The sequence below is a fragment of the Antennarius striatus genome, chromosome 6 (genome assembly GCF_040054535.1).
Source record: "Antennarius striatus isolate MH-2024 chromosome 6, ASM4005453v1, whole genome shotgun sequence".
Taxonomy (NCBI): Eukaryota; Metazoa; Chordata; class Actinopteri; order Lophiiformes; family Antennariidae; genus Antennarius; species Antennarius striatus.
The window spans coordinates 9,684,492-9,755,839 of NC_090781.1; the positions used below are offsets into that span (position 1 = coordinate 9,684,492).

At 41.6% G+C, this 71,348-nt stretch overlaps 5 protein-coding genes and 1 pseudogene across 5 annotated transcripts in view; 5 read left to right on the plus strand and 1 right to left on the minus strand.

Moving 5' to 3' along the window:
- The first annotated feature begins 3,922 nt into the window (after positions 1–3,922).
- On the plus strand, positions 3,923–7,684 carry LOC137596892 (extracellular calcium-sensing receptor-like). The gene is made up of 9 exons (XM_068317683.1): positions 3,923–4,032; positions 4,285–4,579; positions 4,724–4,810; positions 5,032–5,301; positions 5,455–5,661; positions 5,790–6,059; positions 6,212–6,439; positions 6,559–6,682; positions 6,786–7,684. Exons 1-9 carry the CDS (start codon positions 3,923–3,925, stop codon positions 7,682–7,684), a joined length of 2,490 nt encoding a protein of 829 aa, XP_068173784.1.
- An 8,329-nt stretch (positions 7,685–16,013) lies between these two features.
- Positions 16,014–20,301, plus strand: LOC137596822 (extracellular calcium-sensing receptor-like). Its single transcript, XM_068317583.1, has 8 exons — positions 16,014–16,252; positions 16,622–16,916; positions 17,064–17,150; positions 17,396–17,665; positions 18,269–18,538; positions 18,703–18,930; positions 19,187–19,310; positions 19,403–20,301. The coding sequence occupies exons 1-8, from the start codon at positions 16,014–16,016 to the stop codon at positions 20,299–20,301; spliced, it is 2,412 nt and encodes an 803-aa protein (XP_068173684.1).
- Positions 20,302–29,405: 9,104 nt separating this feature from the next.
- LOC137596823 (extracellular calcium-sensing receptor-like) lies at positions 29,406–36,237 on the plus strand. The gene is made up of 9 exons (XM_068317584.1): positions 29,406–29,629; positions 29,932–30,226; positions 30,365–30,451; positions 30,639–30,908; positions 34,076–34,282; positions 34,389–34,652; positions 34,788–35,015; positions 35,120–35,234; positions 35,339–36,237. The coding sequence occupies exons 1-9, from the start codon at positions 29,406–29,408 to the stop codon at positions 36,235–36,237; spliced, it is 2,589 nt and encodes an 862-aa protein (XP_068173685.1).
- An 8,479-nt stretch (positions 36,238–44,716) lies between these two features.
- On the minus strand, positions 44,717–48,567 carry olfcr1 (olfactory receptor C family, r1). Its single transcript, XM_068317585.1, has 7 exons — positions 48,459–48,567; positions 48,127–48,218; positions 46,537–46,746; positions 46,307–46,430; positions 45,629–45,822; positions 45,247–45,528; positions 44,717–45,139 (listed from the first exon to the last, which is right to left on the minus strand). Exons 1-7 carry the CDS (start codon positions 48,565–48,567, stop codon positions 44,717–44,719), a joined length of 1,434 nt encoding a protein of 477 aa, XP_068173686.1.
- An 11,777-nt stretch (positions 48,568–60,344) lies between these two features.
- LOC137596825 (extracellular calcium-sensing receptor-like) lies at positions 60,345–68,216 on the plus strand (annotated as a pseudogene).
- Positions 68,217–69,770: 1,554 nt separating this feature from the next.
- The window catches only part of LOC137596826 (extracellular calcium-sensing receptor-like), a 7,921-nt gene continuing 6,343 nt past the window's right edge, over positions 69,771–71,348 (plus strand). The window contains exons 1-2 of the mRNA XM_068317586.1: positions 69,771–69,880; positions 70,342–70,350. Of these exons, the coding sequence (XP_068173687.1) occupies positions 69,771–69,880; positions 70,342–70,350 (119 nt within the window). The remainder of the gene's footprint in view (positions 69,881–70,341; positions 70,351–71,348) is intronic.

The following is a 71,348-nucleotide window of genomic DNA, read 5'->3' on the forward strand; positions in this document are numbered from 1 at the left end:
GTGTGTGTGTGTGTGTGTGTGTGTGTGTGTGTGTGTGTGTGTGTGTGTGTGTGTGTGTGTGTATATCCCCACCTATATATTTGAATATGCTCACTTGAAAACTTCACGGTGTCACGTTTTAACTCCACCCACTACCACCCAACCAATCAAGACGCATCTGCGAGTAGGAATCACATGAACAATATGGTGTAAAGCATCAGCCAGCGAGAATTTTTGTTGTGGTTACATCTTTCGTCTACATGACAGCGAAGATATCCGGGATGAAAACGCCGGCCAAAGTCACGTATTTTGAAAACGCTGGGTCTGTGTTTTCATATAGACGCTGTAACCAAAACCTTTTCCATCCAGGGGGCGTCCCCCTGCGACGAAGCCAGTGTGATGTTAGCGTATGTGATCCATGTCTACATGTACATGTAGAATGGACGGAGTTAAAACCGGCTATTTTCTGATGTATAACAGCTCCACGTCAAAGACGCGTTGACTAACATGCTTGACAGTTATTTGTTCATCTTTTTCTTTTTTCATGAGTCATAAGGTTTATATATGTATTTATTCATTCATATATATATATATATATATATATATATATATATATATAGGGAGAGAGACAAGTTGAAACGCTGAAGTGACAGTCAGTCATTTTCATATAACCACCGCTACAGCCGCCGCAGCGGGTCACAGGGAGCTGGAGCCTATCCCAGTGGCATAGGGCATGAGGCGGGGGACACTCCGGGCACGACGCCAGTGCACCGCGAAGCCACTCACAAAGACATACAACCACTCACACACACACACTCACTCACTCACTCCTACAGGCAACTTGGGACCGGCCAATCAACCTGAAGTGCAGGCTTTTGGAGGCGGGAGGAAGCCGCACCGAGCGGGACTCGAACCCGGGTCGTTGTGAGGTGACAGCGCTAACCACTGCGCCACCGTGCCACCCTGAAGTGACAGTACTGTGATTAATTTTGACGTAGGTAAAACCCCACTGTCATATCAAGTTTCACTTTTTCCTCATGTGAATACATTAGTCATCTAGAAAATAAAACTCCTACAGCCTTTGTGTGAAGCAATCGGACACACACAAAGACACAAGAAAACAAGTTAACGTTTTATACTACAGGGGAGACACCAGCGGACCCTCAGTGTGCTGAGTTCTCCAAAGTTTCTGATGTCTCATGCAGTTTTTCATTGTATAGTTGTAGTAGGCAGTTACATGTTTTGCATATTGACCAACTTACAAGAAAATCATCACAGGTGTAATGAGAACCTCAAGTTATATGTGATGTGGTTAAATAAGATATACTGTATATGAGTGATTAACTATGAAACAATGAAACAATAAAGAAGCAGTGACAAGAAAAACTGTATTCCCCCTGTTTAATGCTGAATGTCTAATGCTCCCATCAAACATTATGTTGCCTGCTCCGGATTTCTGTTAACATAATGCTTGGAGGAGATCATCTTGGTCACCATTAATGTGATACATGGAAGAACACAAACAAAAAATGCAAAGAACAATAGCAATATGAAGACAATTGACATGAAAACCTTCAACATAATACATCCCCATAAACCACATGTTAACCATTGAAAAGTGTCAAAACCTTTATTCACAAAATACTTCATCTTTGCATTTATGTTTTTCATGGTTTTGAGAAAGTAGATAAGGAGACATGGTGGTGGAATGAAGAGGTACAGGAGTGTATACAGAGAAAAAGGTTAGCTAAGAAGAAGTGGGACACTGAGAGGACTGAGGAGAGTAGAAAGGAGTACAGGGAGATGCAGCGTAAGGTGAAAGTAGAGGTAGCAAAGGCCAAACAAGAAGCTTATGATGATTTGTCTGTTAGGTTGGAGAGTAAGGAGGGAGAGACTGATCTATACAGGTTGTCAAGACAGAGAGACATGTAGCAGGTTAGGTTGATTAAGGATAGGGATGGAAGTCTATTGACAGGTGCCAGTAGTATGACGGAAAGATGGAAAGAGTACTGTGAAGAGTTGATGAACAAGGAAAATGACAGAGAACAAAGACTACAAGAGGTGGCTCTTGTGGACCAGGACGTAACAAAGATTAGCCAGGATGAAGTGAGGACGGCACTGAAGAGGATGAAGAGTGGAAAGGCACTCGGTCCTGGTGATATACCTGTGGAGGTATGGAAGTGTCTAGGAGAAATGGCAGTAGAGTTTCTGACTGAGTTATTCAACAGGATCTTACATAGTGAGAAGATGGCTGAGGCATGGAGGAGAAGTGTGCTGGTGCCCATTTTTAAGAACAAGGGAGATCTGCGGAGTTGTGGCAACTACAGAGGAATAAAGCTGATGAGCCATAGAATGAAGTTATGGGAAAGAATAGTTGAAGCTAGACTAAGGGTAGAAGTGAGCATTTGTGAGCAGCAGTATGGTTTTTGCCAAAAAAGAGTACAATAGATGCAGTCTTTGCTTTTAGGATGTTGATAGAGAAATACAGAGAAGGCCAAACGGAGCTGCATTGTGTTTTTGTAGATCTCGAGAAAGCTTATGACAGGGTGTCCAGGGACGGATTGTAATATTGTATGAGGAAGTGTGGAGTGGCAGAGACATATGTTACAGCGGTGCAGGACCTGTATGAGTACTGTAAGACTGTGGTGAGGTGTGTTGTAGGTGTGACAGAGGAGTTCAAGGTGGAGGTGGGACTGTAACAGGGATCAGCTCTGAGTCCCTTCTTGTTCGCGATGGTGATGGATGGGCTGACAGACGAGGTCAGACAGGAATCCCCGTGGACTATGATGTTTGCAGATGACATTGTGATCTGCAGTGAGAACAGGGAACAGGTGAAAGAGAAGCAAGAGAGGTGGAGGTTTGTCCTGAAAAGGAGATGAATGAAGGTTAGCCGCAGTAAGACAAGAGTACATGTGAGTGAATGAGAGGGACCCAAGTGGAAGAGAGGTTACAGGGAGAAGAGACAAATAAGGTGGAGGATTTTAAGTACTTCGGGTCAACAGTCCAGAGCAATGGAAAGTGTGGAAAGGAGGTGAAGAAGCGTGTACAGGCAGGATGGAACGGGTGGAGGAAAGTGTCAGGTGTGATTTGTGATAGAAGAGTTTCAGCTAAAATGAAAGGAAAGGTGTACAAAACTGTGGTGAGACCAGCGATGTTGTTTGGTCTGGAGACAGTGTCACTGAGGAAAGGACAGGAGACAGAGCTGGAGGTAGCAGAGATGAAGATGCTGAGGTTCTCTTTAGGAGTGACCAGGATGGATAGGGTCAGGAATGAGTACATCAGAGGGACAGCACATGTTAGAGGTTTTGGAGATAAAGTCAGAGAGGCCAGACTGAGATGGTTTGGACATGTCCAGAGGATAGTGAATATATTGGTAGAGGGATGCTATGTTTTGAACTTCCAGGCGGGAGGCCTAGAGGAAGACCAAAGAGGAGGTTTCTGGATGTAGTGAAAGAGGACATGAAAGTAGTTGGTGTGAGACAAGAGGATACAGAAGATAGGGTTAGATAGAGGCAATTAATTTGCTGCGGCGACCCCTGAAGGGTAAAGTCGAAATTTAAAAGAATATACACACACACACGCACGCACGCACGCACGCACGCACGCACACACACACACACACACACACACACACACACTACTGCTGCTGGGTAGATTTATTTCTCCACCCATCAGGAGAACTAAAAAATGTCCTGATGGGTGGTGTTACACATGAACAACAACAGGGTGGAACCATTTGTGATAACAGGCATGCAATAAAAACAACAAACTTCAGAGTTAAAACAGTAACAGCGGGAAAAGTTGGAACAAAATTATGGGGGTTAACACTAAAATTAATTTCACCTCATATTTCTACCTTATTTTGGTGTTTTTCTTATCCACCCATTTTGATGCTGCATTTACCTCTTCCTGTAAATTATGGAAAAGGTTTTTTCTTAATCAAATGCACAAACCTGGTGATGTGGTACTTGGTGGGCTATTTAAAGTCCACCATACCTCTGACTTCCCAAAGCGGAGTTTTACCTCAAAGCCACAACGGCACAGGTGCAAAGGGTAAGTTATATTACACATTACATGTAAGTTACATTGTGTTATGCATGTGTTTGTGTGTATGCATGTATGTATATACAGTATATGTATATGTATGTGTATGTATGTGTGTGTGTGTGTGTGTGTGTATATATATATATATATATATATATATATATATATATATATATATATATATATATATATATATATATATACACTGTATATTCATTTATTCATAACTTTAAGTGCTAAAGTATGCTGATTTTATGTTAGCTTTGACATTTTAGGATTTAGGTATGCCATGACTATGGCCTTTGCTATTGATGAGATCAACAAGGACTCCAGTATGCTTCCAAATGTGACTCTGGGATACCGTATTTTTGACAACTGCCTTACACTGATTGTTGGATTAAGTGCTGCATTATCACTCACCAATGGTCAAGATAATCAGTTTCTGCTGCAGAGCAACTGTTTGGGAACCCCTCCAGTCCTGGGAATAGTGGGTGATTCCTCATCTACTCCTTCTGTTGCCATTGCTGATGTGCTAGGATTATACAAAATGCCCATAGTAAGTCATATGTTCTTTATATTGTTGTATTTGAATATATCATTTTGTATCATTTAAATTAAAAATAGACTTCACAAATGTGAAGATGTTTTGGCTGATTAATGAGATGAGAAAATTGACTTCATACGTCATGGTTCATTGTAGGTGAGTTATTTTGCAACATGTTCCTGTCTGACTGATCGTCAGCGGTTTCCATCCTTTTTTAGAACAATTCCCAGTGATGCCTTTCAGGTAAAGACCAATTATGAAACTGAGTGCTTGAGTGTTGGACAGTCTAAAGTACTATGCCTGTCAAGATTGTTCCTGATGATATGAAAACCTCATAACAAAAGCATGTATTACATTCAATTCCTGTGCATGTAAGAGCTCCCTAATTTGAATTAATCTGTCTGTTTTTGGGTTTTATTAACTTAAGTATGAAATAATCCATTTTCACCTTCCTGCTTACTTAGGTGCGTGCTATGATTAACATTCTAAAGCACTTTGGCTGGACTTGGGTAGGCCTGCTGGTCAGTGATGATGACTATGGAATCCATGTTGCTCATTCCTTTGAGTCTGACCTGACTCATTCTGGTGGAGGTTGTCTGGCTTATGTAGAAGTTTTACCCTGGGAAAGTGACAGACCTGAAATAAAAAGGATTGTGAACGTGGTAACGACATCAACAGCTCGTGTGGTTATGGTGTTTGCACATGAGTTCAACATTATTCATCTCATGGAAGAGGTTTCATCACCTACACTTCTTATAGTTTTTAACTGTTGAACTGAAATGACTGAAATAAGTCAAAATAATGATTTCAAACAAGAGCACATTACATTTTTAAAAAGTCTGAAACATATGTACATATATTCATATTTCTTATGATGCTATACACAGGTAGCAAGGCAGAATATTACAGGTCTACAGTGGATTGCAAGTGAAGCTTGGAGCACAGCTGCTGGGCTCCAGACGCCCCACTTCATGCCATACCTCAGTGGCACACTGGGAATTGCAATTCGTCAAGGAAAAATGCCAGGGCTTAGGGAATTTCTATTACAGATAAGACCTTACCAAAATGACAGTGTCAACTATGGAAACAGCATAGTAAGTCATGTCATAAATAATCTTAAGTTAAGTATTCAAAGCACATTGAAAATGTTAAACAATGATAAAAATAATAGCTACCATATTTTATTTATATCATTATTAAATTTATAAAAATTGCATTGCAGGTGAAGCAATTTTGGGAATACATGTTTCAATGTAAATTTGATCTCAAAAATGGGGCAGAAAATGGGATTCCATATTGTACTGGAGAGGAAGACATTGAAAATATGGAGACTGTGTTTTTGGATCTTTCTAACCTGAGACCTGAATATAATATTTACAAAGCGGTGTATGCTCTGGCACATGGGCTCAATGACATGATGCAATGTGAGCCAGGGAGAGGGCCTTTCAGTGGGAACAGCTGTACTACTGTGCAAACGATGGAGCCATGGCAGGTCAGATAATTTATAATCAATATACTTATGTTTTGAAAATTGTTTAATTGAAGTTTTTATATATTATTTCATAATACTTTGACAGTGTTATATTGTATATAGTATCAAATGTTTAACTTTCATGAAAATTTTTATCTCATTTTCATTTGCAGATTTTGCATTATTTGGAAAAAGTCAACTTTAATACATCATTTGGTGATCAAGTGTCATTTGATGAAAATGGTGATGCTTTACCAATCTATGATATTGTGAACTGGCTTTGGCTGCCTGATGGAAGAATTAAAGTTCAGAATGTGGGTGTGGTGAAGAGTTTGGTCTCCAAGGGTGAAACACTTACAATTGATGAAGACAAAATCTTCTGGAACTTTGAATCAAACAAGGTTTTGCTTGTCTTCAGATAGATATAAGACTTGTGACTTTATCAATTAATTGTAATAGAAAAGAGCAAAAATTAACAATCCTATCTACAGAAACCCCAGTCTCATTTTTTTGTCCTCAGTCGCCCCAGTCAGTGTGCAGCAACAGCTGCCTTCCAGGTACCCACATGACATTAAAGAAAGGGGAACCTACGTGTTGTTTTGACTGCATGCCATGTTCGGATGGAACGATCAGCAACAAAACTGGTTGGTGTTTTATTTTTTACATTTTTATGATTTTTTTTTTCAATAAGCATACCATAACCACCAATAACAAGAATGAAACTCATCGTTGTGTCTTTTTTGTCAGATTCATTGATGTGCAGCAGTTGTCCACAAAATTTTTGGTCCAGTTCCCGACGTGACCACTGTGTACCTAAGAAATTGGAGTTTCTCTCCTACCATGAGCCTTTAGGTATCTGTCTGACAGCTGCTTCATTACTGGGCACATTTATGTGTGCTGTTATCTTGGGCATCTTCATCTGTCATCGCTATACACCCATAGTGCGCGCAAATAATTCAGAGCTGAGTTTCCTGCTGTTGGTGTCATTGAAATTATGTTTTCTGTGTTCTCTGCTGTTCATCGGGCGTCCCAAGTTATGGACCTGTCAGTTGAGACATGCAGCATTTGGAATAAGCTTTGTCTTATCTGTGTCATGCATTCTGGTGAAAACAATGGTCGTCCTTGCTGTCTTCAGGGCGTCCAAGCCGGGAGGTGGAGCAATACTGAAGTGGTTTGGTACAGTGCAGCAGAGAGGAACTGTTATTGTTCTTACTTCTATCCAGGCAGCAATCTGCACTGTCTGGCTTGTATTTGCGTCACCTGTTCCCTATAAAAACACTCAATACCATAATGACAAAATAGTTTATGAATGTGTTGTTGGGTCTACACTTGGTTTTTCACTTTTACTTGGATACATTGGGTCACTGGCAATTATCAGCTTTTTATTAGCATTTCTTGCAAGAAATCTTCCAGACAGCTTCAATGAGGCAAAACTTATCACTTTCAGTATGGTGATTTTTTGTGCTGTGTGGGTTGCCTTTGTCCCTGCTTATGTCAACTCTCCAGGCAAATATGCAGATGCAGTGGAGGTATTTGCCATCCTGGCTTCCAGTTTTGGCCTCTTGATAGCACTGTTTGGACCCAAATGTTATATCATCCTATTAAGACCAGAGAAGAACACAAAGAAAGGAATCATGGGTAGATGAACCATCACTTTATAAGAGCAACAGTTACAGGAAAAACATACCCTGATGTCTGCATAAGTGCACTGTTATATAGTAGTGTTTTACTTGACATGTTCAAATTTAGGAATATCTTTCACTGTGGAGACATTAGAAATTAGTTTTTTTTGGAAGACACGTATTTGGTTTCATTGTCTTTTATTCCCATTTCTTGCTTCATCACATTGATTTCTTGTATTTCATATATAGTTTATAAAATTAAAGATTCTTTTATTAGTCCCCTGTAGGGGTAATTATGGTTCCACTCTGCTTCTTATCATTACACACACATAACAGACACGCGCATATATATATATATATATATATATATATATATATATATATATATATACAGAAAAACACAGAATGTAGCCACAAGAGGACACAAGCCAGTGTCTTATTGTGTTGGTCCCAAGCCCGGATAAATACAGAGGGTTGCGTCAGGAAGGGCATCCGGCATAAAACTTTTGACAAATCAAAGATGCGAATCATACCTATGACTTCCATACCAGATCGGTCGAGGCCCTGGTTAACAATGACCGCCATCGGTGCTGTTGACCTACAGGGCGCCGGTGGAAATTGGACTACTGTTGGTCGAAGAAGGAGAGGAGGAAAGTGTGTTCGCATGAAGAGCGAGAAGAGGAACACCAGAAGTATAGGACTGAGAGTAGGGACGTTGAATGTTGGAACTATGACAGGAAAAGGTAGAGAGTTGGTTGACATGATGCAGAGGAGGAAGGTAGAAATACTGTATGTCCAGGAGACCAGGTGGAAAGGTAGCAAGGCTAGAAGATTAGGAGCAGGGTTCAAGTTGTTCTATCATGGTGTAGATGGGAAGAGAAATGGAGTAGGAGTTATCTTGAAGGAGGATTTTGTTAGGAATGTCCTGGAGGTTAAAAAAAAGTGTCGGATAGAGTGATGTCTGAAGCTAGAAATAGAAGGTGTGATGTTCAATCTTGTTAGTGGGTATGCTCCACAGGTAGGATGTGAGCTGGAGGAGAAGGAGAAATTCTGGCTGGACTTTGATGAAGTGAAGCAGAGCATACCTAGAAGTGAGAGAATTGTCATTGGTGCAGACTTCAATGGACATGTTGGTCCAGGAAACAGAGGTGATGAGGAGGTGATGGGCAGGTTTGGTATCCAGGAGAGGAACACAGAAGGACAAATGGTAGTTGACTTTGCAAAGAGGATGGAAATGACTATTGAAAGTACTTTCTTCGAGAAGAGGCAGGAACATAGGGTGACCTATAAGAGTGGGGGTAGGAGCACACAGGTAGACTACATCTTGTGTAGACGGTGTAACCTGAAGGAGATCAGTGACTGCAAAATAGTGGTAGGTGAGAGTGTGACCAAACAGCATAGGATGGTCGTCTGTAGGTTGACTCTGGTGGTGAGGAAGATGAAGAGGGCAAAGGCAGAGCAGAAGACAAAATGGTGGAAACTAAAAAAGGTACCGTGTTGCATGACTTTTAGGAAGGAGTTAAAACAGGCTCTGGGAGGCCAGGAGGTGCTTCCAGATGACTTGTAAACTACAGCTAATGAGATCAGGGAGACAGGTAGGAGAGTACTTGGTGTGTCATCTGGAAGGAAAGTAGATGAGGAGACATGGTGGTGGAATGAGGAGGTACAGGAGTGTATACAGAGAAAGAGGTTAGCTAAGAGAAAGTGAGACACTGAGGGGACTGAGGAGAGTAGACATGAGTACAGGGAGATGCAGCATAAGGTGAAGGTAGAGGTAGCAAAGGCCAAACAAGAAGCTTATGATGACTTGTATGCTAGGTTGGACAGTAAGGAGGGAGAGACTGATCTATACCGGTTGGCAAGACAGAGAGACAGCGATGGGAAGGACGTGTAGCAGGTTAGGGTGATTAAGGATAGGGACGGAGGCATATTGACAGGTGCCAGTAGTGTGATGGGAAGATGGAAAGAGTACTTTGAAGAGTTGATGAACAAGGAAAATGAGAGAGAACAAAGACTAGAAGATGTGACTGCTGTGGACCAGGACGTAACAAAGATTGGTCAGGATGAAGTGAGGAGGGCATTGAAGAGGATGAAGAGTGGAGAGGCACTCGGTCCTGATGATATACCTGTGGAGGTATGGACGTGTCTTGGAGAAGTGGCAGTAGAGTTTCTGACTGAGTTATTCAACAGGATCTTACATAGTGAGAAGATGGCTGAGGCATGGAGGAGAAGTGTGTTGGTGCCCATTTTTGAGAACAAGGGAGATCTGCAGAGTTGTGGCAACTACAGAGGAATAAAGCTGATGAGCCATAGAATGAAGTTATGGCAAAGAATAGTTGAAGCTAGACTAAGGGTAGAAGTGAGCATTTGTGAGCAGCAGTATGGTTTTTGCCAAAAAAGAGTACTATAGATGCAGTATTTGCTTTTAGGATGTTGATAGAGAAATACAGAGAAGGCCAAACGGAGCTGCATTGTGTTTTTGTAGATCTGGAGAAAGCTTATGACAGGGTGTCCAGAGACGAATTGTAATATTGTATGAGGAAGTGTGGAGTGGCAGAGACATATGTTACAGCGGTGCAGGACCTGTATGAGTACTGCAAGACAGTGGTGAGGTGTGTTATACTATAGATGCAGTCTTTGCTTTTAGGATGTTGATACAGAAATACAGAGAAGGCCAAACGGAGCTGCATTGTGTTTTTGTAGATCTGGAGAAAGCTTATGACAGGGTACCCAGAGACGAATTGTGGTATTGTATGAGGAAGTGTGGAGTGGCAGAGACGTATGTTACAGAACATGTATGAGTACTGCAAGACAGTGGTGAGGTGTGTTGTAGGTGTGGGAGGTTCAAGGTGGAGGTGGGACTAAATCAGGGATCAGCTCTGAGTCCCTTCTTGTTCACTATGGTGATGGATTGGCTGACAGACAAGGTCAGACAGGAATCCCCGTGGACTATGATGTTTGCAGATGACATTGTGATCTGCAGTGACAGCAGGGAACAGGTGAAAGAGAAGTGAGAGAGGTGGAGACAGGAGACAGAGCTGGAGGTAGCAGAGATGAAGATGCTGAGGTTCTCTTTGGGAGTGACCAGGATGGATAGGGTCAGGAATGAGTACATCAGAGGGACAGCACATGTTAGAGGTTTTGGAGATAAAGTCAGAAAGGTCAGACTGAGATGGTTTGGACATGTCCAGAGGAGAGATAGTGAATATATTGGTAGAAGGATGCTATGTTTTGAACTTCCAGGCAGGAGGCCTAGAGGAAGACCAAAGAGGAGGTTTATGGATGTAGTGAGGGAGGACATGAAGGTAGTTGGTGTGAGAGAACAGGATGCAAAGGACAGGGTTAAATGGAGGCAATTGATTCTCTGTGGCGACCCCTGAAGGGAAAAGCTGAAAGGAAAAGATACAGAAAGATACAGAAAAACACAGACAAGGTAAGGCAAACTCGTGGTCAGGAAGTAACAATAACAATTTGGCATACTCAATTCTGTGCTCAAACAAATACTGAGATAAACTGCGATAATTCTGTACTGAATTGAAGGGCCTTAAGTAGACAGACCAGGGTGCTAAATTAGGTACAGGTGAACGTAATATCACAACATTGCATGGGAGTGAACTGTTCGATGTTCAAAGCTTACATTGCTGAAGCTGCAGCTGAGAACTGTGGTCTCAAGGTGTTGGGTGCCTCAAGGGGCGGTAACCCCCGAGCACCGCGATCAATCCCAGGGAAGGGTCAGGGAAGCCATTCGACTAAAAAAGGAGGTTTTCAGGGGCATGTTGTCCCTGGAGACTCCTGAAGCAGTAGCAGGTTACTGAATGGCCAAAAGGACTGCAGCCTATGCTGTGATGGAGGCAAAACAAAGGGTGTGGAAGGAGATTGGAGAGGTCATGGAGAAGGACTATCAGACTGCACCAAAGGTGTTCTGGAGGACTATCCGACACCTCAGGAGGGTGAAACGGGGGACCATCCAAGCTGTATATGGCAAGGATGGGACACTGTTGACCTCGACTGAGGAGGTTGTCCGTCGGTGGAAGGAACACTTTGAGGAACTCCTGAATCCAACTACCCCAAATGACCCGTCTTCTGTTGCACAGCAAGAGCTGCAGGATGATGGGGGATTTGAGTCAATGTCTCGGGGCAAAGTCACTGAAGTACTTAAACAGCTTCGTGCTGGTAAATCCCAGGTGTTGATGAGATTCGCCCTGAAATACTGAAGGCTCTGGGTGTTAAGGGGTTGTCATGGATGACACGCCTCTTTAACATTGCGTGGAAGTCTGGGACAGTGCCGAAAGAGTGTCAGACTGGGGTGGTGGTTCCTCTTTTTAAAGGGGACCAGAGGGTGTGTGCCAACTACAAGGGCATCATACTCCTCAGCCTCCCTGGGAAAGTTTACTCCAAGGTGCTGGAAAGGAGGGTCTGGCCGATTGTTAATTCTCAGATTGACAAGGAACAATGTGGGTTCCGTTCTGGTCATGGAACAACAAACCAGCTTTTTACTCTCGCCGGGATCCCAGAAGGGGTTTAGGAGTATGCCAATCCAGTCCACATGTGTTTTGTGTACTTGGAGGAGGCATACAGTCAGGTACCCAGGTATATTATAATCTATATACAATGGGGGGTACTGCAGGAGTATTGGGTGAGGGAGCCTCTCAGTGCAGTGACGTGCAGTTTATCTCATTCACCATTTAATTATCAACAGTGAGTAGGTTATTTTTTAAGTCTCATAGCAGAATTATTTACACACACAAACTGTAAAACACAAATAAGCACATTTGATTAAAAAGTATGTTGTTATGTTGTTACCTAAATGTTTGTTCATATGTTACATTTACTTATAAATGAAGTCCATGCGCCACTCCTTCTGAACAAAAGCAGCGAAAAAATAAAATATAGCAAGGCAAGGTGAGCAGGTGTAGTTTGCTGTTACTGCTGTACATTATATACATTATCGAAATTATGGAAATTTACTTCAAAGAGCAACCATTTTAACATTTAGCGACATATAGAGAGATAGCATTATGGTCTCACTGTATAGCATGCCAGCACAGCTAGTAAAGCCATTGCGCAATGCATGGTGAGGCTCGGCTGGCTGGTGCCTCACCGCAGGTCTCTTCTCCGTATTTCAGTGGTAGATGTGAAATTCAGTAATTTTGAGTAAAAATAACCTAAAATTGGTGATTTTGAATAGAAAATAACTTTAAAATACGCATCGCTGAATAAATATAACCATTTAATTTATTTCTTCCATTTTTTTTCGCTCATTATGGCAAGTGAGGCCGTGCCTCACCTGCCTCCCCTGACGCCACGTCACTGCCTCAGGGCCATCCAATCCCTGGATGCCCAAAGTGAGAGCTGCATTCGGGTTCTCGGCAGTAAGTCGTACTTGTTCCAAGTGTTTGTTGGCCTTCACCAGGGCGCTTTGTCACCAATTCTGTTAGTGATTTTCATGGACAGGATATCGAGGCGTAGTCGTTGTGAGGAGGGTTTACAGTTTGGTGGGCTGAAGATTGCATCGCTGCTTTTTGCAGGTGATGTGGTCCTGTTTGCATCATCGGCCTGTGACCTGCAGCACTAACTGGTCCGGTCTGCAGGCGAGTGTGAAGTGCCAGGAATGAGGATCAGCACCTCCAAATCTGAGGCCATGGTTCTTAGCAGGAAGCCGGTGGACTGCCTTCTCTGGGTGGGGATTGAGGTCCTTCTACAAGTGAAGGAGTTTAAGTATCTTGTGGTCCTGTTCACGAGTGAGAGAACAATGGAGCATGAGATTGGATGGAGAATTGGGGCAGCAGGAGCTGTATTGCAGTCGCTTTACTGCACTGTTGTCACAAAAAGAGAGTTAAGCCAAGCAGCAAAGCTCTCCATCTATCGTTCAATTTTCGTTTCTGCCCTCACCCATCGCTCATGACCCATGAGCAATGGGTCATGACTAAAAAAACTAGATCGGATACAAGTGGTGAAAATGGGCTTTCTCAGGGGGATAGCTGGTGTCTCCTTTAGAGATAGAGTGAGAAACACTGCTATTCACGAGGGGCTCAGAGTAGAGCCGCTGCTCCTTTGCATAGAAAGGAGTCAGCTGAGGTGGTTTGGGAATCTGGTGTGAATGCCTCCGGGGCACCTCCCAAGGTACAGGTAAGTGTTCCTTGCATGTCCAGCTGGGAGGAGGCCTTGGGGCAGACCCAGGACCAGATGGAGGAATTATATCTCAACACTGGCCTGGGAACGCTTTGGGATCCCCCAGTCAGAGCTGGTGGATGTGGCCGGGGAAAGGGAAGTTTGGGGCTTCCTGTTAAAGCTGACTACGGGTAAGCGTTGGAAGATGGATGGATGGATGAAGACCAGGAAGAACTAAACATAGATAGGCTGAAAACTAAACGAGGCAATCAGGGAAAACAAGACCAGGTGCAACAAATCCAGAAGATGGCAGTAACATAAAAAACAAAAGGAAGGCAGACACAGATCATCACAGTACCCCCCACCCCCCTAACCCCCCAAGAAAACACCTCCTGGGCAACGGGTGGTCCATGTGAAAGTCTCTGATGAGAGATCTATCCAGGATGAAACGTGAAGGAACCCAGCTTCGATGTTCCAACGAGGAAAATTGTCTTTCTCAGTCCACACATGCGGTTACATATGTATTAGATCATGCATACTTACATAGATGTATACAGGCCCCTGAAACACAACACACTAGGTGCCTGTGGGCATGCATTTAGTAACATCAGACAGTGGGGGGAGGCAGAGTGGACAGAAAAATGCAGTTACAATAAGAAAAAAAAAGAAAAAGAAATGATGCTGCATTCTGTCTTCTGTTTGGATTTGGCCACAACACCTCATCCACATCACAGGCAAGGTTTTCCCTGGCCAAGCAGCGGGGGAAATATCACCTGGCATGGCGAACCCATCCATGAAAATAATTGACAGTTACATCTCCACATGCATCTTCCATTGCTTGGATTCATCTTCCAAAGCTGTGATTGCTAATTGTAAAACTGTGAGGCAAGCATTTGCTGATGTGGTGAGTCAGTGCGCCTTGTAGGGCAATTAAATTTTTAATGTTGAATGACAGTGTGTTCCTTGTGAAAACAAGAGATTTTCTTCATGAAAATTGTGCCTAATGCAGAGAATTGTGTGTAGTGTTTTGAAAAAAGTGTGTTTTACAATTGAAATTTGAGTGTAAAGCAGAAATTGTGTTTGTAGTTTAGCAGAAATGGTTCAGGGGGCTGGTGCATGAGTTACATGTTGTGATCATTGTGTCTCAAGTACCAGAAAATGTGTGTAAGCAATCGAGAAAGACTACATTTATTTTCTATGATCAAATGTAAACAATCATATCCCTGGTTTTCCGTGGTTTTCCTGGTTTTTGATCATCTCCAAATAAAAACCGAGAGAGAGTTTCACATCTACACTGTTGTGTAAAGATGACGGTGGTGATCTACATCAGAGAGTTTTATTCACAAAGCTTTAAAAACACCATGTGAATGATCATTGGACTGTCAATGCTAGTTAGCCAAATACAAGCTGAGTTCAACAACTGAAGAACTTTTACTGTCTAGCTCTGAGCCAGGACATTCCCACACACTGCTACCTTTCTGATGAACACAAACGTATCCAGGAAGAGGGGAGTGTTATTGTGCAGATGGAGAGGGTTGTGCATATCACTCCTGTCATCACTTTGTGATGTCACAACGTGTGCTGATTTTAATTTAGCTTTTTTTTTTTTAAACTTTCAAGGTGTATAGTTTATACCAAACCAGTTTGTTTTCCAAATTCCAGGAGTTGGTAGGGTTAGGGTTAGGGTCACTATAAATATCTGGAATATCTTAATTGGACCCCTTTTTCATTGTCGGCCATCTTATCTCTTATAAGATGGCTGAAAATTCAGGTCAGGTTGTATTTGATCATCATTTATCATTTATGTGTGGTTTTTATGTCCTGTAATTGTTTCTGGTAAGTCTTGGGAAATAGTACTTCAGATTTACAAACAATTCAGTTTACAAACAACCTCTTGGAATCAATTGTGTGTGTGTGTGTGTGTGTGTGTGTGTGTGTGTGTGTGTGTGTGTGTGTGTGTGTGTGTGTGTGTGTGTGTGTGTGTGTGTGTGTGTGTGTGTGTGTGTGTGTGCGTGCATGTGTGTGTATTACTATGGGGTTTTTTTTGGCATGCTTATTTTTTTTTTACCTGAATAACAAAGTAAATGTATCATGCCCTGGAAACATCTCTCATGCCCTGATGGGTGGTGTTAAAGCATGAACAACAATAGGATGGAACACATGGTAATGACAGATCTGGCAATATAAACAAGAGAAATTTCATTGTGACAATATTAACAGCTGGAAAAGTGAGAAAGAAATCATGGGTATTCACATTAAAGCGTATGTCACCTCATGTGTCTACCTTATTTTGTCATTTTTCTTATCAACACATATTGATATTGCATTTACCTCTTCTTGTAAATTATGGAATACGTTTTTTCTAAATCAAATGCACAAACCTGGTGATGTGGTACTTGGTGGACTTTTTAATGTCCACCATAAGTCTGACTTTCCCAACTTGACTTTTACTTCAAAGCCACAACAGCACAGCTGCAAAAGGTAAGTTTCACAAACACATAGAAGATAGAAAATTATTTTTAAAATATGTTTTTTTTGTGTTGATATTCATAATAAGGAGATAAAAGACTCTGAGCTGGAATTTCAAATTTAGCATTAAAATTGTGCCGTATGTTACACATCAGTAAAAAGCATATTTTAACTCTGTAATCCATTAATCTGCTATTTTGGATCAGTGGCTGTGGATTAAAGGTTACTGTGATTCAGTTTCTCTGTATGTTTGAATGTTTCTATGTGTGTTTGTGTATGTGTGTGTGGGGGGGGGTGTCTGTGTTTATGTGTGAAATCTCAGATTTCAAAATGTCATTATACAGGACCTTTGAGTGGTAAATAATGACGTTTTTATGTTAGCTTTGACATTTTAGGATTTAGGTATGCCATGACCATGGCTTTTGCTATTGATGAGATCAACAAGAACACCAGTATGCTTCCAAATGTGACTCTGGGATACAGTCTGTTTGACAACTGTGTTACACTGATTGTTGGATTCAGTGCTGCATTATCACTGGCAAGTGGGCAAGATGAACAGTTTCTGCTGCAGAACAACTGTTTCGGAAGTCCTCGGCTCCTGGGGATTGTGGGTGATTCTGCATCTACTTTTTCTGTTGCTACTGCTGATGTACTGGGTTTATACAAAATGCCCATTGTAAGTCTTCTCTTCACTGTATTGCTGTATTTGAAATACCATTGTGTATCATTTGAATTGAAAACATTCAGTGTACAAATGTGAAAATGTTTGGACTGATAAACATAACATGACCAAATTGAGCTGATAAATTATGGTTCTTTGTAGGTGAGTTATTTTTCCACGTGTTCCTGTCTCAGTGATCGTCAGCGGTTTCCATCCTTCTTTAGGACAATTCCTAGTGATGCTTTTCAGGTAAAAAAACAATTAACAAACTCAATGGTTCAGTCCAGGACAGTGTGAAACAGTATTGGAGTCTTCTAAAAATTGTTCCTCATGAGAGAAACCACATCATATCAGCATGTATTACATGGAATTAATTTGTGAAATGTACTGTATGTGCATGTTAGAGCTCACTAAATTTCAGTAATCTGGCTGTAAATAATATTTTATAGTTAGTGTTTGTGGAGTAATCCATTATCATCTTTATGTTTACTTAGGTGCGTGCCATGATTAATATTTTAAAGCACTTTGGCTGGACTTGGGTAGGCCTGCTGGTCAGTGATGATGACTATGGAATGCATGTGGCTCATTCCTTTCAGTCTGACCTGACTCATTCTGGTGGAGGCTGTCTGGCTTATGTAGAAGTTTTAACATGGGAAAGGGACCCACGTGGAATTGCGAGGATTGTGCATTTGATAAAATCGTCAACAGCTCGTGTGGTTATGGTGTTTGCACATGCATACCATATGAATTATCTAATGGAAGAGGTTTGGTCTCCTGCACTTTATATTATGCTTACTCTTGTACTGAAATGACTGAAAGACGCTGCGCACATATATATATATATATATATATATATATATATATATATATATATATTATTTTTTATTTTTTTTACACAGGTGTCAAGGCAGAATGTTACAGGTCGACAGTGGATAGCAAGTGAAGCTTGGACCACAGCAGCTGTGCTCCAGACCCCCCGCTTCATGCCTTACCTCAGTGGCACACTGGGAATTGCAATTCGTCAAGGAGAAATGCCAGGGCTCAGGAAATTTCTCTTACAAATAAGACCTGACAAATATCAGAGTATCAGCTATGGAAATAGCATTGTAAGTGAATATGAAATTCATTCATTCATTCACTCATTCATTCACCTTCATTACCTGCTTCATCTGTTATTGCGGTCAAGAGTTAGGGTTAGGGTTGTTGGAGCCTATCCCAGCGGACTGGGGTCGTGAGGCAGGGTACGATGCCAGTGCATCGTGGAGCCTAACTTAATGCGACAAACTGATATATGCTTAGCCATTATAAAAATAATCAGCTTTTTTTTTTATTTTAAATCATTAACATGATAGTGTATTGCATTTCAGGTGAAGCAGTTTTGGGAATATATGTTTCAATGTAAATTTGATCTGAGAAATGTGGCAGAAAATGGGATGCAACTTTGCACTGGAGAGGAAACCATTGGTAATGTGGAGACTGCATTTTTGGATCTTTCTACCCTGAGGCCTGAATATAACATTTACAAAGCTGTGTACGCTCTGGCACATGCACTCAGTGACATGCTTCAATGTGAGCCAGGGAAAGGGCCTTTCGATGGGCACAGCTGTGCCACTTTGCAAACGATGGAAGCATGGCAGGTGGGATATCAGTTTAAAATCAATATGCTTACATTCTAAAAATTATTTAATTTCATTTATTGTATATTATTGAATATTATAAAATAATATTTTGACAGTATTATAAATGTATTATGGATCCAATCTTTAACTTACATTAAAATTGTGGCTTTTTCTACCTGTAGCTTTTACATTATTTGGAAAAAGTGAACTTCACTACATCATTTGGTGATCAAGTGTCATTTGATGAAAACGGTGATGTTCTACCGATCTATGATATTGTCAGCTGGCTTTGGTTGCCTGATGGAAGAACTACAGTTCAGAATGTGGGGATGGTGAAGAGTGTGGGTTCTGATGGTGAAAAACTGACAATTAATGAAGACAAAATCTTCTGGAACTTTGAATCAAACAAGGTTTTTATTTTGTTCTGTAAATTTTGTACTTTTTAATGTCCTTAGACAGCATTACAACTTTTGGATTTTTAAAGTTTACCATGATTAATAAAAGAAACCTAACATTTATTACCCTACCTACAGAATTTCCAGCTCCAGAATTTCCAGCTTGAATTAAACAAGGATCAGTCTTACACCTCGGCAGCTTTATGTTTTGCACTATTAACGTTAATTGTATGAAATTAAGAAGCGGTACCTTTTATTATGTTGTCTACAGCCACCCCAGTCACTGTGCAGCGAGACCTGTCCTCCAGGTACTCACATGGCCATCAAAAAAGGAGAACCTGTGTGTTGTTTTGACTGCATCCCTTGCTCTCAGGGAATGATAAGCAATGAAACTGGTTGGTGTACATAGTCACTGATTTTATGTCAAAATAGCAAGAAAAACTGTGCCACAAAAGTGAAACTTGTCTTCTTTTTTTGTTTTTGACAGACTCAGTTAAGTGCACCAGTTGTCCATGGGACTTCTGGTCCAGTTCCCAACGTGACCACTGTGTTCCTAAAAAATCTGAGTTTCTCTCCTATCATGAGCCTCTGGGTATCTGCTTGTCAGTTGCTTCATTGCTGGGCACATTTATGTGTGGAGTTGTCTTGGGCATCTTCATCTATCATCGCTCAACACCAATAGTACGTGCAAATAATTCAGAGCTGAGTTTCCTGCTTGTGGTGTCATTAAAATTATGTTTTCTGTGTGCACTTCTCTTCATTGGTCATCCCAAATTATGGACATGTCAGTTAAGACATGCAGTATTTGGAATCAGCTTTGTCTTAGCTGTCTCGTGTATTCTGGTAAAAACAATGGTCGTCCTGGCTGTGTTTAAATCTTCAAATCCAGGAGGAGAATCAATTCTGAAGTGGTTTGGTACAGTGCAGCAGAGAGGAACAGTTATTGTGCTTACTTCCATCCAGGGAGCAATCTGCACTGTCTGGCTTGTTTTTGCGTCACCTGTTCCCCATAAAAACACTAAATACCACAAAGACAAGATAGTTTATGAATGTGTTGTTGGGTCCGTAATTGGATTTTCACTGTTACTTGGTTACATTGGTTCACTGGCAATCATCAGCTTTCTATTAGCATTTCTGGCAAGAAATCTTCCAGGCAGCTTCAATGAGGCAAAACTTATCACTTTCAGCATGGTGATTTTCTGTTCTGTATGGGCCGCCTTTGTCCCTGCTTATGTCAACTCTCCGGGCAAATATGCAGATGCAGTGGAGGTATTTGCCATCCTGGCTTCCAGTTTTGGCCTCCTGATAGCACTTTTTGGACCCAAATGTTACATCATCCTGTTTAGACCGGAAAAGAACACAAAGAAAGGAATCATGGGTCGATGAACCTAGTTATAGTAGAAAGATACCAATATGTCTGCATATGTGCATTTCCATTGAAGTGCTTCCCTTGACGTGTTTGTTATTAAGAAATAAGGGACTAGAAAATATTTGACTCTAGATCCATCCTTCTATTTTCAACCACTTAGCTAGAGCAGGGATGCAGAGGCAAAAATATGAGCAGGGATGCCCATACTACCTTCTCCCAAGACACCTCTTCCAGCTCTTCCGGGGAGATCCTGACGTGTTCCCAGGCCAGCTCAAGAATCATAGTCCCTGCAGTGTTGCAGGTCTTGCCAGAGGCCTTCTGCTGTTAGGACATGCCTGGAACACTAAGGAGGTGTCCTGGAGGCATCCAAAAAAGATGCCAAATCTTTTTTGGATGCCTGTACTGTACTCTGAGTTCCTCTCTGGTGACTGAACTCATTGCTCAATCTCTACAGGCTGCCCAGCCATTCTGCAGAGGAAGGTCATTTCAACCATCTGTATCTGGGATCTTGTCATTTCGGTCATGACCCAAAGCTCATGACCATATGTTATGACCCCATGGGTCATGTATTGTTATGTTTGTGTTGTGTTGCAGTGTCTCCTCTCTCCTTGGTTTGTGTGTGTGAATTAGGAGCAGGTGGTGTCCGCTCGTTGGCTGGCTCGCCTGATTGCTGCCGCACGATTGGTCAGGGGGCGGGCCCCTGACCTATTTGAACAGCCCGCCGACTGCACTCTGTCTCCTCTCCAGCCTTCCCACCGCAAGGAAAAGCCAGCTTGGTAGACTGATGTTGTGGTGTTAATGCGGCAATTCTGTGTGTGTAGGTTTTGGGTAAACTAAATCTGCCTTTGTACATATTTGTAAAATAGTCTACGGGATAATTGGAGCAGTTGGTAGGAGGGAGAAGCCGTTTTCTTTCAACCCTTTTCTCCTGTTTTGAGTTTAAATAGTTAGGATAGTACCTTGTTATTTATTTCACTTTTTCTTTTGTTAGGAAGGTAGGGTTGGTTTAGGATATTTTATGTTTGTTATGTTGGCACCTGTTCTCCCTCGGAGAAAAATAAAACTGCTCTCTTTTTGTTTGAACTTGGCTTACTGTTGTCGCTGGCCTTTTCTTGTGGTGAGAAGACGGGGGGAGCGCACAAGCGTGTTGTGTCCAAGGTTCCCCTAGACTGGGGGCATAACACCATAGTTGTGAGTAGTAACATCAATTGACTGCTAAAGAGCTACATATTTTGACTCAGACCTATACAATAACTGCATCACTGCAGAAGCTGCACTAATCAGTCTGTAAATCTCAAATTCCGTCCTCCCCTCACTCGTGAACACAATCCTAAGATATCTAAATTCCTCCACCGATCTGGGGAGGGCAGACCAAACTTTATGGTCAAGCCCCATGGCCTCAGATTTGAAGGTTCTCCTCGTCATCCCACTCGCGTTGCAGTCAACTGAAAACTGCCCCAATGTATGCCAGAGGACCAGGTTTGATGATGCCAGCAGATCATCTTCAAAAAGCAGAGATGAAATCCTTTGGTCCCCAAACCAGACTCCCTCCGGCTGTTCCTAGAAATTTTGTCCATACAGATTATGAACAGAGCTGTGATAAAGGGCAGCCCTGTTGAACACACACCTGGGGCAGATCTGCCAATCTGCCAATCCAAAGGTACTGTCCCCGACTTTTGTGAAATGTCAACCAAGACAATCTTCGCACATCCAGAGACTTGAGTTACTCAGGTCAGATCTCATCCTCCCCCAGTATCTTGCCACTGGGGGAGGAGTGTGGCAACTACGTTGGGCGACTTCAGCTCAGGCGACGGACGAGTTCACATCTGAGACCTCAGCCTCTGCTTCATCCATGGAATCCTAATCTTTTCTGAAATTGCAAGAGCTAAGTTACTGCTAGCCAAAGGTACCTGGCACGCTACGATTGATTTGCAAATGTCTTTGACACCTGAAACAGCAGGCACATGGGGTTAGACTTGTGTATTGTGACTTTTTTATATTTCAGTCTGACTCAATATATGTAAATAAATGTAGTTTTTCATTATGATTATTTGCTATTGTTTTTTGTTTTTTGTTTTTTCAAATATATGGTTTTACAAGCATATTTTCTGTAAGGTAAGGTTCTGTAAGGTCCTGTTTTAGTTTTGAGGATGCTGCTCATTTTAACACAATATAAAGAGAAAAATTAGCAGGAGAAATGAATAAAAAGCAGACAAGATACAAATTGATTGATAAGCAGTCAGTAAGTTCTGTTGATGTAACAGTCTAGTAATATTCACAACCAATTAAAAATAAGAAAATAATGTAGAGAGAAGTTAAAAGCTTGTTGTCATTTGATCACACTGGACAATCTATTCCATAATTTAACAATTAAACTCCTATAGCATCTGGAGCAGAGGTGCCAAATACGTGGATTGTGATTGACTGGTTTAACCCAATGCTAGTTTGAGTGATAGCATTACACTTAATAAAAATTTAATTTAGGTCACTACGCATGCGCAAACAGTGGCAATAGGGCCAGCAACATGAAAAAGCCAGCTAGCGATAGAGTAGATCACATGACATTAAATCATTGGAAACCATTTCAAAAGTAACCATATCTTACAACAAATGCATTTCTCCATATCTTTCTCTTGGTTTGATTTCTGCTGTTTAAGTTCTGGAGGAATTCTTTCAATTTAGGCTTTCAACTAGGGATGAGCGAGTACACCACTATCTGTATCTGTATCTGTTCAACCAACTAGATTATCTGTATCCCTATCTGTACTCAGAATGGGCGGTGCTTAAACCGGAAGTGGGTGTGGTTTGACCGGAAATAGGTTGGGCTTAAATCTCTACATTATTTTAAGTCTAAAATTGATATGGATTGATCATATAGTTGCTATATTTATTGTTTATTTTAAAATTATTTACTGAACAGCCTCGAAATTGAGATTCAAATCAATGTTTTTGATCACAAAAGTAAGGAAACTATTTACAGAACAAGTTTTTTATGGAACTGAGTCAGAAAATGAATATTCTTAAATCTATGAATGAATATTTAGAAGAGCCTCAGAATTTAGATAAAACGCTTTTGATCACAATAGTGAAGGAACCATATATAAAACACCAAGTGCATTAATGAAGTGCACGCAATAGGAAATTAATCAACTACAAAAGTATGCATGAACAAGAATTGTCAACTTAACAAAACTTTTAATTTTTTTTCTTCTTTTTCGGTTTAATTTTTTTATAATCAAACTGGGAGTTTTTTCAATTATTTAATTTTCAGCACCTATTGTTCTTGCCTTTTTTTTCACATAAAGTTAGACAATGTTGATTGCGGTGAGTGTGTGTGGTGTGTGTATGTGTGTGTGTGTGTGTGTGTGTGTGTGTGTGTGTGTATGTGCGCTATGTCTCAGTATAGAAAGTATAGAATTATTAATTGAACAGAGTTTGGAACAGAGAGGTAAAACAAAAGACGAGTGGAAGCGGTGGTTAAATGCATGCGTACGTGCAACAACAAAAAAATAACAAGAAAGTTCACCAGGTAACCAAACACCGACATAGAGGCAAGCTGAAGAAAACCTAAGAAGAAAGACATGAGCTACGGTGAAGATACCAACAGAGAGATCAGTAAATGTCTGCATGTGCCGGAGAGTGGGACAGGGACCAGCTCCTATCTAGCTGCAATCTGTAGGGAGGGGCGGGAAGTACGTGTGACTTGCCAATCACAGAGCGGGAAAACAGTCAGGATGATTATCCTTCAGTCCGATCACGAGTATTAACGGGTTTTATTCGTATCGTACTCGTACAAAATGCGTTATCTGTACCGAATACTCGTATGAAACGAGTATCCAGCTCAACCCTACTTTCAACCTTTATCATATTTCCTTATTTTTCCACACAATCCTATATTCTGATTTCAATGTCATTTAGGCCTTTTCGAATCCTTAGTACCATGTTTCTTTAGTTAAACTGACCCTTTAAACCCAAATAAAACTCACAGTAATGCAAACTCTTGGTATTAACTTTTGGTATTTAACACCTACAGAAAAACACAGTTGCTTATTAGATTGGTACATGAACCAAAAGATTCTCCCCACTGATCAATTTAAATGATCAATCAACCAAAATATTTCAATTCTGTCCGTAATCAGTCATTTTGTTTAAGGGGACCTATTATGAAAAGCACATTTTTTCAGATCTCTACAAATACATAGTGCCCCGCCCTAACCCTACCAACTCCTAGAATCTGGAAAACAAACGCTTCCTGTATCAATAGATACAATGGGAATATATCAATATTATATCAATAGGAATTTTGTGCGAGAGGTAAACTATGCTTAGTTTTGGTTCTTGATGAACAACGATAGTGATTAACATATCCCAAGCCATATTTGATTAGTTGATATTTTCTCTCCCCGGAAAAGGGTGTTGTCATCCCAAGGTGGAGGACGTGTTTGGGCTAAGATATAACATTGGGCTAAGATGGTTTTTTTTGTGATTAATCTCCAGTGAGCCGCAAGAGAGGCACTAAAGAGCCGAATGCGGCTCTGGAGCCGCAGGTTGCCGACGGACGCAGAGACGCTAGAATCTAGCGTCTCTGCATCCGTCTCTGCATCCGTCTCTGCATCTGTCTCTGTATCCGTCCGTTTCTGGTGGCCCTCTGTGAGAATTGTTGAAAATTCCCTATGTTTTGCTACGTTATCGTGATGTTGCACTCAGGCGAGAGAGTAGATCAGTGAGAGCTGGCACTTCGGCGACGCTCACTGACTACCGTAGGCTGACCTGACTACCGGCCAGAGTGCTTTCTGAGGGCGCCCCCTGGTGGCGTAACGCGGCATGACTGCCAGCCAGACTGTCGGCTCTTTTCAGCGATCTTGTTTTTAGATAGATAGATGGATAGATGGATACTTTATTAATCCCGGAAGAAGACCAATATTAATATTAATATTAATCCATATATGAAGTGCATCAGATTATAAGGCGCACTGCGGGTTTATGAGAAAATTACAGGGTTTTAAGTGTGCCTTGGAGCAGCGGTCTCCAACCTTTTTTTGCGCCACGGACCGGTTTCATCTAAGACAATATTTTCACGGACCGGTCTTCATTTGATCGATAATCGTTAATGACGCCAGGACAGCTGTAGTCTAATAATAAATCGTCCGCAGTGGTTTTATGTCAAATGTAAACATCAACAGACAATAAACAAACTTTTTTTCATAAATTGATAATAAACATCTCTATTTCGTCTCTGTAAACGAAATAATTATAAGAAATAATTACATTAAAAACTCGATTCAAGTGACTGCACTGATGAGGTTTATTTTGAAATTTTGCGACTTACAATCAGTGCATTCAACGCAGGAGAAATATTGATCATTTCCAATAGAAAGGTGAACAAGTCAATCAAATAATAATAATTACAATAATGAGAATTAGTGGATGGGGACCGCTGATCTAGAGGTAACGGGATACGACACCTGAAGTGTGTACCATACGTCCGGTCTACTCCACAGTTTGGTTTGGTTTGGTTTTCGGTCACAGCAGAAAATCGCTTCACAAAGACAGGAGGTTGGAAATGGAAGCAGGGTTTTCGATACTTTTCTGGCGATCTCAGGATAATCTGCCTTGACTTTAATCCAGAACACTGGTGCGTTTATGGGCGCTTCATTGTGTGTGTGTTGATAACCTGTCACGTTAACGAGACCCGTCAAGCGGGACAGATGCATGAATTTGTCCGTGCGTCATTCCACACAGATGTCACTTTTCAAATTTAATGTCTTTCAGACTCTGAAATAAATAAAACAGAAGTAATGTAAATAATTTCTTCTTTCTGAGCGGCCCGGTACCAAATGACCCATGGACCGGTACCGGTCCGCGGCCCGAGGGTTGGGGACCACTCCGTTAGAGTGTGGAAAATTCTGTAATTTGCTTTTTGTTTCATCTTTCTATCTGCAACGGTTGTGAACATATTTGGTGGACGGACGGTCGGACAGACAGCTGAACACACAAACACTGACAAATACAATACATCACCGCTTTGCAGGATGTAAAGAACCGCATTTCTTTTTTACTTCGGCTTGGTGAGTGGATGTGTAGCTCCCTGTTCGTTTCAAGTAGTTAACTAGCTAACCTGCATGGTGCGTATACCAGGGCGCACATGCAGGACCGTCAATGCTCTGATTGGCTGCATAGCGTCAGTGAACTTTATTGTATAATTTGATGGACACCATCAGTCACTGAGTTACAATGCAAAATGGTACAGACAACAATAATGTTGGTCTAATTAATTAGAATATATAATATCCAATATTAGATATTACTGTATTTAAAACTGTGACACCTCCGGTGTCGTGCAATGTGGGCAAGGATGACATTCACAGACTTCTTTTGCCAAGCTTAATTTTGGCGTCCAGCCTTAACAAGCAACAAACAGGAACCTTTCAAGTCTCAAGTCCCATTCAGCACTCACCTTTTACACTCACACGTCACCCCCTCGCCTCCCCCCAAGTCTTGCAAACTCATGGACAACTGACACATGTGCAGAACAACTCAAGGCAGTACACACAACAGTAACAACACAAGGGATACTGTAATACTATTATATCAAATTTTATTTTTTTATGCGCAGCATAGAATTTTTTGTACACTGAGACTGTACGGGCAGCGCGCAATTGCACAGGCGCGCAGCTTAGAGAGAACACTGGTGGAGACTGTGCAAGAGTGCAGCAGCCGGCAAGCAACTGACAATCCTGACACTATGGGCTGCTCATAAGGGGATTGCTCAGGTGATGTTCAATAGGCAGAGCTGGTCAGGTACTTCCTGTTCCTCTGATTGCAGCTACAATCATTTCTCATGAAAAGGAACAAACATAAATAGAAAGAAAAGGGCTCTAGCAATTACAGTATTTTATTTTACTTTTTGTGGCATGTTTTTGCACTTGTCCTGAAATTTTCATGTTCTACTTCCTGCATTCTGATTTCTGTTACAATTTGTTTATAATTGTGTTTAATATTTCCAAGTCAATTCATTTCTCATCCAAACACATTTGACATTAGCCAGTAGGGGTAATGAACAGGAATAGCATTTGTTAGGCACAAAACTCTCTCACAGAGTTTGGCACTGATTGGATAATAGGGCTCTCATGATTACAGCTCTCTATCTCATACAGTATGGTTTTGTATTCCACCTGCAGTAACTGTTTGGATCTATAGGAAAATGAATAGTGATCCATCCATCCATCCATCCATCCATTATCTATCCTTTTGCAGAAAATAGATGAGATAATCGTAACCGTCTCTTCTCCAGCCACTTATCCAATTTGCGAGTCATGGATTACGCTGCAGCCTATCACAGCTGGATATATCCAAAAGGTGGGGTACATCACAGACATGTTGCTGGCGCATTACAGGGCCACACATTGACAAATAATCACTCATACATGTTTTTGGAAGTGGGAGGAAGCTGAAAAGCCCATGCAATAGCACTATACCCACTGTGTCACCATGTGTATTGAAAATAAATCACTGATTTTACCAAGTCAAATTCAAGAGAGATGTTGAGTTATCCTGTACCTTTGGCGTTGTCCACACAAAAGCCATAACCAATGGTTTCTGGAAGTGTACATACATCCATGAGATCTGGCAAGAAATCCGTACTTTTGGAAAAAAAATGGTCAGCAGCTTTACAATTTTCCTTGAAATTGTGATTTTGTTTTATTTATTTATTCATTGCTGGTGTTTTCTAATGTTGTAGTACAGACATAGGCAGGAAGAACAGCCAGATAGAAAGGCACATACTTGGCAGGTAGCTCTGACCTGATTGGTATGGTTGGGGCTCCTTTCAGGGAACTAGAATCATTTCAAGACACCATGCTTGGTCTGTGCAAAAAGTACCTCATGCATTGCAAAAATGTTCCCACAGCTCAACCAGCATAAAGCAGATGTTTTACTTATACGTACATCCTGAAGGCCAGAGACAAAAATGTTTATTAAAATTACTGGATCTTAGACCACGACAATCACTAAGAAATTTGGGTGTGATATTTTTATTTTGAGCTCAATTTTAACCCACAAAAATATAACAAAAATAGATTTTTATAACCTTAAGGACATAGCCAGAAAATGCCTGTTTTTTTCTCAAGCCAGTACTAAAAAGCATGTTTTCATCTCCTCTTGCTTAGACTACTGTAATGCTCTACTCTCTGGTCTACTCTCTGGTCTTCCTAATTATTCCAAAACTCAGCTGCACATGTGTTTACAAGGATCAAAAAGGGTGTGAACACATTAAATCTATTTTGCTGCATTGACACTCTGCTTCAGGATCAATGTTAATATTCTTTTACTGTTTTTAAATGTCTTAATGGCCTTGCAACCTCTTATTTATCCGATCTTCTTTAACCATATCAACCCTCGCAGACCCTGGTGTCCTCCAACACTGGCCTTTTAACCAAAACCTAGAACAAAAGCCCACGGTGAGGCAGCATTTAGTGACTATGAGAACATTAAAGGCACACCTTTAATGTTCTTTAATGATGGTACAGCCTATGGCTCCTCCCAGTGTAAAAGGCCTCATTTCCTTTGATCATCAGTGTCATGCCATGTCTCTGTATTGTTTGTAATTGTGTGTGTGCATGTGTGTATATGTATCAAGTATAGAGAGGAGGGTCTTACATTGGTGCATGTTATTCTTTTTTAACTGTGTCTATTGTTTTTAATTGCGTAAAGTCCTTTGCATTTCATGTTTTTTTATGACACATGCAGAATAAATAAAGTCGATTTGATTTGATTTCAGGATGCTTAGGAGACTGTTTAGGAGACTTCTGATAAAGTCTGATTTACTACATGAGAGTACAATGACAGATTGTTTATAATGTTCAAGATTCTGTTGCATCTATTTATAAACAAGTAATGCTCTGGGGCTGGAAACCAAACTCTCATCGTATGAGCCTCTAATCATATCCTTTAAATTCTACATATTGGTAGTCCATGCAGGGATTACTTGCAACATTACCTCTGCTGTGATTGGTGGGTTTAAGTCCTAAACAACCGGAAGCATCCAATGAGTATGACATAGGCTTGGCTATAAAGACAGCAATCCGCATATAATAAACAGTTATGAAGCAGGAGGGCAATTATGGAAGTTTATATTAAGACATATTTCACCTTGTATATTGCCCATATTTATTTATTTTTGTATGCTACATCCTCTTTCACTTGTAAATTATGGGGAAAAAATGTTCTTAATGAAATACACAAGCCCGGTGATGTGGTTCTGGGTGGGCTGTTTGAAGTTCACTACAGCTCTGACCTCCCTGAGTGGACGTTTACTTCAGAGCCACAGCACCACCGTTGCAAACGGTAAGTGTCACACATACACACTGAAGGTCAAATGAATCATATCTGTGAAAGCTATACATAACAATGTATGATTATTATAATGAGAACATTGACTGAACTTGCATGACCTTATTTTTCATGACAGTTTTAGTGAGACTGATTACATGTTAATGTTAGATATCTTTGAAAAGTACTTGATTGTAGCCTTGTGGTATATTATCAACACAGGTTTAGACGGTTTTTATAATATCCAACATTTGAAGTCCATGATTTCATGGTGCCATAGTAACTTTGATTAATTAATGTTGACATTTTGTATTTAGATTCAACATTTTAGGATTTAGACATGCCATGACCATGGCCTTTGCTATCGATGAGATCAACAAGAACTCCTCTTTGCTTCCTAATGTGACTCTGGGATACAATCTCTTTGACAACTGTGGCACACTATTGGTTGGATTCAGTGCTGCGTTATCATTGGCTGGTGGTCAGGAAGAGCAATTTCTGTCTCATAACAACTGTTTAGGGAGCCCTAAAGTCCAGGGGATTGTGGGTGATTCCTACTCCACATTTTCTATTGCTGCCTGTGATGTGCTTGGTTTATACAAAATGCCCATGGTAATTTTTCTTTCCTCAATAATATACTATTTCTGAATAAGTTTTTTAACAGTTACACTCTGTGGTATTGTGAAAATGTTTTTTTTTTTCCTGGTGTGTGTAAGATGAGCATCTTGAGTTAATTCAGTGTCTATATAGGTGAGTTATTTTTCTACCTGCTCCTGTCTGAGTGATCGTCAACGTTTTCCGTCCTTCTTTAGAACAATCCCAAGCGATGCTTTCCAGGTAAATCCCAATCATCAAAATGAGTACCTCTTTGTAGTTCAGCTTTAAGAAATACAACTGTGTTCTAAAAAATGTCTTCTAAAACCATATATACATGTAGAAGCTTCTGAATTTAGAGGTATTTGTTTTTAAATGACACTTAAAAAGCCTGCTTGTATAGTGATCAATTCAAATCTTTTATATTTAGGTGCGTGCTATGATTAAGATTTTAAAGCACTTTGGATGGACATGGGTAGGCCTGCTGGTCAGTGATGATGACTATGGACTCCATGTTGCCCATTCCTTCCAGTCTGAAATGACTCTTTCTGGTGGAGGCTGTCTGGCCTACTTAGAAGTTTTACCCTGGGAGAGTGATCCAAGCAAATTCACAAGGATTGTGCATTTGATAAAGACGTCAACGGCTCGTGTGGTTATGGTGTTTGCACATGAGTTCAACATGATTCATCTAATGGAAGAGGTTTGATCTATTGCACTTGATATTGTTTGTATTTAACCTTTTAAAATGTATTGCTGTCACAGGTGACAGGAAAAGTATTACACACACACACACATACATATACAGTATATATATATATATAAAACCACCTGATCAAAATTTTAAGACCAGCTGAAAAATTGCAAGAATTCTCATTATGCACTGTTGACAAGGTTCCAAGTAGTGTGTCAAAATGCAAAAAGAAGAAATGGGAGTGAGACAAAAATAAACGGAGCAAGCAATTCATTGCAAACAACCATTAAACTGAAATAGGCTGTTCATCAGCTCATCAAAAGTTTAAGACCAAGGTCTTTAAAAGCCCAAATCTTTGCAAAAAGGTGGATTCAGTGTCATTTTCTGGCATTCACACTGTTATGAACTCCTGATGGCAACGGCAAAAAACCTTCTCTCTTAGAACATGTTTGGATTGTTTAGCTGCATCAGCAAGGCATCTTGCAGCATGCCATTGCTGCTGAAGTTGAATGAAATAAGACAGTCATTATAAACTTCTTAAAATATCCTGAGAATTGTAAGGAAAAAAATGTCAAGAGGTACACCCAAAAAATTTTTACCAGCTCTAGGCTGGGGGATCCAGTTGGCTGTCTGTTGAGACACGGGATGAACCTCGATCCAAATTAAGCTGGTCACTGGTGCCAACTGCAGTCCCATAACAATTAGACGGCATCTGCGAGAGAAGGGTTTAAGAACAAAAAACGTCTTCAAAGACCTTGTCTACTTCAAAATCACAAGTTTGCCCGTTTGGAGTTTGAATGAGTCCACCAAACATGGGGCATTGAAAAGTGGAAGAAAAGTTTGATTCTCTGATGAGAAAGAATTTAACCTGGATGGTCCTGATGGTTTCCAGGATTACTGACATGACCAGGCGATCCACCTGAGATGTTTTCTACAGGGCACAGTGGAGGTGGCGCAATTGTGATCTGGGGGGCTTTCTCTTTCAGTGGAACGATGGAGCTTCAGGTTGTGCAGAGGCGTCAAACTGCAGCTGGCTATGTGGAGAAGTTGGAGGGGGCATCCCTCATGACTGAAGGCCATCATCTGCATGGTAATAACTGGGTTTTTCAACAGGACAACACTGCAGTTCACAGCACACAACTGACAAAGGACTTCTTCCGGAGAAATAACTCTCTAACTCATCACTTTTTTGAATCATCCCTGATCTAAAGCCAAATGAGAACATTTGGGGTTGAATGGTAAGGAAAGTTTCCAAAATGTAAACTGGTTTTAGACCGTGCCCTCGGTGAAGCCGTCTTCACTACTTGGAGCAACATTTCCACTAGCTTCCTGGAAACACTAGAATCAAGTATGCCAAAACAAATTTTTGACATTTTAACAAGAATGCTGCAGCTATGCATCACGGAGTGCATTTTTGGAAATTTTTATTTCTATTTTAGGGCAGTGTTTTGGGTTTTTTTTGTAGATGTGGTATTAAACTTTTGATCAGCTGATGAACGGCCTATTTTAGTTTAATGGTTGTTTGCAATAAATTCCTCACTCAATTCTTTTTTTTTGTCTCGCTCCCATTTCTTCTTCTTGCATTTCAAATTACTTCTTAGAAACTTTGAACAGTGCAAAATGAGAATTCTTGCAATTTTTCAACTGGTCTTAAAATTTGTATCAGGTCTATATATACACACACATCACAGTGGTGGTATATAAGCACAAATCTACACTTTTCAGCCTTCGTAATTTGTTGGAATTACATTGGTAGCAGTTGAAGGGTAACAGTTGAAGGGTAACTCAGATTAACTTACAAAACCTTAATAGTAATGATATTAAAAATATATATTAAAATTAACATTAATATTAAATGAAATTCAGTTATCAGAAACTGAATGTGATTTAAAGTGTATTTAAAAGGTATGATTTAGGAATTTAAGAGAAAGCCGTATTAAACAATGTTTTCAGGTCTGATTTAAGTGATCTGACTGAGCAGACCTAAGGTATTCAGGAATTTTGGTCGACAAGTGAGGAGCAGAACAACCCTCCGGATCCTGGCTACGCCTAGAAATTCTGTCCATAAACGTTATGAACAGAACCGGTGATAGAGGGCAGCCCTGCGGAAGTCCAAAATGCACCTGGAACAGGTCTGACTTACTGCCGGCAGTGCAAACCAAGCTCTGGCCTCCGTCATAAAGCACTGGACAGCCCTCAGCAAAGGGCCCCGAACCCCATACTCCCGAACACTCCCCACGAGATACTACGAGGGAAACAATTGAATGCCTTCTCCAGATCCACAAAACACATGTGGACTGGTTGGGCAAACTCCCACAAACCCTCGAGTACTCAATTGAGAGTGTGGAGCTGGTCCAGTGTTTTGCCAATAAAGAGTTTACAACCACCTCGGTGACTTCAGATTGGGTGATGGACGAGTCCATCTCTGAGACCTCAGGATGTGCTTTCTCTGTGTAAGACATGGTAGCAGGATTGAGGAGATTCTCGAAGTATCTTTCCACTGACTGGCAATATCCTCAGTTGAGGTCAGCAGCTCTCCGCCTCTACTGTAACACTGTAGGCTGTACACTGCTTTCTCCTCCTGAGGCACCGAATGTTTGCCAGAATTTCTTCGAGGTTGACCGATAGTCCTCCGTCATGGCCCCCCCGAACTCCTCCCAGACCCGGGTCTTTGCCTCCGCGACTACTCAAGTTGCAGTACGCCTGGCTTGCCTATGCCTGTCAGCTGCTTCCGGAGTCCCACAATTCATTCTCTTGTCAAATTTTTATAATTGAGCAGAAGCATAGCATTATTTGCGCACAGTCCATTCACCTCTCCATTCACTTCTTCCATGTGAATTTGACTTTCTAGAGCAGTAGACACTCTTTTTAATTTTACATCTTAAGGGAGGCTTCTGGAAGGGTTATAATATTCATTGCAGATTCTGTTTTTCGTGGATGTAACTTCCAGAGAATAGGAGCTTTTATGTGGAAAAAGCAGATGGCTTCTTCTGTGTAATTACTTTTGAAAAAATGACAACACAGTCATTTTCCTGTTACCAGCGACAGTGTTTGTTGTTACATGGCAGAGACTAAAACAAATAAGTGAAAGAATTTTTTCCTAAAAAAGCACACTGGATTCCTTAACAGTTTGAAACAATCATAAGCTTGTGTAATTTATATAATTTTATACACAGGTGGCAAGGCAGAACGTTACAGGTCGACAGTGGATGGCAAGTGAAGCTTGGGCCTCAGCTGCTGTGTTACAAACACCTCTTTTCATGCCTTACCTGAGTGGCACACTGGGACTTGCAATTCGTCGAGGAGAAATACCTGGGCTCAGAGATTTTCTCTTAAAAATAAGACCTGACCCAAATTACAATGTTAATTATGGAAATAGCATGGTAAGTAATGTGATAAATAATAGTAACTTTAGAATGAATACCTGATAAAAAAATGCATAATAATAAATGTTAATTTCTGTCATGCACTTAATATATCACAATTCAGGTGAAGCAGTTTTGGGAATATATGTTTCAATGTAAATTTGTACTGACAAATGATGTGAAAACCATAACACCACTTTGCACCGGAAAGGAAAACATTGACAATGTGGAGTTTTTGGATCTTTCAAACCTTAGGGCTGAATACAACATTTACAAAGCTGTGTATGCTCTAGCACATGCACTCAATGACATGCTGCATTGTGAGCCAGGGAGAGGGCCTTTTATTGGGCACAGCTGTGCTACTTTGCAAAATATGGGGCCATGGCAGGTGGGACATCAGTTGACGATCCATATTTTTCTTTATAAAAAACAGTTGCTGCTGACTTGATTTTAACTGATAGGTCTCTTTTGTATTGAATGTTTAACATTTAAAAAGTTCATTTCTTCTTTTTGTCATCTGTAGCTTTTACATTATTTGCAAGATGTTAAATTCACCACACAATTTGGTGACCAAATATCATTCGATGAAAATGGTGATGCTTTACCAATCTATGATATTGTAAACTGGCATGGGCTGTATGACAGAAGAACAATAGTTCAAATTGTGGGATTGGTGAAGGGATTGGACTCCAAAGGTGAAGAAATCAGAATTAATGAAGACAAACTCTTCTGGAACTTCGAATCAAACAAGGTTCAACCCAATTCTGCAGACAGCTCTCTCTTTTGCACTTAAAATGTTAATTGTGCTTAATTAAATAGTGGTCACCTTTGTGATCTTTTCCATAGTCACCCCAGTCAGTGTGCAGCAAGATCTGTCCTCCGGGTACTCACATGACCATAAAGAAAGGAGAACCTGTGTGTTGTTTTGACTGCCTCCCTTGTTCTGAGGGAACAATTAGCAATGAAACAGGTTGGGTTCAATGCTACTGATTTTAATTTGCAATTATAATGCTTAAATAATGATAACCATTGTGCAACATGAATCAACCATATTATTTTCTCTTTTTCTGATAGGCTCATTTGAGTGTACCAGTTGTCCACAGGACTTCTGGTCCAGTTCCCAACATGACTACTGTATTCCTAAGAAATTGGAGTTTCTCTCCTACCATGAGCCTTTAGGTATATGTTTGACAATTGCCTCAATATTGGGCGCAATTATGTGTGCAGTTGTCTTGGGTATATTCACTTATCATCGCTATACACCCATAGTGCGTGCAAATAATTCAGAGCTGAGTTTCCTGCTCTTGGTCTCATTGAAATTATGTTTTCTGTGTACACTGCTGTTCATCGGTCATCCCAGACTATGGACATGTCGGTTAAGACATGTTACATTTGGAATCAGCTTTGTGCTTTGTGTTTCATGTATTCTGGTCAAAACAATGGTTGTCTTGGGTGTCTTTCAGGCTTCCAAACCAGGAGGCAGAGCAATTCTAAAGTGGTTTGGTACAGTACAGCAGAGAGCTACTGTTATTGTTCTTACTTCTATCCAGGCAGCAATCTGCACTGTCTGGCTTATATTTGCCTCACCTGTTCCTCATAAAAACACTCAATATTATAATGACAAGATAGTTTATGAATGTGTTGTTGGGTCTACACTTGGTTTTTCACTGTTACTTGGTTATATTGGCTCACTGGCAATCCTTAGCTTTCTTTTAGCATTTCTTGCAAGACATCTTCCAGACAGCTTCAATGAGGCAAAACTCATCACTTTCAGCATGGTGATTTTCTGTGCTGTGTGGGCAGCTTTTGTCCCTGCTTATATCAACTCCCCAGGCAAATATGCTGATGCAGTGGAGGTATTTGCCATCCTGGCTTCCAGTTTTGGCATCTTGATGGCACTGTTTGGACCCAAGTGTTGCATAATTCTGCTAAGACCACAGAAGAATACAAAGAAAAGTATCATGGGTAGATGAAACACTGCTTTATAAGTCAGTTACATTAAAGGTGTAAACCGATCTGAAAAACTCATTCTCAATCAGTCGAGCTTTTTCTTTGTTGATATCCATGAATAGGCAACAAGATTATTAATCAACAGAATTTTTTAGTTCAGTCATAAGAAGAATGGAGGACAGAAGCAAAACTGAAGTAACTAAAGTGTAGGGAATGTTATTGTGACACTGTCCAGCGGTAGAGCAGATGTCTTGAAGACAGATCGCCCAGCCATCGGTGAATCGATTCCCAGTCCCGCCAGAACATCTTCGAAGTGTGAGCTGACGGTGGGAGATGTCAGCTCACCTCCCAGCCACTGCCAAGGCGCCCTTGAGCGAGGCGCAGTCCCCCCTACGAGCTGCTCTATTGGGGCGCACTCCAGGAAGTTGCTGCCCGTCACTCTGCCTCCCGATGTACAGCTTGATGTTGTGTGTTGTCGTGTATGTACTAACTGCATGCTTACAGGCCCCCTTGTTTGCTGTGGTTGTTTCAGGGGCCTGTACATACTGACTGTGAAAAACTAACACAAAAACTAAATGTACACCCGAGTGACAAATGTAATTTCCCCCAGGGGATCAATAAAGTATACCTTCTTCTTCTTCTTCTTCTTCTTTCTTTTCCTTCTTTGTTTAATGTTTTTGAGTGTTTCGTATTTTTGAAATTTCATCTGATGAAAATTTGTAAAATGTTCTAAATGTTCTAAATGTTCTAAATGTTCTACATGTTAAATGTGATTGAAGTTTGTTTGGAAAAGATATTTTGAGGCACTTAAATGTTTTCATCTAATGTAAAACTGCAAAATGTTTGAATGAGATTAAAGTGTTTTTGCAAAAATCAAAAAAAAATCTTCTTCTTCTTCTTCTTCTTCTTCTTCTGAGACAGTCTTTCATACTTTCAGTGAGCTTCAGTTTACAAAGTGCCAAAACAGTGAGGCCAAACATAAGCAGGACAAAATTAAGCTAAAATTAAGGGAAAGTTAAGCAAAACATACCAGAACAGGAATTAAGACAGAATGGTAAAAGAGATAAGAACAATAAAAGCAATAAAACTATTCTTTTGTTTTTAATACTTAGAAACAAAAGAATAGAAGGATAAAAGGACAGCATTGCCTAACGACAATAGAAACAAGAATAAACGCTTAAAAGGAATAGAAAGACTAAAAGAATTCATAAAAATTAATAAAAAATAAATAAAAATCAAAGTAAAAGTAAAAGACGACATCACATAAAGGCAAGTCCATAAAAATGGGTTTTAAGAAGAGATTTAAAAGATGTCACTGATTCTGCACGCCTTATCTCCTCAGGCAGGTCGTTCCAAAGTCGAGGGGCCCGGATGGAAAAGGCACGGTCGCCTTTAGATTTAAGCCTTGACTTTGGAATCGACAGGAGGGCCCCACCCAAGGATCTAAGGCTGCGTACTGGCTCGTATGGGGTCAACATTTCCGCTATGTTACTCGGGGCCAGACCCAGACGGGCTTTTAAAGTGATCAGCAAAATCTTAAAATCAATTCTAAAATGCACAGGGAGCCAATGGAGGGAAGCCAGGATTGGGGTAATGTGATGTCACCTGTTAAAACCAGTAAGAAGCCTAGCTGCTGTGTTGTGGACCAGTTGGAGGCGGGAGAGTGATTTATGGTTGATGCCAGAGAGGAGTGAGTTACAATAATCGAGTCTGGAGAAGATGGATGAGTGAATTACTTTTTCTAAGTCAGAATGTGGGAGCATGGGTTTGATTTTGGATATTGTTCTTAACTGAAGATAGCAGGACTGGACAACTTTATTGATATGAGATTTGAAGTTGAGGTCTGAATCGAATATTACTCCTAGATTTCTGGCAGCGGATTTAACGTGAACGGACAGGGGACCAAGGCTATTTTTAATGGGACTGATGGCGTTTGGAGGAGTGAACAGTATGATTTCAGATTTGGAGTTATTGAGCTGAAGAAAGTTTCAGGCCATCCAACAGTTGATATCGTTGAGACAGTCTAACACAGCAGCCAGGCTTCTTGGGTCATCCGGTCTCAGCGGGAGGTATATCTGTGTGTCATCCGCATAACAATGGAAAGACTCGTTGTGACGGTGGATGATCTGACCGAGCGGAAGCATGTAAATAGAAAATAAAATTGGACCTAAAATTGAACCCTGCAGTACACCACAGGTAATCTGAGTTTTCGAGGATATGTAATTACTTATGGTGACCGCAAAGGTTCTATCTAAAAGGTAGGAATAAAACCAGCTAAGTGCAGTGTCCTTGATGCCAAGCCAGGTTTCAAGACGGTCAATTAAAATGGCATGGTCTACAGTGTCATAGGCTGCACTTAAATCTAATAGGATTAAAATTCTACTCTCTCCCTGTCAGCTGCTAAAAGAAGATCATTGGTTACCTTGAGGAGGGCAGTTTCTGTACTGTGTAAAGTTCTAAAACCAGACTGAAATTTCTCTGAAGAGATTATTATGAGATATAAAAGCTAAAAGCGGGGTTGAAACCACTTTTTCTAGAATTATTGATAAAAACGGGAGTTTAGAAATTGACCTAAAATTTTTAAAATCAGAAGAATCAAGGTTGGGTGTCTTTAAAAGAGGTTGGACCACAGAATGTTTAAAAGAAGAAGCAAAAATGCCCTTTGTTAATTAGCTGTTAATAATCAATAAAATACTGGGACCAACTGTGTCAAAAACCTCTTTAAGAAATATTGTTGGATCGACACCAAGACTGCACGTAGTTGGTTTCATGTGGGTTAAGATTTCAGATAAAAATGACAGTGAAACCGGTTCAAAATTGCTAAGATAACTGTGTATATCCCTACTGGCGTGTAAAACGTGGTCTGGGGGGGTGATTTGTTGCCTTATAACCTTAGTTTTGTTTGTAAAGAAATTTAATAAATCTTCACACATCTCTTGAGAGGCATCAGTAAAATGACAGGGGGGGGGGGGTGGTGACGGAATCTATTACTTTAAATAACATTCTGGAGTTGGATTGATTTTCTAAAATTAAATTAGAAAAAAAGGATGCTCTTGCCTCTTTAACTGTTTCTTGATATTTCTTCATTGATTCTTTCCAAATTTCATAAATTACATGCAAGCCTGTCTTCTTCCATTTCCGTTCTTTTCTCCTACAGTTTCTCTTCAGTTCCTGGATAGAATCATTCAGCCAAGGTTGCAGTGCACCATTTGGTTTTTTAGTTTTGTAGGGGGCAACCGAGTCCAGGACAGTGTGACAGATTTGGTTAAAGAGGGAGACCAACTCCTCTGAGTTAAAATGGATCAAAAGCAATTAAAGAAGCAACAGTAAAAAGCTCAGAAAACTGGCTGGTAGACATAGAGTTAAAAATGGACAGGTATGCTGTGATTAGAACACGATTGGAATAAAATTACATTAAAGAAAACTGCTTTATGGTCAGACACACAGATATCCTTTGTTACCAGGTTGTCAGGGCTGAGACCGTGATGAAGTATCAGGTCAAGGATGTGACCTTTTGAGTGGGTGGGTTCCTGTACAGCCTGAGTGAGTTTAAAGGATTTAAAAGTGTCCATAAAACCAGTAATAAAAGTTTGAGAAGGGCAACACACAGGTGTGTTAAAATCACCTAAAATGAGAACTTTATCATACTTTGTTATAAAACCAGATACTAACTCGGCAAACTCTTGGATAAAAACATTGTTTGGCCTGGGCGGTCTGTAGATTATTAAGATTAGCACTGGGTATTTAGAATATATTATAAAGCCAAGAGGTTCAAATGAGGTAAAATTGCTCTGTGGAATGGGAGTGCATTTAAAAATCTTCCTGTAAATAACAGCAACTCCCCCTCCCCTACCTGTCAGCCAGGGTTGATGGAGATGTGTAAAATTAGGGGGGGTTGCTTCAATGAGAGGGCCGCAGTCTCCCTCAGATAGCCATGTCTCTATAATAATAAAAAGTCCAATTTGTTATATAATTTGTTAAGTAATAAAATCATGGCATAAAAAGGATTTACTATTTAAGGATCTGATATTTAAAAGGCCAAAATTTACAGGATTAAGATTAAAATTAGAGGCAGGGGGTACCAGAGGTTGCCGAGGGATATGAATTAAATTGTTGTGGTTTGCAGTGGAGGGGTGTGATGATGAACGTGTTGCAGTGGGTCTATGATTGGAAATGATGGTGGGTATGACAGTGGGTGTGTCAGTTTTGTTTATGGGAGCTGAGTGTGATGACCGGAGTGACCAGTGGGGGGAGCCGTCGTGGGAATCAGTGTGTTGTGCAGTAGTAGAAGAAGAAGAGGGGCGTGTGACAGGTGTAAACAGTCAGTCACATGGGAGGGATTGTACTGCATGCTGCAAGTTAGCCGACAGCATTCGGCTACCCTGTTTGTTGGGATGTTTTCCGTCACTGTTAAAAAGAGAGGAAAGTTCCCAGAACAAGTTAAAATTGTCAATAAAAGCAAAGTTGTACTTCCTGCTGGCGGCCTGAAGCCAAGTGTGAAGGCTGAGGAGTCGACTAAAGCAGCTGGCTCTTCGACCGAGAGTTGCTGTTGGCCCTGAAATAAAAACAGATTTTCCACAGTCCTTTAAAACATCGAAGAGCAGGTTAAAATTGTTTTTGGTGCACTCTGACTCCCGGCTGTTTGTATCGTTAGTCCCCACATGCACCACAAGTCTTTTAACAGAGCTCGGGAGTGAGGGCAGGAGAGACAGGAGTTTATCCAGGACGTCGGGGACGGTGGCACCAGGGAGACAGTGTGTGATGGCGTTTATGAAGCGGATGTTCCTGGTGATGGAGTCGCCAATAATTAGTGTGTATGAGGGGAAGGGAGGATGTGGAGAAGGTGCTGATGGGCTGCCTTGAGCGGACAGAGGGCGTTCCGTCACCTCCGCCTGTGTTGGGACAGGACCGGTGTGCACAGATGGGCAGGAGTGCGGAGACGAGGAAGCCCGAGGCGACGACGCCCGTGGAAGACCCCCTGAGCGCCCGATAACAGCCTCCCTCAGCATCCTACAGTGGTCCCTCCCTGTGGAGGAGTGATGAGCAGACCGACCAACACTGGCCACCGGACCGACGCTGGCCGCAAATAGAGAAGGTTCGGCGGCAGCAGGCGGAGAAGGTTCGGGGGCCGCAGGTGGAGACGGCGCGGCGGCGCCGGGTGGAGCTGCAGCTGGAGTGGAGTACGAACCAGGAGGAGTCGGGACTTCAGGGGCATCGTCGGGATGGACCGGAGCCTCATCCAGCAGGATTGTGTAGCGGTTAGAGAGACCTAGGGGTGTGTGTGGAAGAATCCCACCCGAATCCTTCTTGCGTCCACGGCGCACCCCCTCTATCCAGGACGGTTGGGGCCCTGGATTGGCTCGATTTAGTGTGGAGCTGAAGATCGGGGCCTTAGGTCTTAAGTAAGCCATCATTAGGCTGAAAAAGCAAAACAAACCCATCAGAGACATAGCAAAAATATTAGGTGTGGCCAAATCAACTTTTTGGAACATTCTTAAAAAGAAAGAATGCACCGGTGAGCTCAGCAACACCAGAAGACCGCACAAAACTGTGGTGGACGACAGAAGAATTCTTTCCCTGGTGAAAACAAACCCCTTAACAATAGTTGGTCAGATCAAGAACACTCTCCAGGAAGTAGGCGTCTCTGTGTCAAAGTCAACAATCAAGAGAAGACTTCACCAGACTGAATACAGAGGCTTCAGCACAAGATGTAAACCACTGGTAAGCTCAAAAACAGGAAGACCAGATTGGAGTTTGCCAAAAAAAACCATCTAAAAAGCCGATACAGCTCTGGAACAACATCCTATGGACGAATGAGACAAAGATCAACGTCTACCAGAACGATGGAAGAAAAGAGTATGGGGAAGGAAAAGAACTGCCCATGCTCCAAAACATTCCACCTCATCAGTGAAAGATGGTGGTGGTAGTGTTATGGTGTGGGCATGTATGGCTGCCAATGGAATTGGTTCCCTTGTATTTATTGATGATGTGACTGATGACAAAAGCAGCAAGATGAATTCTGAAGTGTTTTGGGCAATATCATCTGCTCATGTACAACCAAATGCTTCAGAACTCATTGGACGGTGCTTCACAGTGCAGATGGACAATGATCTGAAACATTATGCGAAAGCAACCAAAGAGTGTTTTAAGGCAAAAATGTAGAATGTTATGGAATGGCCAAGTCAATCACCTGACCTGAATCCAATTGAGCATGCATTTTACTTGCTGAAGAGAAAACTGAAGGGAAATTGCCCCAAGAACAAGCAGGAACTGAAGACAGTTGCAGTAGAGATCTGGCAGAACATCACCAGGAACGAAACCCAGCTTCTGGTGATGTCTCTGCGTTCCAGACTTCAGCCTGTCATTGACTGCAGGGAAAAGTGAGAAGATGGCTGAAGGGAAAAGCCAAAACGAAAAGAAGATTTAGTTCTTGTAAATAAAAACTATGATTTTCCTTATATAATTTAACCATTTGTCTGGTGGCTCTTTGGGACTTGGGGACGATGGGGCCTGTTCGTGTTATGACTCAGGCACTGCTAGACTGGGCATAACAGTAACCCCTGTGCCCCAGCAAAAAAACATCGACTCCCCAGCAATGTATAGTGAATTCATTAGAGTGATTAAACATTGGAGACAAGTGAATTATTGTGAAAATCTTTATGTTACTGACCATGTTACAGTCTGTTGCTCAGGTAAGATTCAGCAAACAGTATATCTGTGAGTCATGAACCGATCCAGACCACTTTGCATCATCACATATGCTCTCGACAGATATTAGGTTATATATGATGCAATCTGGGTGGCAGGAGGCGCAGTGGGTAGCGCTGTTGCCGCACGACAAGGCGGTTCCGGGTTTGAATCCCACTCTGTGCGGAGTTTACATGTTCTTCCCGTGTCTGCGTGGGTTCTCTTCGGGTTATCCGGCTTCCTCCCACCTCCAAAAACATACAGTTCAGGTTACTTGGCCATTCCATAATTGCCCGTAGGAGTGAGTGTGTGTGAATGTTTGTATGTTTCTGTGTAGCTCTACGTTGCACTGGCGACGCACTGGGAGTTTGCCCCGCCTCACGCCCTATGACGACTGGGATAGGCCACAGCTCCCCGTGACTCGCGCAAGCGGATGAAGCGGGTAGGAAGATGAATGAATGATGCAGTCTATAACATTTTGAAACAGTAGTCAATCTACATGTATCGGCACATTTATGCTGTGCATGGAGTTCTTATTCACATTATCAGCCTCATTATGTGAGAGAGTCTTGATGGGAATGTGGGTGCCATCTATGCAGCCAATTACATTGGGCAATCCCAAACAAAATTTAAGTTACTAATCCAAATCTGAGGTTGCACCACAGTGTCATTAAAAGAATATGACTGAAAATAAATTTATCAGATATCTACATCATTCACCTGCAATTCTGTGAAAATCATCACTGATGATTCTGACAGGTTTATTTCCATGGAATAAGCCATTTCAAGGAGAGGCACACTGAGCTTCTCCCACATTCAATATAAACTATCATTTGCAAAGAAAACAAAACTGATTGCAACACAACACAATATCTGCTGGGATGTGAAAGCATGATTCCAATTTTTTCTGCTGCAAATGTGAGGATGGATTAGGTCATTGACGTGTGTGATGGATTGGTACGTGAAACAGCACTGATCATAAAGAACTATCTGGATATGACGGGACATCTGAATTGATTAATGCAGTATCGTCACCAATGGGATCCTTGTCAAACTGAAATGCCGTGTTTGCCTTTTTTATAAAACTGAACTACGGTAAAACTTTGTGAATGGTGTTTTATATATTTTAAATAATCATACAGAGCAATAAATATAAAAACTGAAATTGCGCCGTGAAAAAGTGAAAGATCTTGACTGAAGTACAGAGAAAAAACAATAACCAATAGAGAAGAAGAAGATCAACTTTATTAATCTCCTAAGGGAAATTACTTTTAACACTCCATACATATACTGTACATATCTTTGTGGTAGATACAATCATAAGCAGGCCCCTGAAAAACAACACACACAAGGGACCTGCGAGCATGCAATTAGTAAGCACACAACTAACAGTACATGGGGAGGCAGAGTGAAGGGCAGTAGTTTCAGTTAGGCGCCCAATTGAGCAGCTTGTAAGTGGACGGTGCCTTGCTTAAGGGTACCTCAGCAGTGGACGGGAGGTGTACTGACACCTCCCACAGTCAGCTCACATTCTGAGGATGTCTGGATGGAGCAGGAATTGATCTGCCAATTTCCAGGCAATGTCTGATCATAAGATGTCCGCTCTACTGCTGAGCCACTGCCGCCCAACTGATATGCAAGCTTTATTATCTCTCCAGAATAACTATAATGGAAGTTAAATGAATGTGCTAGTAATAATATTATGAAATATTGATTTCATCATATTTATCATAATGAATGATCATTATTTAAGTGATAAGAACAGACTTTATTTATCATCATAAAAACACATGCATGATACAGAGCTAAGAAAACCTATCTGCCCATCACGTGTTTCTTGGTGTTTCTTTCAGGTCTCCAAAGAATTATGAAACATTTTGGGGTGAAAATGCAGAGAAGTAAACCATAGCTAGAGGCCAGGATCGCAAATATTTCCACAGCTACAACATATTTCCCTGGAGAGCTAGCGTAAGCAGGGACAAATGTCACCCAGACAGCACAGAATATCAGCATGCTGAAGGTGATCAGTTTGGCCTCGTTGAAGTTGTCGGGGAGTTTCCTTGCGAGGAAGGCCAAAAGGAGGCAGGTACAGGCCAGCAGGCCAATGTACCCAAGGACCAGAGAAAATCCCAGCACAGACGCCATTACACACATCAATGTGACCTTTGACCCTTCTAACCCCACATCACGTTCAGGCACTGGTGGACTGAGGGACAGCCATAGAGTACAGATGATAACCTAAAGACAAAGTAAATGGATTTTAGTGTTTTAATTCAATATTGTTGTTAAAATAGTGAATGCAATAACAGATTGTTGTTTTAATTTAAAAAGCAAATCATTCGTACCTGTATAGAGGTAAAAAGAAAGACACTTCCTCTCTGTATGCCTGGACCAAACCACTTCATCAATCTTCCAGCACCAGGCTGAGCTGAGCGGAAAACAGCAAGAACTACTAGTGTTTTGACAAGGAGACAGGAAATACAAAGGACAAAGCTGATCCCAAAAGCTGCCTGCTGAAACCGACATGACCAGACTGATGGACGACCAATGAACACCAGTGAGCACAGAAAGCAGAGCTTCAGTGAAAGAAGAAGCAAAAAGCTCAGTTCTGAATTGTTGGCTCGTACCTGTGAAAGATTTACGCATTTAAATCACGTTGTAAATTTATGAGAGATCAATGAGAGAAAACTGTCAATGCACAAAAAGAATACTGTAACTTTGTTTTACCATTGGAGTCTGACGATAGTAAAGAAACACCACAAACACAGCTGTTGTCACTACAGCTCCAGACACAGCAGCTGTAGTCAGAGTAATGCCCAAAGTTTCATTAAAGGAGAGGAAGTCCAGCTGACGAGGGATACAGGCAGTTTGGTCAAAATTGGACCAGAACTCAGCAGGACAACGCTCACAGTGAAGGGAACCTGGAAGGGTTGAGGCCAGGACACCGAGAAGGAAAATTAAAAGGAAGAACAATATCTTCAGATATGAGGGGCGGCAGTGGCTCAGTGGTAAAGCTGGCGGTAGAGCAGGTCGTCCTATGATTCAAGATCGGCGGTTCGATTCCCGCTCCCGCCCCCCCCAAAATATACCCGGAGGTGAGCTGACAGTGGGAGGTGTCAGCTCATCTCCGGAGCACTGCCGAGGCACCCTTGAGCAAGGTGCCGTCCCCTTTACAAAAAAATTGCTCATTTGAGGCGCACCAAGAAGGAGCTGCCTGCCACTCTACCTCCCCTGCATGCCTACAGGCCCCCTTGTGTGTGTGTGTGTGATACAGGGGCCTGTACTCACATGTATGCATGCGTTTGTAATCAGTAGCTAGAGTGTGCTGTCTTAATTTCCCTTTGGGGATCAAACCAGTATATAAAATTAAAAATTAAAAAAAAATGAGTTTGTTCTGTTTTTTACCGGCTTTGTTGCTAATCTCCCCTTTAGCACATGGGACACAGTCAAAGCAGCATAGAGGTTCTCCTTTTCTGGGAACCTTCCAGGTACCTGGAGGGCAGATTTCACTGCACACTGAAAATGGCACCTGAAGAAAGTAAAACAGTATTTTGAAATGAATAATGCATTTAGAATTAAATCTAAAATATCTTCCAAATTTTCAGTCTCAATCAACAATCTTCCTTAATAATTACCTGTTTGGATCCACTGCTCCACTGAATTGCTGATTCGTTAATTTGAAGGTCAAAACCATCCACACGACCAATCAATATGAGATTAAGTTGCCCTTTAGAGTTCATCTGCCAGTTTACAAGGTCATACTTTGCTGGAATGTCAGAGCCTTGGAAATAAAACATATCTCCTTGTGGTGTGGTGACGTTCACTCGGTTCAAGTGCAGCAATAGCTGGAAGCATCAGATTTGGTGAAATATTTCATAAATTATTAAAAGAATGTAATATATCATAATACTGTATCATATATCACATCATATATACATATATCTTCATAAAATCTTTCAGAACTGTCAGTCTTGGGGATATCATGACTCATGATATTAGTATTAACCTCTGTGAGTTGGATGTGTTTTGGAGAGGCACAAGTAAATCTGTTCTTTCCCAGAAGCTGGTCTATATCAGGGCAGGAGAGACAGCTATGAAGGGCGTGGGCTGCAGCATAAACTGCGAGGTAGACATTATATGCAACCCTTAGATGAGTGGTGTCGGTAAATGGGTGCTGCACTTCCTTCAGAGACTCTGTCCCACTGCAGAGTGGTAGAACCTTCTTCATTAATTCTTTGGCACCAAAGGTAGATGAAATGTTTGACAGAGAGGAACTGCATCCAAACTGTTTTTCCCAGAGTTCTTGTAAGAATTTATTGTCAGGTTGATGAACTGGGTGTAAACTTCTGAGATACTTTTCAAACCCAACCATTGTTGAACTCTTAATGGCCACTCCAAGAACACCATTTGCCACTTTAGAGATGGCAACATCTTTGAGTAGATCATCACTTGTGCTCCAAGCCTCACTGGCCAAAAACTGTCTGTCAGTAACCTAGAGTAAGGCAAAACAAACAATATCAAGAGACATCAAGACAACATTGATCTCTAATGCTTGATAATGAATTACTTTGTCTATACAGTATAATTTTCCGTTGGAGTTGCTCACATTTATCTTAACAAGTTCCTGGAAAATTTCCCTTACATCTGTATACCAGCAAAAAATGAGAATCACCCTTACAGTTGAAGATTGAATTGTGAGGGCTACACGTCTTGCGTCACTCACAATATTTTCTCTTTTGACAGCTTCAATGAAATTCAAACACACCTCTTTACCCCAAATCTCTTCCTGAAATGCCTGAAATGTCAAACAATCACAAAATATCGGAACATATTTTTGTTTTTGGGTCTCATACATGAAGGAGGTGCATTGCAGTTTTTCAGGTAATTTGCAATATATTATCAAAAAGTATTAACCTGTATTGCCAAGTGACCATAATCACTGTTTTCAATTATTGCTCCCATCCAACTCCATTTATAGTGTGTGGCCAGTTGCGCCATGACCCTGGCCTGGTAAGCATCACTGGGGATTGTCCTGAAGAAATTAGGGAATTTTTTCTTGTCACTAAGACAGGGGCAGGAAGCCAAGTAGCTGATCTGAGACAGGGAATTATTTTTGTAACATTACAAACACAATACGTAATGATATATTCTGAATCAAAATATATATTTGTAAAAATGTTATAATACAAGTAAAACAAAGAACTATATGTTCTGGGAAAACTCACAATTGGAACAGAGACAGAACTTAGAATATGGGACAGGATTATGCTTGATGTAGATGAACCATCACCAATGAGCAAAGGAATGGGATAATCACCTGCCAATAACAACAACTGATTATCTGATCGATCAATCTCTCCCTATATATATATATATATATATATATATATATATATATATATATATACATACATACACAGACAGAGAGAGAGAGACAGAGTGTGTATGTGTGAAGTCATACCAGATGTCTTTCTAGGTTGTTTATCATATTTTGAAGGCAAAATAGATGTTAATAAGCTACAGCTTTGTGAGTGTCCTCCGACCAGTGATAGAGCACTTTGAAGAGACCAGGGGTATCTGTCACAGCTATCAAGTATATGGTAACCCAGTTTCACGCCTGGCAGCAGGGTGCTGTTGCGATTGATTTCTTCAACCGCAAATGCCATTGCATATGCATTTTTTAATCCACCAGCCTCAAAACTGAAAATGATGAGATATGAGTATAATGGTAAATATATATGAAGTGATATTGACTGAATCAAAAGGAAATTGAGATATGCAATTTCTTTTTCAAATAGTTTCAAAGATATACAGTGTATAGCATTAACACCGTAGATGGCCTTATTATTGAAATTGATTGTGTTCAAAAATCTAGATTTAAAAGATAAGCAATATATAAAAATAAAGTAGACAGAAACACACGTTTATGGATAGGCAGATGAAAAAAATAAAAACACAAGAATTATCCTATCGTAAATACAACATGATCTCCATACTGTGATAATATTTACCCAGTGCAAGGTTTATAATATGGTGGCTTGGTGAAGCCTTGGTCTACAGTTGTAGGTATGTAATGCAACTGAAAAAGTCCACCGATAACCACATCGCCATCCTGGGAAAGACTGTTATTGCTCCATCCACCCCACCGGGAGCATGGTACAGACTGAACAACTCTCAGTCCTGTTTGTGTACCCAGGACACTGAAAAGTATTGCTTGGAGTGCTATGGAGAGCCACTAAATGTAGAACCAAAGTAATAAAGATAAATATTCAACTGTTCTTGTCTAAAAATACATAAACATTTGGATAACAAAATATCTCCAACTGACAAGAGCTATAAACACAATTCATGCACAGCTGTTTCATCAAACTTTAAAATGAATTAATAACATTTGGACAAAGCACCTCACAATCACCATCCACAAATTCCTTTTACCAAAGACATACATTAAATTTAAATATACTGTTATGTCCTCATAACATTTACCTACCTGCAGGACAGATGGCATGTTTCATTTGAGTATAAAGTCACCATCACACAACAAAAAAATCAACTCTGAGCATTGTGTCTTACAAAAACATATCCCTCCTCTACTTTTGAGAAAGTCAAGCGTTGATATGAGTATTTATAGTATGTATCAAAAGCTTTTTGTAAGAAGGAAAACTGACAATTACTCCTCTGTGTAGTGGTAGAAAACCTTGTCCTTATCAAAACAACAGTATTTATTGCTCTTCTCTGTTCAGCTCAGCCCAAATGTGTCATTATTCATTAGAGACTTGATACAAACACTAACCAACACCAGATGGCAAAATATTTTGTCTGTATGGATGTGCTGTTCAACCCCTAGCATACACATCTGTTTGGTTTTCTTTTACTGACATATGGCAAAGCAAAAGCAAAAGGTGTATTTCTAACATTGATCCATCATTCCGGATTTCAAGTCTGCTCTTTTCCATTACAAAAACTTTAAACTTAGCGTTATGTGTTGTTTTAAAATGTCTTGTTCTGTAATGCTGAATGCTTCCTGATAGACTGGGTGCAAGACCATGTAACTCTCAAAATTAACAGGGAATAGATTTTGCATCTGCGTTAGACTTCCCTGTCCTGTGTTTTATGGTGAAATTAAAATCTTATAACCCAGGCTTCGTACATTGTGCCATGACATTTGGCTTCGCTGTTGTCAATACATATGAGTGAAATCTTGTTAGTATATAACACAAAAGGGGGAGCATGAAGCAGATAATTTCTGAAGCATTCACAGATACCCCACTTGTAACAACTCAACCCTGAATGTATCGTTGTTTAGGGGTGGGCGGATCGATCCAAATATAAGTATTATCGACACTAAGCAAGTACTTGGATCGGATCGATACTATTGTCCTGGAATCGATACTTTGCTCCTCCACAAATTTCCTCAAAGCGCCGCTTCTCTGTGCAAATAGCGCACCCCCCTCTCTCTCTTGACCAGAGCCCCCTGCTACTCTCTGAGTCTCTGCCTGACTAAGAAAGAAAGAAAAGTTAGAAAGTCAACTTTATTGATCACCTACGGGGAAATTATCTTTACACTCTTTACATGCGTATACAGTATACTGTATGTCAAACCATGCATACACAGTTGTGTACAGGCCCCTGAACAAACACAACACACTAGGGGCCTGTAGGCATGCGGTTAGTACAATTGTTAGTACATGGGGATGCAGAGTGAAGGGTCGCGACTTCTGGGTGTGCCCCAAATGAGCAGCTTGTGGGGGGGACGGCACCTTGCTCAAGGGCGCCTTGGCAGTGGCCTGGAGGTGAGCTGGCACCTCCCACTGTCAGCTCACACTCCAAGGATGTCTGGCTGGAGTGGGATTCGAACCGCCGATGTCTGAGCCACTGCTGCCCGCCCCGTAAGGCCCCCGTCCACACGATGGCGGATTTTTTTAAAAACGCGTCCACACGACAGCGTTTTCAAAAAAATCTCCGTCCACAATTAAACGCATCAGTGCTTTTTCGAAGACGGCTATAAGGATGCCAAACCATGTGATGGCAGTATTGAGTCAAATTTTATCCAATAGGAATCCTCCGTGTTTGGTTGTCACAACACACAGGCCCATAAATATGACGTCACAGAGGTTTTCGTCACGTCAGCGTTTTTAAAAAGTTGTGGATACACCGTCCACATGACAACGCATACCCAGCATTTTAAAAAAAATCCACCAAGGCCAGCGTTTTCAATAAGTTGTGTTTTCGTTCCGGATATCTGCGTTGTTGTTGCATTTTCAAAAAGTTCCAGCACAGTGTGGACGGGGCCTTAGTGACTCAGGCACACTCTTAGCCCCTCCCCCTACCTGGCCACTGGCCTGCTGCATCCTCTGGACACAGAGACAATGTACTCTGGCAGTCTTTTCATCCAAAAAATCAACAAGACCCAGGGTAGTATCTGTTTTTCACAATGTAATTGGGTATCAATTTTAGGAGGATTGGTTCAATGGTTATATGTTCACCCAGTTGGAAAAAATCTTGTTTTACTAAGGGCTACAGCTATCCATTACCCAAGTAATTGATTAATCTATTGATTAATTCTATTACTAAAGTAATCAGATAAAAATACAAGGTTCACAATATGTTATTGACATTGTTATTTATGTGACTGCTTTCCCATTTGGTCTGAATTGTAATGACATAAATAAAAGTTTTATAGTGAATGAGAAGAAACACCATTTTCATTAGTGTAATATTTATTACCCCAAAAATGAGTCTCTCATAATCTCCAATTTATTGTGAACCATGTACATTAAAGTGTTAAACAAACGTTAATGCCTGAAATAACATTACGTTACATTGCTGCTTTTTTTGGTTTGACTCTCATGACTTTGGTTCTGAACCAGTTGTTGTAGTAGAAGTATTTTATTTTTTTATACTGTTAAAGTTTGCATTGTAGTTCATCCATCCATCCATCCATCTTCCACCGCTTATCCGTAGTCAGGTGAGGGGGCAGCAGCTTCAACAGGGAGCCCCAAACTTACCTTTCCCCGGCCACATCCATCAGCTCTGACTGGGGGATCCCAAGGCGTTCCCAGGCCAGTGTTGAGATATAATCCCTCCACCTGGTCCTGGGTCTGCCCCGAAGTCTCCTCCCGGCTGGACGTGCCAGAAACACCTCCCTAGGGAGGCGTCCCGGAGGCATCCGCACCAGAAGCCCAAACCACCTCAACTGACTCCTTTCCACGCGAAGGAGCAGCAACTCTACTCTGAGCCCCTCGCGAACAGCAGTGTTTCTCACCTTATCTCTAAGGGAGATTCTCAGCTATCCGTCTGAGAAAGCCCATTTCAGCCGCTTGTATCCGCGATCTCGTTCTTTCCGTCATGACCCATTGCTCATGACCATAGGTGAGGGTAGGAACGAAGATTGAACAATTGATGGAGAGCTTTGCCTCTCGGCTTAGCTCCCTCTTTGTGACAACAGTGCGGTAAAGCGACTGCAATACCGCTCCTGCTGCCCCAAGGCTGAGCCCGACAAGATCAGAGCGGTTCTGGACATGCCGAATCCCACCGATGCAAAAGGGGTCCAGCGGTGTGTCGGATTTGTGAACTATCTGTCCAGGTTCATGCCATGGCACTGGCTGCTTAAGCATGATGCCGCCATGAAGGAAATCAAGACACTGGTCACAGCGGTGCCAGTCCTACAATATTATGATGTCCACAAGCCAGTCACCATACAGAGTGACTCTAGCCAGACAGGTCTGGGTTGCTGTCTGCTTCAGGAGGGACAGCTTGTTGTGTTTGCCTCCCGCGCATTGACCCAAACGGAGCAAAACTATGCACAGATTGAAAAAGAGTGCCTGAGCATCGTGTTTGCCTGCCAAAGATTCCATTACTATCTATACGGGAGGGGTGATGGGACTGCTGAGACGGCCCACCACCCACTGGTCTTCATCTTCAGTAAACCCCTCCTCAGTGCACCGAAGTGTCTTCGGAGCATACTCCTCACGCTTCAGAACTACTGCCTTGCGGTGGTATACAAGCCGGGCCCCGAGATTCATATAAGCGACACGCTTAGCAGGACCACCACTCCACCACAGAGTAGTGACACATTGTACCGACGTGAAATGGTCTGCAGCATGCAGCATGTCTGACTCATCATTACGGCACCTACACATGCAACAGTATCGGCCGATACTACCCTGTATTTACTTGGTATCGGATCAATACCAAAATTCCCGGTATCGCCCACCCCTATCGTTGTTAACACGCACCAGGGGTTCTTTAGTGGGATGAAAGCAAGTTTTTAAATAAGGATGGTTAAGAGATAATACTAAACAAACAACACCTGCATTATGCGCTCTCGGTGCAGTGTATTTGTGAACATAGGAACAAAAAAACAAACTTAATAAACAACACTCCCCTTTTCCCAGAATAAAGTTATAATTCCCCAAAGTTAATTGTTTAAAACCAGTTTACGCATCCACCACTGTGCGCCCCGATGTCCACGCTCAGACGCGAGTGATGGTCGCGTCACTGGATTGTTCAGTCAGAGGTGGGAAAACGAATAACCAAAACCTCGTAATCCTCAAAAAAAGGAAAACTGAAAACCCCCTGTCCCGGCCGGGAACACAAAAGTCACTATAAAAAGACAAAAAAAAAAGGTTCAGTCTCACCGGACAGGGAGATGCGCCCGCTGCCTGGTAGGATTCGAACATCCACCACACTGACTGCTCCGACGGAACCGTTTCATCCGTCTCAAGCTGTATGGAACAATTTTAGTTTTTGGAATCCAGTTATTTTCCCATCAACACAGGTTTCTCTACTCGGGTTACTGGACCACTCCCTTCTTCCTCCCCCCTCGTCTCACCTGGGAGTCTCGGTTATATTGTCTCTGGTTCACGCCTCCCTGTCAGCTGTGACCATTTCCCTGGCCATTAGTCCATCATTGCCACTCGTAACCTCTGCAATTCCTCTTGAAGAGTCAGGAGTTCATCAGGTACATGTTCCTCCTCCATACTCATTTTGTCAGTTTGAATAGTCTCTCGACCAAAATGAACATGAAATGGTACCAAACACACACAAAAAACAAGTTGAGTGGTAGTCACTGGCCTTTGGATCCCGTTGGGGTTTGTTCCGAGTGTCCAGCTGTTGTCTCCTGATGTCCAGAGCCAGCCACTGTTTCAATTTAAAATCAAAATACACAAGCAAAAGCATACAGCAAAACACAATACCAATGCCTCATTTGATCCCGCTGACAACGCCAAAATGTGGTAACTGGGGAGTCTGGCAACCTCCCTTTGAGTACGACAACGCCACCTCCTGAGACTGGGCAGGAGGAACCACAAAACTTTTCTAAGTTTGGTGTGGCTGACACTATATTTTCCCGCTGAGGGACAATTGATAAGAGGCAGGTATATATAGCTGTATTCAAAATGTATTACTTCCCCGAAGGAATAGCATAAAAACAGTTAAAACGTTTCCCTTAAAACACTGTTATAAAAGGCTGGCGGATTCTCCTCGGTCTAGGAAGGCCGGTCCCGCAGATGCAGGACCCCTGCTACGGAGGCCCCTGGTGAGACAAAGGTAAAAACACAGGCCCAATACCAGCACAAAGCATGCAATAATCAAATGCCACACTTAAAATCTAATAGAAACTATAAAATATCAAATTGTTAAAAGTACACACCAAGGTCGTGCCTCACCAGTACAATCCCCCTACACGGTGCAGGCATCAGCGTAGGTCCGGCCTTGTACAACGAGTATCCTACGTCAAAGACAGTTAGAGAGGAGAACCACCAGCACCCCTTAAAAAAGATCAAATTCAGGAGGGCAACACAGAAAAAATTAAAAGTACAAATTTTTCTATGAAACAGTGGCTGGCCCAGTCCCTTTAAGAAAAGAACAACCATGTTAGATGTCAGCCTCATTAAAACAATTTAACACAAGCAACTCTGAACGTAACTAAAAGGTGTGGGCCTACTTTTTGGTCTCCTCAGCTGTCCCATCGCATATTTGGACAGGAAAAATTGTGGTTCACGTTCTGTCTACTAAACAAACCAGCAATTTGACCAACATATCCCAATGCCTATACATAAAATATTCAATAAAAATGTGTATATTAGTCATTTACTCATGCAGCCTGGCAGCTCAGGTCTCAGTGAAATAAATCATTGAGAGATCTCATTGCTGAAATCTGTGTCCTCCAAGCAATGACAATTATCCTGGTAAAATGAAATGGATAGGCATTTAGAAAATCAAATGGCAGTGAGTAGCATTCTACCATGAAGTACCTGCAGACAAGTGAGCACAGCTCCAACAACCAGCGAACAGAAAACCTCAAGGAGAGTCTAATCCTACCGTCAAACATTTATCACTTCCTAATTGGACCCAAAACATGTGACCTGGCCGTTGAGTGGATGTGATGCAGCTGTGTTGTCTGCCTGCCTGTGTAGGTTTCCACATATACATTCAATATTTCATTGATGTGATGGTGTCACACACTTAAGTGCCAAAAACTTTCATTTGCCAGAGAACAGGCTATAGTTTTTCTCTTGCGTTGAATGCTACTGGTGAGCCACGTGCGAACCCTGAACTCCTGCTTGAAAGTCATTAAAGTTTCTGCCGAAAATAAAAGGTATCCTGATTTCCATCAAAAAAAAAAAAAAAAAGACACAACACAGGAAAGGAACCACGACAAAAATTGGTGCCATGGCCCTTCGACTAGTCAGCTGGAGCTGACTACCTTTGTTGCTGCAGAATGAACCACGATGCATGACTTTTCAGCAGGACCCAGAGACTGCTGGGAGGCTACCGGACATGTGCGCTAATGTTATTGTTCCTGCTTGGGCTGAGTGAAAAAATTTAATCCTATGTGAACTGATTTTAAGTACTGAGGATTCGTATGGACATTTTCATTGGATTGTATCCTGTTGCTTTTGACTTTTGGTGACTGTTGTCTATGTCTATTGCTACTGTTTTCACTGTGATAATTGAGTGTTACAGCAATACGGAGTCATTTAATGTTAATCTATTCATGAGCGAGGGATGTGGCAGAGGTGTTTTGATGTGTACCCCTGTGTTAAAGTCCACACCAGGGAACTGAGTAGAGCCATGTCACTTTAGGGCGGAAAAGAGCGGGTTACGGGGACTAAATAATTCTTTAGTCAGGCCCCTGCTTTTTACTCCAGGCTTACCACCTGTAGACCCCCCACTTCAGAACGTGATCGATTCCAGTTTGGGATCATCTCCTGGCCAGCTCGCTGAGCTGGTGAGGTCAATTGTAGTTGAGGTTGACGTTCCATTAAAGCTAGCTTACAGTATTCAATATCTGCTGACCAAACATCGGTGCTGACCTCTGATGGATGTCAGAATGTTTCCCATTCAAATCTCTGTGGTACTACTGTCATTTATGCATCTAAGTTGAACTTGGTGTTTCAAAAGAAGTTTGACACTCTGGGGACAACCGAAAGACAACTTTTGGGTTAGTGATTGCACCAAGGTGGAAAAGATGTGACAGAAACTCCAGTAGTAACCAGTGTGGTTCAAGTTCACATAGAATGTATAAAAACACTATTTTACTCTTTTGTTGGGGGGGGGGTGTTTGTTTGTTTGTTTGTTTTGTTTTAATGTGCCGCTGTTAGAGTTATTCTTCAAACAACCTGTGAAGAAATAATCAGACACGCACAAAGAAACAGGCAGACTCAAGGTAACTTTTTCTACTGCAGGGGAGACCAACAGCAGACCCAGCACAGTGTGCTCAGGTTTCAAATTGCTTTTGCCCCTCACAGTGTTTTATTGAACAGTTGAAGTAGGCGGTTACAAATTTGGATATACTGTAGATCATCAAACAAGAAAATCATCACAGGTGTAATAAGAACCTCAAGTTATATGTGATTGGTTAACTATTTATTTATTCAGTGTATTTTTCTGTTTCCAGACATGTTATTATAGCAGACTTTCATCAGTGTTGGAACATCGATAACAACACCCTAAGAGAAAAAAAAGGTTGACGGGTAGAAGCCATTGGCTTGTAAAGTTCCCGTCCCCTAAATCAACAACATCTCTCTCATTGCAACACATTATCAACCAAATTCATACATTGCATGTCACATTTCAATTATTTTATTTTGGTGCATTGTTTTAAATCATCCATTCAATAGGTGTGCATCTTTGCACACGTCTTTGTCAGTTCTTGAGGAGAGTCCAATTTTGTCAAGTTCCGAGTGATGTTTCTGGGCAATTTTATGGTGTAGGTGCTGATTGAATTTCTTGTTTTGTGTGGCTGAGATGATGTTGAATTCTGTGCCTTCCCAAACTCTTAGTTACTGGCATCAGCATCACGGTTCATGGCAACCACCTCCATACATTTTTCCAACCTCAACTAGGATATATGTAAGTGATTAACTAAGAAATAATGAAACGATAATGAAGCAATGATAATAAAGACTGAATTCTTCCATCAGCTGCATATATTTATCTTTTCATACACAGCGGAGTAATCATTGTCTGACATGAATTGAAATGGGAAGATTAATGATGTTGGTGATTTCCTCTCTTTCTTTCTTGGAGGGGGGTGGCCTTGCCTGCATTGTTCTTTGGGTCCAAGCTGAGTTGTGGGGTGAAGTTGTGATTTGAAGAATGGAAAGAAAATGTGGGGACAATTAATGAAATTGGTCTCAGAGGTAAAGTTAACATGTGTTTCATGTCAGACTGATCGTGTGCTGTACCATCACAGATAGAACTCCCACTGATAACAGAACTCGCTCATAATGTAGTACTATTTTTTTTTTTACATCCAGTGGTTGTACTTTCATTGTCTGACATTCATTGCTTATATTTTGAAGTTACATTCTTGTGATTCAATACAGGTAGTCCTAAACATATGAACGTAATTGGTTCAAAGAGGTTGTTAAATTGTCCTCTATCCATCCATCCATCCATCCACCTTCCACCGCTTAACAGTAGTCGGGTAGCAGGGGCAGCAGCTTCAAAAGGGAACCCAAAACTTCCCTTTACCCGGCCACATCCACCAGTTTGACTGGGGGATCCCAAGGCGTTCCCAGATCCACCTGGTCCTGGGTCTGCCCCGAGGTCTCCTTCCAGCTGGACGTGCCAGGAACATCTCCCTAGAGAGGTCCCCCGGAGGCATAGGCACCAAATGCCCAAACCACCTCAACTGACTCCTTTCCAGGTGAACGAGCAATGAGTCTACTCTGAGCCCCTCGCGAATAGCAGTGTCTCTCACCCTATCTCTAAGGGAGACACCAGCTATCTGCCTGAGAAAGCCCATTGTATCCGTGATCTTGTTCTTTTGGTCATGACCCATCACTCATGACCATAGGTGAGGGTAGAAACGAAGATTGAACAGTAGCTGGAGAGCTTTGCCTCTCTGTTTAGCTCTCTCTTTGTGACAACAGTGTGGTAAAGCGACTGCAATACAGCTCCTGCTGCCCAAATTCTCTGTCCAATCTTACGTTCCATTGTTCCCTCACTCATGAACAGGACCCCAAGATACTTAAACTCCTTCACTTGGGTTAGGACCTCATTCCCCACTCAGAGAAGGCAGTCCACCGGCTTCCTGCTAAGGAATATGGTCTCAGATTTGGAGGTACTGATCTTCATCCCCGCCGCTTCACACTCAGCTGCAGACTGGACCAGTGAGTGCTGCAGGTCACAGGCCGATGATGCAAACAGGACAACACCATCTGCAAAAAGCAGCGATGCAATCCTCAGCCCACCAAACTGTAAACCCTCCTCACCATGACCGTATCCCTGGGGATACACTGTATCCCACAGTGTATCCCTGGGGGCCCGATCGTATGGCTTCTCCAAGTCCACAAAACACATGCAGACTGGATGAGTATACTCACAAGACCCCTCTATGATCCCTGCAAGAGTAAAGAGCTGGTCCGTTGTTCAACGACCAGAACGGAACACACATTGTTCCTCCTCAATCCTAAGGTTCAACAATCGGCCAGACCCTCCTTTCCAGCACCTTGGAGTAAACTTTCCCAGGGAGGCTGAGGATTTTGAAGCCCCTGTAGTTTGCACACACCCTCTGGTCCCCCTTTTTAAAAAGAGGAACCACCACCATAGTCTGCCACACTTTCAGCACTGTCCCAGACTTCCACACAATGTTAAAGAAGCGTGTCATCCATGACAGCCCCTTGACATCCAGAGCCTTCAGCATTTCCGGGCGAATCTCATCAAAAGCCGGGGCTTTGCCACCATGAAGTTGTTTAACTGCCTCGATGAATTTGCGCAGAGAGACTGACTCGAATCCCCCATCATCCTCCAGCTCTGCCTCTGCAACAGAGGACGGGTCAGTTGGGGTACTTGGATTTAGGAGTTTCTCAAAGTGTTCCTTCCACCGACTGACAACCTCCTCAGTTGAGGTGAACAGTGTCCCATCCTTGCCGTATACAGCTTGGATGGTCCCCTATTTTCCCCTCCTGAGGTCTCGGACAGTCCTCCAGAACAACTTTGGTGCTGTCTGAGAGTCCTTCTCCATGGCCCCTCTGTACTCCTCCCACTCTGGTTTGCCTTCATCATCACAGCCGAGGCTGCAGTCCTTTTGGCCTGTTGGTACCTTGCAACGCCCTTCCAGGTGTCTCCATCATTGCCGACGTGCGCAATTAAGTCCCCCAGGAGAACAATGGAGTCTCCTACAGTGATTCCATGAAGGTCCCCATTTAGAGACCCCAAAAAGGCCAAATACTCGGAGCTTCTATTTGGTGCATACACACAGACAACATTCAGAGTTTTCCCTCCCACAGCCTTAAAGTGTAGGGAGGCGACCCTCACATCCACCAGGGTGAACTCCAACACAGCGGCGCTCAATCGGGGGCTTGTCAGTATCGCCACACCCACCCTGCTCCTCACGCTTGATGAAACGCCACACTAAAACAAGGTAAAACCCCTATCCAGGAGTTTGGATCTAGACCCAAGGCTATGCGTGGAGGTAAGCCCCACCAGATCCAAATGGTAATGCTCCACCTCCAACACAAGTTCCAGCTCCTTCCCGGCAGTAAGGTGACATTCCACGTCCCCAAAGTCGGCTTCTGCCGCCTGGGTCTGGTCTGTCATAACCCCGTGTCATCACTGCCACCCATTTGGTAGTGCACCCAACCCCATCAATCTGTCCTGCAGGGTAAATTGTTAAGTAAATTGTTAAGTCACGATTTAGTCAGTTTCAATGTATAATCACCCTTTAAGGTCATTTAAATTCCATTACTTCTCTAAATACAAAGTGCTTTGTCAAGGATAGGATTAGGACTCAAATGCAGAGCACTCAAGGAGAGGCTTTCATTCATATTTTAATCCATAAAGCAGAAATCCAAGACACACAAGAAAACTCCCAAAGTTCAAAAAACTAGATATGCAGGCAAGGGTACAAAAACAACCTGGCAAAGAACCACAAGAGAGTCAGGCGTAAAAAGCCTCAGGCTAATCAACCTGATCAAGTCCAGGAGTTGAGATGAAGGACAGGTGTGGAGAGGAGACTCCGCCCAAAAGTTCGGCCTCTGTTCCTGCCACACCCCAGCATGGCAGAGCAGTAACACCGAACAGTGACAGTACTGTTCCCTCAGATTTATTAGAAACAATAGCAGGACAAAATACAAACTTTTATATATTTTCTCCTTATCTTTTAATGATAAGGAGCAAATATATATAATGATAAATTTAATCATTTATCATTCCTTGAGGAAAAGAAGAAAACACTTCAAGGAACTCTCGACCAGTATTAAGTGCTTCCACCAACAACCAGAGTCAGATTTTGACAATCCACTTCACGTTACTGTAGCATTTAGCAAGTCATTCACATTTAGAATGAAGGAAGAGGAGGAGGGGAGTATTATTGTCAGTCAGAGTTATCAATAGAGAGATCGTCACCACTATTAATATCTTCACTAGCCTTTGCTTTATCATACATGATCAGTAAAGTATCTAAAGTACGAACTAGGGTTGAGCCGGATACTCGTTTCATACAAGTATCCGGTACGGATAACGCATTTTTGATGAATACGAGTACGATACGAATAAAACCCGTTAATAGGATAGGAAAATCATCCGGACTGTTTTCACGCTCTGTGATTGGCCAGTCACACATACTTCCCGCCCTTCCCTACAGACTGCAGTCAGAGCAGAGTTTGTCCCTGTCCCACTCTCCGGCACACACAGACAATTACTGATCTCTCTGTTGGTGGCTTTACTGTTCCTCATGTCTTTCTTCTTAGGTTTTCTTCAGCTTGCCTCCATTTCGGTGTTTGGTTACCTGGTGAACTTTCTTATTGTTGTTTTTTTGTTGCACATACGCGTGCATTTAACCACCTCCTCCACTCGTCTTTTTTTTTGTTTGTTCTAAACTCTGTTCAAATTTTTAATTCTATACTTTATAAATATTTTAACTGAGACATAGTGCGCATACACACACACACACACACTCACACTCACTCACCGCAATCAACATTGTTTAACTTAATGTGAAAAAAAAGTGCCAAGAACATTAGGTGCTAAAAATAAATAATTGGAAAAAAAAACAAAAAACAGTGTGATTATTAAAAAAAATTAAACTGAAAAAGAAGAAAAAAATTAAAAGTTTTCTTAAGTATGACAATTCTTGTTCATGCATAGTTGATAATATCCTATTGCATGCACTTAATTAATGTATTTTGTGTTTACTCGTTCTATATATAGTTCCTTTACTATTGTGATCAAAACCGCTACACGTTGAATCTCAATTCTGAGGCTCTTCGATAAATAGTCATTCATAGACTTAAGAATATTCATGTTCTGACTCAGTTCCATAAAAAACTTGTTCTGTAAATAGTTCTCTTACTTTTGTGATCAAAAACATTGATTTGAATCTCAATGTTGAGGCTGTTCTGTAAATAGTTTTAAACTAAACAATAAATATAGCAATTTGTGATCAATCCATATCAATGTTAGACTTAAAATAATGTAGTGATTTAAGCCCCACCCATTTCCGGTAAACCACACCCACTTCCTGTTTAATCCCTGCCAATTCTGAGTACAGATACGGATACAGATAATCTAGTTGGTTGAACAGATACAGATACAGATAGTGGTGTACTCGCTCATCCCTAGTACAAACCATTACACGTTGAGATGCTCACAGGGACAACAACAACAAAAAAACAACAGGAGGGGTTGATGAGGAGGGGTTGTGGTGCTCCTCGGTGGGGCTTGTGGCAGAAAGGGGAATTGCAGCACAATAGGTGGACATGGTAGTGTGTGTTTATTTATATCTGAGTGTTTGTAAATGGAGTGTTCGCATGTTGAGGATTACCTGTATTTTTTATTTCTTATTTGATTTATCACTAAGATACTTTGTCAATATCATTATTTTCTTTCTTGTATTGTAACCATTGCATGCTGTAAATTCAGACTTCTCTAGAGGGTAGTAAAAGTATTATGAGATAAGCTAAAAATTCATCAATATTGTAACTATTCTGTAGCTCAACCAGTGCTAGTAAGATAAGATGATTTAAAAAATCATTTCATTGTCTTTTAGTTGTTTAATGCATCATGTCATTTAGCATGGGTCATTCCACTAACATCAGAGTGTTGAATCATTAGGACTCATAATGTCCATATGCCACTCCAAACATCATTCATATTTTTCACTATCACCATCTGTCTGTCTAATTTTGGCCTGTGGGCTGCTGATGTAATCTGTTTTACTAATTATGATCACATGTCTTCACACCTAATATACCCGTAATATCAGTGTTTCACTTGTATGGAGCGACCTCGACATGCTAAAACAAGCAATCTGTGTATAGATTGCATTTGTAGACTTATATTTGATTGGAACTCTGCAGTCAAATGAAACTGTTTGTTCACGATGTGTTTTTTACGGGTAACCCTGAAGAGTCATTTGTACTGTATTTCAATTTAAGGGATATATCTTTGGTTGCAGAATCTATTACAGGCTTTCTGTGATGTACCTTACATTGTTGTCTGAATTTTATGCAGGCAGATGAAAAGTTGTGCTTTCAATTTTGTTTGATGAACTCATTGCACCTGTCAATATATATTGTTATTTTATGTGTTTAGGGCGGCAGTGGCTCAGTTTTGGGCGGCAGTGGCTCAGTTTTGGGCGGCAGTGGCTCAGTGGTAAAGCGGGCGGTAGAGCAGGTCGTCCTATGATTTAAGATCGGCGGTTCGATTCCCGCTCCCGCCCCCCCCAAAATACCCGGAGGTGAGCTGACAGTGGGAGGTGTCAGCTCATCTCTGGAGCACTGCCGAGGCACCCTTGAGCAAGGTGCCGTCCCCTTTACAAAATTGCTCATTTGAGGCGCACCAAGAAGGAGCTGCCTGCCACTCTACCTCCCCTGCATGCCCACAGGCCCCTATGTGTGTGTGTGTGTGTGATACAGGGGCCTGTACTCACAAATATACGTATATGTATGCATGCGTTTGTAATCAGTAGCTAGAGTGTGCGTTCTTAATTTCCCTTCGGGGATCAAACCAGTATATAAAATTAAAAATTAAATTTAAAAAAAATTATTGTACAAAAATGTTTAATCAATTTTTCTTTAATTTCTCTTCTGGTTCTTGATCTAATGACCCCCAATCAGCCTTCCCTATTCTCCTTCTTGGTGTCCTTAGCACTCAAATGGGGTTGGGGGTTGTTCAGTCTGTGCGATGTTTCTGGTGGAGTGCATGGAGCAAGAACAGTCTTTCCCTGAATGGTGATGTGATTATTGGTGGACTTTTTCCTCTTCGGTCCACACCTTCAGCTTTGCAGCAAGATTTCACCAAGCGACCACTTCATGATCCATGCACTGGGTAAATATAATCACTACATCACTAATATTAAATGTATAGTCTGTTAGTTTTGTCTTTGTTTCCTATTTTATGATGATGTTGACAAGATAATTCCTGATAATTTTGTTGAAAATAATTTAATCTTGCAAATTATTGTGCTACACGAACAAACTTAAAAATGCTTATATTTCTGTTGAAATAAATAATTTAAAAAAAAATAACCCTCAAAATTGTCTATCTACTGAAGTTAAAAAATGTTAACAAAGATTTTTATTGTATATAACAATGTCATTGTTTGAAACTTTAAATATAGGATTAACACAATTTCAACATGGAATGGAAAATAGAAACAGGGAAATACATTTTAAAGAAATAAATAATTCAGATTTTCCCACCATACAGTACATTAATCAGTACACTGATTGACTGATTGATTGATTGATTGATTGATTGATTGATTGATTGATTCATCACTGCTTTATGATTTAATTAACATTCTTTCCATATCCATTGTCTGAGTTTTGAACCAGGGTCATTAAAAACTGCATATGCTATGGCATTCGCGGTGGAAGAAATCAATCGTAACAGCACCCTGCTGCCAGGAGTAAAGCTGGGCTACCGTATACTAGATAGCTGTGGACGATACCCCTGGGCTCTTCAAAGTGCACTGTCACTTGTTGGAGGAGACTCACAAGGCTGCAGGTTGCAAGACTGTAATAAATGTGAAGATGATGAGCACTCTGGAGAAACAGATGGTATGACATTCACTAGCAAATACCTTTTACATACATGTTATCATATCAGTGAACAGTGGTAGAAAATATTGTTCATTGTTATGCAGCAGGTGATCAGCCCATTCCATTGCTGATTGGTGGTGCTTCATCTACATCAAGTATAACATTGTCCAGTATCTTATGGCCTGTTTCTATGCCAATTGTTTCATGACCTCTGGAATACACATCTGTTTTTTTCTCTTCTTTTTTGTTTGTTTGTTTGTTGGTAAAGGTTAATAGTTTATGTAAATCATTTGTATTTTACTTCAAAATTTAACTCGTCTTTTTCTTTTACATAATGTTTTATAATTATAACTCTCTCCATCAGATCAGCTATCTAGCTACCTGCCCCTGTCTTAGTGACAGGACAAAATTCCCTAACTTCTTCAGAACGATCCCCAGTGACATTTACCAAGCCAGGGTCATGGCACAACTGGCCACTCACTACAACTGGACTTGAATGGGAGCAATAATTGCAAGCAACGACTATGGCCAATCTGCAATACAGGCATGTGCTTTTTTAGTAAATTTAACATGAATCAATTATTTGCAAATCATATATACAGTATATTTATAAAGTATATGTACAGTGTGTGTGTGTGTATATTATACACACACACACACACACACACACTGTATACTGCTTTTTATATCTCAGGTATTTCAGGAGGAGATCAAGGGAAAAACTGCGTGTTTGGACTTCATTGAGACTGTCAGTACACAAACTATTCTGAGTGATGTCAAACGAGTAGCACTCAGAATTCAAACTTCAACTGTGAGAGTAATTATCGTATTTTGCTGGTATACATTAATACGAGAAGTATTTATGGAGCTGGCCGTGAGAAATGTGAGGAAAATAACAGTGACACGTTTAAGGACAATAGCAGTTACCATTCACCATGTATATACAGATTTTTCTTCAGAAAAAAAACCTTTTTTTTAATTTCAGCTGTTATTTTTTTTCTATTGCTTAACTCTAGGTGACTGACAGACAGTTTCTGGCAAGTGAATCTTGGAGCACAAGTGATGATCTACTCAAAGATCTTGCCATCTCTCAAGTGGCAAAAGGTGTTCTTGGTGTGGCCATTAAAAGTTCAACAATACCTGGATTTCAAAATTATCTCAGACGTTTGTGCCCAGTTCTTCGACCTGATGATAAATTCTTAAGAGAATTCTGGGAAAAACAGTTTGGATGCAGTTCTGGAGCTAACCAATCACATGTAATACTCCTCTTTTCATATTTTTTTCCATCCCTTAAAACTAAATCAGTCTCTCTTCCAAATATGTCTTTTTTATCTCCTCCTAAGGGGTCATTTCAGAAAGTGCTACCATCCTGCAATGGGACAGAGTCTTTGAAGGGAGTGCAAATTCCCTTTATTGATACATCTCATCTAAGGGCTGAATATAATGTCTACCTTGCTGTTTATGCTGCAGCCCATTCCCTTCACAGCCTTCTCTCCTGCCCTGAAACAGACCAGACTCCTGGAAACATTTCTACCTGCTCCTCTCCAAAACATATCACCCCCATAGAGGTTAATTCAAATGTACATGTCTCTGTCAGAGTGATAGTTGATGAATATACATTTTCAGATTTGTTTTAATAGAGATTTTTCACCTTTTTATTCTTTCAGCTGCTGCATCATTTGAACAAAGAGACCATCACTACTCCTCAAGGCGATATATTTAATTTCAAAGGTTCTGACATCCCAGTAAAGTATGACATTGTCAACTGGCAGACCGCCCCTGAAGGAAATCTTAAACTGAATTTAATTGGTCATGTAGATGGTTTATACCTTCACATTAACGAGGCGGCTATCCAGTGGAGTACTGGATTCAATCAGGTAGACTGATCAACTAGTTTATAATAACTCAGTTCACAAGAATACATCACTTGAAACTTTGAATGTCTTATTATTCAGGTGCCAATTTCAGTGTGCACTGAGAGCTGCCCTCCAGGTACCAGGAGGGCCAACAGGGAAGGAGAACCTCTATGCTGCTGTGTCCCATGTGCAGAAGGGTATATTAACAATAAAACTGGTAAGGAAATCACTGTCATTAATTCTAACATCTTATTCTTGTTTGGATTTATTTTTCCATCTTCTATTTCTTAACATTTCCAGGTTCTATTCACTGTCAGAGTTGTCCTGTTGAGTTCTGGTCCAATTTTGAGAAAACTGCCTGTATTCCGGGCGGCACGGTGGCGCAGTGGTTAGCACTGCTGCCTCACAACACGGCGGACTCGGGTTCGAGTCCAGCTCTGTGCGGAGCTCGCATGCTCTCCCCGTGTCTGCGTGGGTTCTCTCCAGGTTCTCCGGCTTCCTCCCACCTCCAAAAGCATGCGCTTCAGGTTGATTGGCTGGTCCCAAATTGACCATAGGAGTGAGTGTGTGTGCCTGCTTGTTTGTTTCTATGTGGCTACGCGGTACACTGGCGTAGTGCCTGGAGTGTCCCCTGCCTCACGCCCTGAGACTGCCAGGATAGGCACTGGCTACCCCGCGACCTGCGTTAGCGGATTAAGCGGGTTGGAAGATGAATGAATGAATGCCTGTATTCCTCGCCAGCTGGACTTCCTCTCCTTTAATGAAACCTTGGGTATTACCCTGACTACAGCTGCTGTATCTGGAACCGTAGTGACAACAGCTGTGTTTGTAGTGTTTCTTTACTATTGTTAAACACCAATGGTAAAAACATGAAGGAGATTGTTTTGTGTTCATTTTTTCTTTTTAAGCGTATCCTCCAAAATTATTATATTTTAAGTGTGCAAATATTATTGGAAATAAACTGATTTTAAGGACACAGTCAAGAATTCTTAGTTGTTTGCCATGTTTGTGGTATTCCTTTACTATCGTCAGACACCTGTGGTAAAATCATGGTGTGTATTTGAAATTTCTCTGCTCAATTTTTTTCTCTTTCAGTGTATCCTCAAAAGGCATTGAAATTGCAAATTATTTTGTTTAATCTGGTTTACAGGTTCGAGCCAACAATTCAGAACTGAGCTTTTTGCTTCTTCTTTCACTGAAGCTCTGCTTTCTGTGCTCACTGGTGTTCATTGGTCGTCCATCAGTCTGGTCATGTCGGTTTCAGCAGGCAGCTTTTGGGATCAGCTTTGTCCTTTGTATTTCCTGTCTCCTTGTCAAAACACTAGTAGTTCTTGCTGTTTTCCGCTCAGCTCAGCCTGGTGCTGGAAGATTGATGAAGTGGTTTGGTCCAGGCATACAGAGAGGAAGTGTCTTTCTTTTTAGCTCTATACAGGTACGAATGATTTGCTTTTTAAATTAAAACAACAATCTGTTATTGCATTCATTATTTTAACAACAATATTGAATTAAAACACTGAAATCCATTGACTTTGTCTTTAGGTTATCATCTGTACTCTATGGCTGTCCCTCAGTCCACCAGTACCTGAACGTGATGTGGGGTTAGAAGGGTCAAAGGTCACATTGATGTGTGTAATGGCGTCTGTGCTGGGATTTTCTCTGGTCCTTGGGTACATTGGCCTGCTGGCCTGTACCTGCCTCCTTTTGGCCTTTCTTGCAAGGAAACTCCCCGACAACTTCAACGAGGCTAAACTGATCACCTTCAGCATGCTGATATTCTGTGCTGTCTGGGTGACATTTGTCCCTGCTTACGCTAGCTCTCCAGAGAAATATGTTGTAGCTGTGGAAATATTTGCAATCCTGGCCTCTAGCTATGGTTTACTTCTCTGCATTTTCACCCCAAAATGTTTCATAATTCTTTGGAGACCTGAAAGAAACACCAAGAAACACGTGATGGGCAGATAGGTTTTCTTAGCTCTGTATCATGCATGTGTTTTTATGATGATAAATAAAGTCTGTTCTTATCACTTAAATAATGATCATTCATTATGATAAATATGATGAAATCAATATTTCATAATATTATTACTGGCACATTCATTTAACTTCCATTATAGTTATTCTGGAGAGATAATAAAGCTTGCATATCAGTTGGGCGGCAGTGGCTCAGCAGTAGAGCGGACATCTTATGACCAGACATTGCCTGGAAATTGGCAGATCGATTCCTGCTCCATCCAGACATCCTCAGAACGTGAGCTGACTGTGGGAGGTGTCAGTACACCTCCCGTCCACTGCTGAGGTACCCTTAAGCAAGGCACCGTCCACTTACAAGCTGCTCAATTGGGCGCCATCACTTGGACCATCACCTGCCCTCTTTGGGAACTAAGTTATCAATCTTTATTAGAGGTTCCTATCGTAAGCCTGAGAGGGAAGTGCTTCACCTTCAGGTGTTAATAGGGAAACAGAGACAGAAAACACAAACAGGGTAGTGGACAGACAGGCAGTGCGAGTGGAAAAGACTTGAGCTGTTTCATTATTTCTAACAACTTACACCTTAACACCTAATATTATAAAATACCAGATTAGTGAAGGTCCTAACAGTATTGAATAGGCCATCAGAGGACAACAGTGCAGAAGGAAGGCAGAGGGCATGAGAATGTGATGTCTGTAAAGAGACTCATCACAGTCTGACGGGGCCCAACAGTTCTCAACAATTGGACTCGACAGAACCTGGTAAGCCCTGAACCAACATGCATATGTGACGAAAACCAAAGCCCAGAGAGGCTACCAGAACCCAGCAGGACCAGGCTAGCAGAGCACCCCCACCCCCGAGTAGCCAGGAGCATCCAGAAGTCATCACCCGAAGAGCCACGGGGGGCGCAGAGAACCACGTAGACCTAGGGACCAAGAGGAGATTGCAGATTCTACAGCCAGGGCGCCCAGGAGGCATGGAGTAAGGAGCCAGACCCCAACACATGGTGATCGGCCAAGCCCACACCCAGGGTGTCAGAGGCAGCAAAATCCGGGCTGCATGTCCACGCCTACCGTGGCTGCCACCTCAAGCCAAAGCAGGGCCATGTACCCGCCCCCAATGAGTCGGTGGGCCGGAGCATCACCCCCATACTCCCCTTACCCCACCCCCCACCTCAAAAGGGAACACCCAGCCCTCCAGCCGACCCCCAGGAAGCGGAGGACCTCCAGGCCCCCCAGTGTTGATGAGAGACGGGAAGGGGTGGGCAGAAAGGAGAGGAAAGACGAGGTGGAGCAGAGCAGAGAAGGGAGCAACAGGAGGGTCAACCCACCCCACACCCCAAATGCCAGCCAGAGTATCCCAGATGAGAGTCACCCCGAGATCCCCGGGGAGATCAAATGAACTCAGCACCCCCAGGGCCCAAAAGGCGAGACAAGAGATACAATAGCCGCCCGGGATAGGCGCCAGAGCCAGGCAGGCCCCGGAGATCCAGAGAGCAAACCCAGAGGCTAAGAGGGAAAGGGGTCCCCGAGCGTATGCACTCAACCATGGTGACCCCAGATCCATCCTTCAACTATGAGGTGGCACAAAAGACACAATTTAGTGATCAGATCATGAGCAAAGACGGTCAAAATATGTTCAGAATCATCTCAGATGTGTAAGAGTGGAGGCATACACTGACAGACAAGAGAATGTCATAGATTTATATTTCAAGGTCTAATAAATGGAGACCATTTTTCTTTAAACTACGCCAGTTGTTCCTTTTGAGTAGCAGATATTTTCTCAAGCAAAATGGATCAATGAGGAGATCCAGCCAATGGGTGATGTTTAAGGCTCTTTTACCTTTCCAGTTGACCAAATTGGTTTTCTTGTCAATGGCAAGAGCTACAAGTGTGGGCTGTGAATGAGCTTGAGGTAAGGCCATATCTGTAAGTTCGCTGATTAAGCAGATCTTCTTCTTTTTGTTTTGGCCAAGCAAGGCGACAAAATACACCATAAATGACACACTACACACACACTAAGGTTTAAAAAAAACACTGGTGTCTGCAGTGTATTGTTTCGTATTGTTTCCTTTTCCAGGTGTATCATGTTTCTTTGATAGTGTTCCCTTTTCTACAGGCAGAGAGGGTAAGTTTAAGATTATAAGGATGAGATACTTTATTTCATCTTCCATGACTGCATGTCAAAAGGCAAATGTGAATCAAATGTATCCAAACACAATTAGAATACACCAAAGAATTGGGGAAGTAGAATAGACATAAGCCAGTATTTCTACCGACTCCTTTCGGTCACATTTCTTGCATGTGTCCATAGTTTTACATCTGTTGTCTTATTTCATCTCCTGTGAGTGATATTGACAAATGAATATACCAAGGCATTGTCTTTCTTGTGTGTCACTATCCCTTTCATTTAGGTTGGAATTACTTTTGCTGTCATGACAGCAACAATGATGCAAAATTTAAAAAAAAAAAAGAACTCACAACAAGATGTGCAAAGAGATATGTGTGTCAAAATGTAAAAGTCTAAATTTCTCTGAATTATCTGCATATGTGCAGAGGTGGATGTGTGGTCCCACCCCCAGATCCCCACCAACCAAACACTCACCTACACACCCACCCACAGACACACACGCACGCACGCACGAACGCGCGCGCACACACACACACCCACACACACACACACACACACACACACACACACACACACACACACACACACACACACACACACACACACACACACACACACACACACACACACACACACACTCCTCCATGGGATTATCAGCAGTTATAAATATCCAAAACAAGAACTTGATTGTGCAAGGCGGGAGGGGACAGTGTCACACATTACACACCTTGTTATCTGTCAACTGTATCTGTTACAGCATCCATTTTATCACTGGAATTATTTGACTTCACAACGGAAAGTCTTCAGTCTCAAATATTCACTTTCTCCACTTCTGGCAAGAATTGAACTGAATATTTTTTTGTTTTGTTTTGTTTTTTTCCAGTAGTTAAATATTTGTTGTTTGTGTTCTCAGTATATAATGTGCCAATGAGCAGTTATCTAACTGGGTATAACGCACATATTTAAAGTGTCTGCAACACATAAATCCATGTCTT

What these genes read in the sequence shown, in the direction of transcription:
- LOC137596892 (XM_068317683.1), top strand. Translation starts at nt 3,923, where the DNA reads ATGCACAAACCTGGTGATGTGGTACTTGGTGGGCTATTTAAAGTCCAC. An exon ending in GATTATACAAAATGCCCATA is followed by an intron (nt 4,580 to 4,723) that starts GTAAGTCATATG and finishes GGTTCATTGTAG; the next exon opens with GTGAGTTATTTTGCAACATG. An exon ending in GGAACTTTGAATCAAACAAG is followed by an intron (nt 6,440 to 6,558) that starts GTTTTGCTTGTC and finishes TTTTGTCCTCAG; the next exon opens with TCGCCCCAGTCAGTGTGCAG.
- LOC137596822 (XM_068317583.1), top strand. Translation starts at nt 16,014, where the DNA reads ATGGGTATTCACATTAAAGCGTATGTCACCTCATGTGTCTACCTTATT. An exon ending in CAACAGCACAGCTGCAAAAG is followed by an intron (nt 16,253 to 16,621) that starts GTAAGTTTCACA and finishes TTTTTATGTTAG; the next exon opens with CTTTGACATTTTAGGATTTA. An exon ending in TGAATTATCTAATGGAAGAG is followed by an intron (nt 17,666 to 18,268) that starts GTTTGGTCTCCT and finishes ATTGCATTTCAG; the next exon opens with GTGAAGCAGTTTTGGGAATA.
- LOC137596823 (XM_068317584.1), top strand. Translation starts at nt 29,406, where the DNA reads ATGGAAGTTTATATTAAGACATATTTCACCTTGTATATTGCCCATATT. An exon ending in TGATTCATCTAATGGAAGAG is followed by an intron (nt 30,909 to 34,075) that starts GTTTGATCTATT and finishes TTTTATACACAG; the next exon opens with GTGGCAAGGCAGAACGTTAC. An exon ending in AACAATTAGCAATGAAACAG is followed by an intron (nt 35,235 to 35,338) that starts GTTGGGTTCAAT and finishes TTTTTCTGATAG; the next exon opens with GCTCATTTGAGTGTACCAGT.
- olfcr1 (XM_068317585.1), bottom strand. Translation starts at nt 48,567, where the DNA reads ATGGCATTTGCGGTTGAAGAAATCAATCGCAACAGCACCCTGCTGCCA. An exon ending in ACTATCGTCAGACTCCAATG is followed by an intron (nt 45,529 to 45,628) that starts GTAAAACAAAGT and finishes AATCTTTCACAG; the next exon opens with GTACGAGCCAACAATTCAGA. An exon ending in TTCTTTTTACCTCTATACAG is followed by an intron (nt 45,140 to 45,246) that starts GTACGAATGATT and finishes CTTTGTCTTTAG; the next exon opens with GTTATCATCTGTACTCTATG.